General features: G+C 41.0%; 3 long non-coding RNA genes across 3 annotated transcripts; 2 read left to right on the plus strand and 1 right to left on the minus strand.

Annotated features, from left to right (window-relative positions):
• Window positions 1–23,487: 23,487 nt before the first annotated feature.
• On the minus strand, window positions 23,488–43,956 carry LOC117951231. The gene is made up of 4 exons (XR_004658092.1): window positions 43,942–43,956; window positions 37,777–37,782; window positions 27,637–27,645; window positions 23,488–23,585 (listed from the first exon to the last, which is right to left on the minus strand). It is a non-coding gene; the product is annotated as an uncharacterized LOC117951231 (long non-coding RNA).
• Window positions 24,016–42,615, plus strand: LOC117951233. The gene is made up of 3 exons (XR_004658094.1): window positions 24,016–24,028; window positions 27,539–27,543; window positions 42,505–42,615. It is a non-coding gene; the product is annotated as an uncharacterized LOC117951233 (long non-coding RNA).
• Window positions 43,957–57,385: 13,429 nt separating the features above from the next.
• On the plus strand, window positions 57,386–63,247 carry LOC117951250. The gene is made up of 3 exons (XR_004658111.1): window positions 57,386–57,554; window positions 59,289–59,291; window positions 63,237–63,247. It is a non-coding gene; the product is annotated as an uncharacterized LOC117951250 (long non-coding RNA).
• The last annotated feature ends 8,842 nt before the right edge of the window (window positions 63,248–72,089 follow it).

Raw genomic sequence — 72,089 nt, forward strand, 5'->3', positions numbered from 1 at the left:
GTTGCTATAAATTTGCCATGGTTGTTCTTTAAGCCCAGAGCAGCCACATAGATGGATACGAGACTCAACACTGCTGTGAATATCCATACTCGTATTCACATCAGTATCCGTATTATACAAATTTATTTATCAAATTTAATCAGTTTAGCAACAGGGCATGTGGATTCAGTGGTCAAAAAGTTCTTAATCCTGTTTTTAACCCTTGTGTTATCTTTCTTTCAACCATGAAGAGAAAAGATTTTTCAACATTGTTATCGCTTTTTCCCACATTTTTGTCACGTCAATGTTGTGGGGGAGTTTTTTTATATATTTAATGTTGATATTTTCAGCGCTTATTTCGACAGCCCATTTTTTGTGACAAAAAAAATTAACTGAAAATGGGTCAGTTTGACCGAAGGACAACATGAGGGTTAAAATGGTCCGTGCAAATACATGTTTTCTGTTTAAGGTGACTTTGTAGCTTACACCGAGGTGACAAAGCAAAGACTGAAGGAACTTTCACCAAACACAGTACAGGTTCTAGGAATGACGTACATAAGATGTCCACGTCACCGGGGCCTGAAATTAACACCCGACTACCTGCCAAATGTGCATGAATTTTGCAATTGGCGGGTAACACACAATGGCAGTGAGAATTGAGTAATTCAGACCCGTGACTATCGGTAAGCACGGTACGCAGTTGTTTATGGGTCCGGACCAATCAGGGGCCTGCATCACTGGAAGACATTGATTGACAACCGGGGCCCACTATCGCGACAATCCTAGCAGTCCCACGTGCAGCCACTGACCAAGCAGGAGTGAGAAGGGGTCTAGTAATTTCCTTGTTCCTGATATAAAGACGAGACGTGTGTGACTCGAACATCTCACATTTACCAACAAAACGTACAGCGAAAGACCGTGAAAAACATTTCAGACCGTCCAGCCAACCTGTACACATTTTAACATCAATGTTTTTTCATTATAAAGTTGCTAAAAGTTGCTGCTATTTCAAACCTGTCGGCTCGCTGCAGCAGACAGGGCTGCTGCTTTTTTCTCCCCGCAACTGAAACATGCACACACACATAAACACACACAATCACACATGGTGGAAGCAAGAAAAACTGCAGATGAGATGTACAGGATGACCTTGTAGGTGCAATGATAAGTTAAATTCCAATCAGTACTTTTTTTTAAATTGTATGAATGTGTGTCCCAGGTAAGGAAAGGAGATGATACCTTTATGCAGAATTATCAAGGCGCCCCCCCCCACACACACACACACATACACACACTATAGCATGTGATGACGGCGCAATGTCCGAGAGTAGGCTACCATGAATAGAACAGGATAGGATCATAGAGACACAGCAGTTCCTTTTTTCACCTATGAGGAGGTAAAAAAAAAAAATCTGTCTGGTAAAAAGTGACTGTGGCAGGTGGTCAAAAAAGATGCATGCGTAAACCTGAATCAAAGAAATATCGTAATGCAGCAAGGTATACTGAAGTGGTTCTAAGATGGTACTACTGAATGAATATAACATACAGAATACTTAAAATATACTACATTACAGCATATATTTGCTACAGTTTCCCCTTCTGTCTTAGGCTACATCTACACTATGTTTTTATTATTAAGCAGCATTTTGAGGACAATCTCTGTCCACACAAGAATTTTTGCTCCTGTAGCAGAACTAATCTCCATCTGTATAAACACGCATATCACATGACCATTCACACACACGGGAAAAGTGCATGCCAGTGTAAACAGGAAGAAAGGTGGAAGCTGGGGGTGTGGTTTTGAACAGCTGCCGCTTTGTTCGTTTTAATGTCATGATGTCTCTCTCTCATGGGTGGGCCAAATTCTCAGTGTGGGCAAAGCATAGAAAGGGGAGGTAACCTTGCCTCTTATGACATCATAAGGAGCAAGATTCCAGTTCAGCCCATCTAAGCTTTCATTTTCTCAAAGGCAGAGCAGGATACCCAGGGCTTGGTTCCCACCTAAAACAATTTCTAGCCACTTGGAGACCATAAGCAGGCTGGGGGAACTCATAATGTTTAAAAAAATGATCATGCCAAAAAAAATGTCATGCCATGGGACCTTTAAGAGGCTTGGAAAGGCCAAAGTAGTGTGTGTACGTGAGGCGTTAATGCAGTAAAAGGTATCTACCCCCTGCTACTTTGAAGTCGTGGTCAATCATTTAAATCCGTAATCCCTATCTTGTTTCTCTCTACAATTCTTGTAAATTAATTACACAGTTGAAAACATGCCACATGCCAAAGTTCATTAAATTACCTTCACAGCTAAAAGCATAACAAATACAATATCTTTTTCTCTTTTTTTTATAGAAATATATATATTTCTTTCCATTTCATTTCTATGCTTCTATAACATTAACTAACAATTTTATATCAATGGCTGGAAGTCTGTCTTAGTCAACTGCAGTAGCACTACTGCTGCTGTTTTACAGCCAACTACCGCAACTTCAAAATGTAAAGTAAATCTCTATAAATTAACAGTTAATACCCATAACGCAATGTTGATTGCAAAAACTCTAAAAATCAGAACACAACAAGAGGAAGGGTTATTTTCATGCCTCCTGCTAAAGAGAGGCAGTATTTTCTAAAGTTACTCTTTTTAATTTACAGCATAGGTAGGGTAATGTGGCGGAAACAGCAGTACCAATCGACAAAGTACAAAAACAAAGGCGATATTTCCCCAGTAACAGAACCTTTGATTGATTTCCTTTCAAAGAGTCTGAGTGGAAGTGTCACAAAGTTGATGTTTAAAACCTAAAAGATTCAGAACTCCTGATCTGCAAGAGTGTTGTGAAACGTTTCGGTGGTTGTCGATCTCCGTTGTAACTGTTAAATCCAAGTTGACTTTGGTTGCCATCCTCCCCAAGGAGCAAGCTACCAGCCGCTTTCAAACCAACAAGTGGTTATGTGATAGATTTTTTTCATGCAGACTAATCTAATTTATTTTTATACTATTGTCATATGCACCCTCAATGGGGCAGGGATCAGTTCATTGGTCAACCCTACACCTGATTCCATTGGTTAGGGGATTTTGACAGGGTTGTCAAGCCCAGTCAAGACCAAAGATTGGGGACGAGACAAGGGGAAACTCGCAACCAACGAGCCGGTCTGCAGCGTTCTGAAACCTGCCAGTTCACACCAATACGACGAGACAAGACGCTGTGTCATCGACTTGTTGTACTTCCTGCTATAGGTCCATTTCCAGTGACAAATCGGGGAAAATAAGTTTTATTTCTCTGATTCATGGCTTTGTTCTAACGTTCTTCATTCACTCTCTACCTCGCTAAAAGGTATATAAACGACACTACTAACTAAACTCTTCCTTAGTTACTGCTGTGGCAATGCAGCACCACACTGGTAATACATGGTAATCCCTGTTGTCTCTGATAAACACACATCGGGAAGACCGTCCTTGCTATAAAGACCTCATATCCCCTCAGATCTTATCTCTAATCATATTAGGACAATCTCATTGTTTTGCTGTTGTTTCTTTGCTATGCAACTACATCAATAGCAGTGATCTTGGCTTTGACATTGGCTTTTTTATTATTAGATACAGCACAGCTTATGATTTGCAGCAGATTATGAAAAAGGTAATCTAGTTCTATCATTTATAATTCAACAAAGAAATCATATTTGAATAAACAGACCAACAAGTTACAAAACCTGCTGTCACACTCAATTTTGTAGGGATTTTGCAAATATTGTCCACTACTGATATGACATATAAAACGGCTTGTTGATAACATATTTTTCATGTTTATTGTAGTGGTGTAGTGGTGTATAATAAGAGTATTTTTGTGTTTTTATTCTCTAAATGGTATTAACTAGATATTTGAACCTGCTGATGACGGGGTCTAATGATGGAGATGTTGATTGAAATCTCAAAAATGTAAGACCACATGATCATTAGCTTTTTTTATACTGTATATTGGCAAAGCCCCCGAGAAAGATTTCAAAGTTTTCACATTCAAATGTTAAGTCAAAACAACTCAATTAAATAATTGGCCCATGAATCTAAAGGACAAAATGCCCCGATATGTGCTGTGAATTACGCCAAGAGAATGAATCCTAATCTTTTGGCTGACCCAGTTAATGTTTAACTTGTATGACATCTGAATTCTTGCAATGTCACAAGATAATGCTAAAACAAAGTGACACATGTGGTTTGTTTGATTCTGTTCAGACTGTCCAAAACCCCAGCCACCCATGTGAAAAGTTACTGAGTATCAAAACAAGAATTGGCAACTTAAATCCAAGACTATCAAGAATCAAAACCCAATTCTAGGTCAAGTGTTCCAGCCGGAACTTGTTTCTGTGTGGTCTGATATCTTGTTAACTGTGCCAACAGGTTGCACGGGTGTTCTTAAAAGTTTCATGGCTGACCAAACTGCCTTAGCATTGATCTCTGCAACCCCCATTCATTCCATCCTAGTTTCAACAATCAATAAGACAGGCTGAGACACTGATGTGCATAGATGAACAAACACAAACACACACACACAAACACACACACACATACAGTAAAGCCACCCTTCCCCTGATACATGCTGCATTTTTCTGCACATTCTTTTAAAATAATCCGTCATTTGGTTTTTCTCTCCCTTTCGGTCTTGTTTTCTGCTGATTATTTAACAGGAAACAAAGAGAGCAGCCACTGGGGAGGTTATGAGAAACAACCACTCTGCAAACCGAATGTACTTTTCATTTCAACTCTCCCCCTCAAAAGACTCTCTTGCTGTGCTTTTAATGTCTGCCTGTTACTATACCCCCTCTTGGCACAGAGCAAATGCCAACCCAAATCCCCCAATTTGTATTTACTTTGCTCAGCAGCGGCAAAAAAATGACCCCTGCTCTCCTTTACAATTGGATTTGAGCCAAAGAGCTCGACACTCAGCTCTCAGGAAGACATTTCCAAATCCCAGCAGCTAGAAGGAAATCAGTTTGACCATGGTAAGCAGTGTGGCGGCTGATTGGACAGCCATTGGCTTCACCCCTAGGGAGAAAAGATGTTTATCAGTGGCAGGGAGCCACTGGCGGGAGCTGGGAAAGAGCTTTGGATTCTCTGTTAGGGGCAAGACAGATTAGCACTCTGGGACATCTGAAGTTTGCTGGACATCTGCTGTTTCCATTTGGGCTTAGGGAACTAAATGTTTTTTAGGGAAATAAAGATTGTGGTTACCAAGGACCAAGTATGGGGGCTGTAACCTGACCCAATCCTGTATACGTATCAAAAATACCTGCTGGATCCGTGACGCCATGTACAATTTTCCGCAATAGATGGTGTATTTCTATAAGAGAAAAACCTTTTTTTCACGTCTGAGCATTTTTGTTCCTTTTTAACAAAACATCAAAGTGTTCATCTGAAGTTTCACATCGTCCTGTTTGCAAATCAGGCGTTGAAGTTTCACTGCAGATGCAAACATGCTTGATGATAGCCTTGTCCTTTCCTTGCTTTTAATCATTCGGCAAAAAAAAAACTCTAAAACTGACGAAGGCCACATCCTTAAATACATTGGTGCACAAAACGCTCCAGAGCAATTTACTTGAAAGAAGTTCCAAATTTAGAACTCATAATGGATTTGGACCAAACTGACCTCTTCATTACTGTTAATGTCATGGCTTTTTCCCTTAGAAACTGGAATGACTTTGTAGTAAAAATACAAACTTTACTAACTTATATTTTCTAACATAGTTAGGATAAAGAAAAACAATATCTTAACACTTATTGGGTGGATTGAAATGTACATTTGTTTGCCACTCTAGCGTAGCGTACATTTTCTCTTCATTTCCACTGTGATTAGTACATAACTGGTCTTTTCAGGGAAACACCATTCCTAAGAGGAATTTCACATGGCGTTACACAATGTAGACAGGTTCATTAAAAAAAGAAGTTAGTCTGGAATTTATTGTGTGAGTGTGAAATGGTAAAGGTATTATGGAATAATGTTATGTAGGAATGTGAACAATGCATATGCTGGTTGAAGTAAATCTGACATTGTGCACAGTTTAGCTATGTGAGCATTTATGATTAATTATGATTGATGTTATGCTTCAATTGTGGATTTGAATTTTGACTTCCGCATTCCATTTAGAAAAAAATGAATTTATGTGCACGTCTTTTCACTTCCAGTTTCAGTTAGATATCTGCATTATCTTCTTTAAAATGGAACACCCCCAACAATAGGAATTGCAAAATGTTATTTGCATGGTCTATGAAAGTTCAATCAATATTTGGGAATTTGATCTTCTCTCTCTCTCTCCAAGATATTTTATTATATATAATATAATAAAACTAAAGGGAGACTTGGCATACAGTCCGATCCGGTTGGGGAGATTTCTAGCCCGACCAGGCTCCTCTCTTTACCCTGTCTCTCTTGGTTTTGCTGTAATAGTTTTAGACAGCTGGGGACATCCTTTGATACACTGAGCTCCTCTCTCCTCTATCTTTCTATCTTTTCATTTATGTGCATCCATGTCCCAGAAATGCTTGTTACTAACCTAGCTCTGGGGAGTCATTCCCCGGAGACCTTATGTTCTTTTTCCCCAGCATGTTCCCTCGGATCAGGGAGGCTCCAAAATCTTGGTAGCAGCTGTTGCAATGTTCCCGCTACACGTTCTGCGATGCCATGTTCATCTGCTACACTCTGTGGTGCCCAGCTACGTCCTTCTGTGCCTTGTAATGCCGCACAGTGCCCTGCTATGCCGTGAACTACTACAAAGAACTGCTACAAACTACTATTTTTTCTATTTTTGTTATTTTCACTAACCCCAACCGGCCCGTCCGACACCGCCTACCAAGAACCTGGGTCTGTCCGAGGTTTCTGCCTAAAAGGACGTTTTTCCTCGCCACTGTCGCACTGTTGCTTGCTCTGGAGGAAACTACTTGAACTGTTGGGTCCTTGTTAATTCTGGAGTTTGGTCTAGACCTACTCTATCTGTAAAGTGTCTTGAGATAACTCTTGTCATGAATTGATACTTTAAATAAAATTGAATTGAAATTGAATTGGGAAATTATTATTATTATTACACAAGGCCCAAGGGTTTGCTTGTTGTTACTGTAGCCACTGCAGGCATCACTACTGACATTCAGCATTTATTTGCACTATTCATAAATTGCAAACATGCCGTTAAGGCTTGTTGCTGTACAGTTTAACATTCTAATCAAGCAGTGTTCATTATTTATCATGCAGTAAACATGATATGTGACCACTTACTGCAAATTGTGCTAAACTGGAGTTTCAGAATGATTTCCTTGGCAACTAATTACCTTAAGGTCACCTCATCTAGCTTTACTTTATCCATTCATTCATCCATTCATCCAGCTTTCCACTCGAAGAGAGTTAAATTAACATTTCCAGCCATGTTCAGCGTCCTGTCATGTTAGATTTTTTATGTCCTCCTCTTCCAGACCTACAATCCATCACAGGAGCCTAATTTCCGTGGATAAAGCCATATTCCTCAACCGCTGGGAGTTGGTGGATTGACTGATCAAAGACCTTATATTTCTAAGAAACAGGCAACCTGTTCTTCCAACCATGCACGAACATTTTGATAAAAGGGAATCAACTCCCTATAGCTTAGTGATCAGTGGATTGCCAGATTTACTTCTTTCTTTGACTTAATTTTACGTTGATTAGACACAGTTGGAAGAAGTTTGAGGCTGAGCATTTTTTCTTACACCTTCTGAGGTTGAAAAATATAATTTCACCACGCAAATGTCATACCCTAGTTCCTGAGCCTTCACCGAACAGTTGTACAAAATACCTTATTATACTTTTGTCCTCTGCAGGAAGCACCGACAATTGTCTTTTTAATTGCTCTGAATGGCTGAATGATTATTGTGTGTGCTTGCCCTATGATTGGTGGGATTGTTAATAATCGTTATGGGCTTATGGGCTCTTGCAAATGTTGTAAATTGTTCAGTTTTTGAGATAGAACTCAAACTTTTCCAGACAAGATGCCAATTTTTTCCTTTTTTTCGAGACAATTCTTTTGTTTTTTTCGGGTATTTTTCCCTTCATTAGATAAAGACAATGGATAGACATGTGAAAGGGTGAGAGAGAGAGATGGGGGATGACATGCAGCAAGCTGGATTCGAACCTGCGGCCGCTGCAGGACTCAGCCAGCATGGGGCGAGCGCACTTACACAGTGAGCTATAGGCCGCAATAGTGTTTACAGTAAAACATTGTGATTCACTGCGGGCTCAATTTCTGTTCAAATCAGAAATATGTCAGAATTAATTGTGAAGGGCAGTCTAAAGATGCAGTGGAGCAGTGTTAGTGTCATTTGACTAAAAACTTTGTGAACAAACATAGTGATGGACCTAATAATTCCATGCAGCTCGAGGAACATTAACATTTCTGCTCAATTGGGCCTACATTGTGGTGAAAGTTGCTAAGTTCTAGCTTCTAGTGGATGGAAAGCTGATTTGTTATGAATTCTCTAAGTTTTAACCTTTAAAGACAGCACAGTGTATGGCAAATTCAGAAAGCGCCGACATATTGCGAAAGCTTGAGCAAATTGAGGCCATGAAGCCCACTTCACATTCTTTTTCTTCTTTTTTTTTTTTTTTTTTTTTTTTTTTTTACAATATATAGATGATAACAATTGTTTCAACAAAGAAAACCAAAAGCAAGTCATGTCCACAGCACAATAGTGACATTTAGAGAATGATTAAATACTTTACAATACTGTGCCACAGTCTGCAACAAACACTTCTTAGGAGCTGTGAGTTAGCACTACGCTAACATTTAGAGTCAGGGTGTTTGTGGAAGAATCACAGCAGACCATCATATTCAGCCGGAGTGTATATTAATGACATTCCATGAACTGAGTACACTGAAAGAGCTTTAAGTGTTAAGGCCCTGACACACAAAGCCGACGGCCCAGAACTAGTTGTTGACTGTCGAGTCGCCCCTCATCACCCCTCGTCGCCTTTGTCTTGGCCAAAAATGAACAGACTACAGCCGTTGGCCAAGTATGCATGCAAGGACACAACTCTCCATCCCGGCCGTATCCCAGCAACGACAGTAATCTATTTGTCATTCAAAAAGGGAAACCGTATCCAAATGTTGCTATAATACCCTCAACAAACAGCGTTTGCCTGAATCAACAGCGGCAGAACCAAAATGAGCCTACTGTCCTTCTGCTTCAATATCGCAGCCCACCTGGAACGCAATGGACACCAGGAGACAGCTAACCAGACTGTCCATGTCTCAGACTGTCATCCGTTTTCTCTGCAAACAGGACTCCCTGCAGTGGGAAGCAAAGCGGAGGGACCCAGCGGCTGCTGGCTAACGTTCCACCCACTTAAAATACCTTCCTCATATATATAGGAAATGAGCCGAACAAAGTGTTTACTTTGTAGAAAGCAATGTGTGTTCCAACTATGTGAACAGAGGGAGTAAATTAAACATTAAGTTGTTACATTTTACTAATTTCCAGGCCGACCAGTTAGCATGGCTTGTTAGAGAGAGGTCCAATATTATGGTCTTTATATTAAATGTCACAGTAGTGGAAAAAACATTAATTTATTGGTTATTGTAATGTGTCGGTATATGCTGATCCTTTAAAAGACATGTTTATGGTGAAATAAATACACCTACACATGTAGTTATGTATCTCACTGTACATGCGTTAGCCATCTAATGGACACAGTCTAATGCATAATAAGTGTAAAAATAGACTGACATCATTGTAACCTGTGTGTACATTCAAACATAATTTTTGGTCAGTTTTGACAGCTCTTACGTGTACTATTGATCAGATGAGGTGAAAAATGAGAAGAGCCCTATGTATGCTTCGCAGTTGTTTGTTTGCTTTCCAAAAGAAAGATCCAGAAAAATTCCTACAATACTTTCTTTTCTATCTTTTGCTTTGTATATTTCAGTCAAGTACTGTTGTTTCCTAAAACCATATTGGTGTGCATATAAAATATTATTTTTGTCCAGTTGAATTCATCTTTTGTAAACAAGTTTTTCAAGAACCTTGGACAGGGCTAGTAACACAGACATTGGTCTATAATTGTTAAAAATTGCCCAAGGACAACATGAGGGCTAATTTCATTTGGTAATTGCTTTTTACAATGTTTTTTATTAAGAATACAATTGATGGTTCTCCACAAAGAATATGCATTGTTTTTATGTTCAAGTAATTCATAATAGTGGATTTTTGCTCCTCTTGTGACATGCCTTAATCTGTTTCTGTATTTTTTTTAAATTGCAACAGATTAAATGGGGTAGGACAAATAAGGTATTTTTGGTTTTTCAATGTCTTTATGATAGCTTGAGTTATCCACGGTTTGGACATTTTGTGTTTTAAAGACACTGATCGGAGAGGAAAACATGAGTTGTAAACCTGCGTAACAGTTTTTATAAACAATAAAAAGGCCTTTTGAGGATCTACTGTTTGATAGATTTCACTCCATGAAAATTGCCCTACATGTCTGAAATCATCACAGTTCTTTCATTGAAAATTCATCTATATTTAATATTTTTTAAAGGGGGGGAATTTTCACTCTCGTTACCAATGATTAGAAATATGGGACAGTGATGAGCCACATCAATGCACAGGACACCGGATTTCACATTCTTGTTATATACATAAATAAAGATATTATCTGTATGATTTGCCGAGGTATTAGTCACTCTGGTGGGGACTGAAATCATAGGATTTAAGCAATAGCAATACATAGATTACAATATTAATGTTAAAGTCACCTATTATGTAACAGTTTTCCTTTACAAAAAGCAGCAATCGCACATAAACTGTTGTTCGCTGAATGCATTGTATTGAAGCACTTGTATTTAATGTTTTTTTATGAGTTTTTTTAACAGTAATATAAGTTCCCCAGTCTGCCAATGGTCCCCCAGGGGAAATGGTGATAGGTGTAGACCAAACTCTGAGTATCCTGCTCTGCCTTTGAGAAAATTAAAGCTCAGAGGGGCCAACCTGGAATCTTGCTTTTTATGAGGTCATAAGGGGCAAGGTTACCTCCCCTTTCTCTGCTCTGCCCGCCCAGAAAATTTGGCCCGCCCATGAGAGAGAGAGACATCATGACTTTCCAATGAGCCAAGTAGCAGTTGGTCAAGGCCACACCCCCAGCCTCCACCTTGCCCCCCCCCCCCCTCTCCCCTCTTCAACAGCTAAAGACTCAGAAATGGCACATACTAAGGGAAGCTCATTATGGGACTGGCTCGAGTGGTTGTAATTCTGCACCATGGCTGAATTTTTGGAAAGAGACTTCAGATACAGTATTAGGGGACCACTAAGGTCTATGTAAAAGGGACTTCAGATACAGTATTAGGGGACCACTAAGGTCTATGTAAAAGATACTTCAGATACAGTATTAGGGGACCACTAAGGTCTATGTAAAAGGGACTTCAGATAAAGTACTAGGGGACCACTAAGGTCTATATAAAAGAGACTTCAGATACAGTACTAGGGGACCACTGAGGTCTATGTAAAAGGGACTTCAGATACAGTATTAGAGGACTAATAAGGTCTACAGAAAAGAGACTTCAGATACAGTACTAGGGGACCACTAAAGTCTATATAAAAGAAACTTCAGATTCAGTACTAGGGGACCACTAAGGTCTATGTAAAAGAGACTTCAGATACAGTACTAGGGGACCACTAAGGTCTATAAAAAGCAACCAAAGAGCACCATGTCATGGGACCTTTAGACCTAAAAAGTATTTTATGTACTCTCCAGTTGGGTTTAATTGTTGGTCGAACAACACACCTGATCTTGCCTGTAGGAGACAGCGTCTTTATACAACTCTGTTCCACCACTTTTTTTTTTTTTACTTTTTGGCTCTCATTTCCTTTTTCTTTGGTTTCAAAGAATCAATAGCAGTTGTTTTAATCTCCATCAGTTTACAAGAGGAGCTGAACTTTGGGTTGTTTCCCTTGGAAGTTCTGTTGTCTGAGTTTTTGCTCTTCTTCACTAACCATTGGCTTGTGAAATAGCACACATGCACTCAACTTTTCAAAGCATGCTCAGTTTACAGAACAATGTTGCTATATCAGGACTATTTCAAGACTGTTAGCTGCTCCTGGTTTCGGTGCCTGAATTCTATTTCTCCATTTGTCTAACCTTGGGCTTGATAGAGACTTGGCAGCAGCGATGCTTTGCTTTTACTGAGTCAATTATATCCTGTTCAAATCAAATCAAAAGAATGTTATTAATCCCACTAGGGGCAATTAGTTGTTAGCAGCTTGTACACAGAGAAAAACATTAGCATTGAATAGTAACATACAAACAAAGAAATACACCAAGGAGCTAAATGCGGAATAAAATCTTCGGAAATGTTGCTAAATAACCTTGATAAAACAATGAAAGATTTGATTAAAAAATTATTTTGTACTTTTGTGCATTTTGATTTATGCCCTTACTTTTTTAGATGTAAATTTGCTGTTTTTACCTTTAGTTGTATGGTTTGGACGTGGCAGTGTGCAGAGCTATTCATTGCTTGCTGGGTTTGGCTTTGACTCGTACAGGGTGTGTAACATCAAAATGTATTGTTTTACAGCTTGAAGACTTAATTGTGATGTTTACAACTCTTCCAGCGTGGTGGCTGTGCCTCCGTACTAACTTTATCAAGGCATAAAGGGCGTCTCACAACATTTGTTTGATGTATGGAGGCGAGATAAAACACATGCTTCACAAAAGAGCCGGACTATCTTCACTTTGTTATTCCAATATCCTCTTCATTTCTTTTATGGCGTCAGTATGATAGGATCATTAGTCATTTGCGCACGTCTGTTGGAGCCAAAGAGTGATTGCTGTTGCCTGACATCATCTCAGGCTGGTGTTTGAAGCAGAAAGAGTCTGGCTTTATTGGAATGAGAGAGAGTGGGCTGAAAAATAACAAACGAGGGACCACTTTCTCTCTTCTCTCCCCTGCTGGAGATAATCTTGTTTTTGACTTGAGTGATAGGCAAGGATTTCACAGGCGCTCCATCTGTTTCTGACTGCTTTTGCCTTATTTGTCAAAATTGGATTTCTTAATCTAATCGCAACGGTTCTAAACTAGCGTTTCCGCTTGCTTTCCCTCCCAGGGCAGATCACTGCTTGGGATTCCAGTTCCTCTATGCAAAATACTTCCTCTGATCCGCCCTCAATTACGATAATGGCAGAGTAAAGGAGCACAATGCAAATTGCTAAAATTATATCATACAGGGCCTTTTGCAAATCCAACTTAAGCCTTAGTTGAGAGTATACACACCCTGAAATCTAGGCGGCTGCTGGATAAATTAAGCTGCCGGTGTAAAACGGGGACGGATTGGATTGAGCAACAGGATCAGGTGGGCTCAACAGGACCAGAAGGTTTTGTGTTGAACCGGGATTAGATGAATGATCTGTGTCCCGGATGTTTCTTGATGCACTGACACATTATGTAAATCCCCACTCTGTATGAATGCCACAGATACTGTATTTGTCTGCCTGCTACACGTTGTTTCCCCATGAGCTGCATGGATTGACCTCAATTTGTTTCACAACCTACTATTTATTTACATTTTTTTTAAACCACCGCCATTCCCCACCCATCTCACATTTCTGTCAGGGAGAGCGTGTTACGTCGCTGTTGCCATGTTTACAGGAAACAGCGAGAAAAAGATCACAGAGCATTCTTGCTGTGTGAACAAGACAGGAGGTTAGACGGAGGAAGAAAAAAACGCCTGAGAGGCTCTCGCAGAGACCAGTCAGCTTCCTGCACTCTTGTCTTCGTTCGCCCTTTCATCAGAGGCGAGTCCGCTCCTGCTCTCCATCCTCAGCCTCTCTCCCCTTCCGTCTCTTATCTTGCCTGCCCTCCTCCCCTCTCTGCCATCCGCCTTCCTGCCTTCCTCCACCTTTAACGCCCTTCCTCGCTGACGGCTACAACCAGGGCTAATTGACAGACTGAACCGGTGGAAAAGTAATGCCACTCATCCTTTTGTCTCTGGATCAAACAACCATCTTGTCTCTCAGCTCTAAAATTCCCCTTCCTTTCTCTTTACCGACTGAGCAGACTACCACGGCGTTGAAGTCTGGTGCTCGGTGTTCTTATACCAACTAGTCTTGTCTGTGAGTGTGGGCAGTCGGTCATGATAGATGAGGAGGCCAGGGCCTGGGCGAGGAAACAGTGGACAGACAGTTTGACTAGCTTTTGCAAGGTTAAGCTCTTAACAATGTGATGCCCAGCACTGAGACTGACCTCCAGCCCTCCTCTGTCAAGAGGCTTTTCATCTCATCAGACACTCGTCCAGTTCAGGTCTTTGCATTAATCCTCTTTAGATGGAGCGGAGAGGAGAAGGCAGTAGCTCCCGTCTTCAAGACAAATCTTTACACAATCCGTGTCATCTGTTCTTTTCTTCTCGCTCTCTGCTATATCTCCTTTCTGTCTCCTCTTCTTCCTCACTCTTACTCCTTACTTTTTGCCCACGGTGTACCTGCATGCTTCCTTGTATGATTTAGTCTCCAATTAGAAAAAATAAGTCATGCACAATAGCCAGAGAGCGAGTCTCCATGCTCACTATTGAGTTTAACAACACTGTCAGTCACCACGGTGGATTTTTTTCCCCACTATTGCTTTCCCTTTTTTTTCCTCCCTACCAAAGTGCCACTGAACGTTATCTTTATGACTGTGAAAACTGACAGCTGCTGGTAGGAGTGAAATAATTGCCACTGCCAGTGTGTCAGACATTATTGACTCCCGTTTACAATAGCAGAACAATGGCATTCTTCTCTAAAGCCCCTGGAAGCCAGAAGAAATGCATGCATTGTCATTCTGTGGAGGAGCCAGTTGTTTGCAGCTGTAGGGAAGGGGGTCTAAGCGATTACAATATAATGTTTTGTGACTTTGTACTCTCAAAATGCTGCTTTATTCGCATGTTGTCAATTGTAACAAAAGCTCTACTCGGATCCAAAAGCATCTTGGCAAGATAATTCTCAGCTTAAAAATCCACCCCGCAGCTTTACTGGCAAAGAGTAGACCAACATGTCATCACACACACACACAGATCATAGATAGCCTTACAGTCTGTGGGCCACACAGTGACATTCACTGCCAGCTGTACTCAGTAGGCAGCTGGTTATGTCTCATCCACTCAAATTCACTGAGAAAACCAAAGCGTTCCCAGGAAAACGTCATGTGCAGGCGTGTTTTACTAATAGAACTGCACATAGAATTCCGAGCGTCAGCTATCGGACATTTGGCACATGCAGGGCGAGTTCCATCTTTACCTCAAGCAATAGCATGATGCTGGCTGGGATTATTCTTTCTAATCAAGTCAGTGTTTGTGTCATTGCTTATGATGAGGCTGATGTTCAAACTGTTTTCATTCACTATCCATTTCATATGCCAAAAATAGCTCAGTGATGGAATCACAAAGGTCTCTGTTGCGGATTACAATCAGTTCATACTTTTTCATAAAGCCTTTTCGCTTTATGGTTTCTCAGAGGAAAGTAAACACAGAAAAGATTATTTCCTTCAAGTCACCACTTTATTGGCTTCAAACCACTGTTTGGATATGTTCCAGCCTGTATTTTGACCACTCAAAGTTTGTATTTAATAAAAGCAAAACACGGATTGTCTCTCTTTGAGTGTTGCTGGATCTCGCAACATAGTAGTAGTAGTAGAAGTAGTAGAAGTGTGTGTGTGTGTATGTACAGTGAGGAAAATAAGTATTTGAACACCCTGCTATTTTGCAAGTTCTCCTACTTAGAAATCATGGAGGGGTCTGAAATTGTCATCGTAGGTGCATGTCCACTGTCAGAGCCATAATCTAAAAAAAAAAAAAACAGAACTCACAATGTATGATTTTTTAACTATTTTTTTGTATGATACAGCTGCAAATAAGTATTTAAACACCTGAGAAAATAATGACATACTGAGAAAAAGAATGATGAGTACCATCCCAAGAACACCATCCATACTGTGAAGCATGGGGGTGGTAGCATCATGCTTTGGGGGTGTTTTTCAGCACATGGGACAGGGCGACTGCACTGTATTAAGGAGAGGATAACCGGGGCCATGTATTGCGAGATTTTGGGGAACAACCTCCTTCCCTCAGTTAGAGCATTGAAGATGGGTCGAGGCTGGGTCTTCCAACATGACAATGACCCAAAGCACACAGCCAGGATAACCAAGGAGTGGCTCTGTGAGAAGCATATCAAGGTTCTGGCGTGGCCTAGCCAGTCTCCAGACCTAAACCCAATAGAGAATCTTTGGAGGGAGCTCAAACTCAGTTTTTCTCAGCAGCAGCCCAGAAACCTGACTGATCTAGAGAAGATCTGTGTGGAGGAATGGGCCAAAATCCCTTCTGCAGTGTGTGCAAACCTGGTGAAAAACTACAGGAAACGTTTGACCTCTGAAATTGCAAACAAAGGCTATTGTACCAAATATTAACATTGATTTTCTCCGGTGTTCAAATACTTATTTGCAGCTGTATCATACAAATTAATAGTTTAAAAAATCACACATCGGGATGTCTGGATTTTTTTTTTTGATTATGTCTCTCACAGTGGACATGCACCTATGATGATAATTTCAGACCCCTCCATGATTTCTAAGTGTGAGAACTTGCATAATAGCAGAGTGTTCAAATACTTATTTTCCTCACTGTATATATATATATATATATATATATATATATATATATATATATATTTGCAAGAACTATATATATATATATATACATATGGTGCGAATTTCCAGGGTGAATGAGTAGGATTTCCCCCTTTCTGGTCTACATGGTGAGGACAAAAAAGTGAGGTGATGAAATTAAGTTTAGGAAAAAGATTCTGATATGGATTAAAACACTCCTGAGAAACAAAGCGAATGGGCGTTTCCTGGGTGAAAGAATTTTCTTTTTGCAATGAATTATTGTACTCTGCTGTCTGGCTTGAAAGCACTCTTGTATATTGACATCATGTTGTGCTATTTCATTCTGAGATTGTTTTCCATTGGATATTGAAGTTCATATACTGTAAGTGTTTTGGCATGTCTGGTCGAGTGGCTCTATATCTATTATATATATTGGATTGAAAGGGGGGTTTAATACTTGCATGTTTGGTTTTGTTTTTTGCTGAATTGCAGTAGTTCACCAAAAAACCCTGTGACTATTCATAATATTTGGACCCACAGGAAACCTTAGCTGTGCCACTTTATTGTGTAATTGGTTTTGGAACCAAAGAAGAAAGGTCAAAGGTCAGTGAATGTTTAAAATCCCTTATCTCTTGAATGAATAAATCAGTTTATTTAAAAAAAAAAAACACTCGCTTAATTTGCCTGACATAAAAAATTGTTTGCAACTTTCTGTGTCTCCCACAATTTCATTGCAACAAACACAAAAAAACATTGCAAATTTGAACGCAATTCTTTTACAAAAGCTCCCGCAACATCAGGCATTTTGGACCTCAACAATCTCAAAAAAAGTCTGTAAAATCCTGGAGAGACTGTTATATGCAATTTTTATTATGAGTCATGTTTCTGTATTTTCTTAGGCAGATGGCTGCCCACTTAGAGCCAGGTTGTGTTTTGAGGTTTCTTCTTGTTAAAAGGAAGTTTTTCTTGTGGCCGCTGCAAAAAGTGGAGTTGCTTTTGTTGGGTTTCTGTAAATTATAGATTGTGGTCTAGACCAGGGGTCGTCAACGTTTTATAAGCCAAGGACCTCTTAACTGAGAGAGAGATGGATCAGGGAGCCCCTACCCCATATTGTATAAAATGAAGTTCCATATTAAACGGGACCTACAATAACTTGTAGGGCTGCCTGAAGCTATTCAAATATAATTGCTGTCATGATTTTATAAATCATGTTTTAATGTTAAACATACATGTTGCATGGTGAATCCTTGGGATGACCTGAATCTGTGGATGGCTTTAGTGACTACCTTACCTATAGGCCAGTAAGCAGTGGGGGTTTATATTCGCTAATAATATGTTGGATTCATGAGAAGACATTTTCATTTTGGAAAAAATAAAATCTAAGATTACCATGCATTGACACCCTGTTGAAGATGTCGGGTCTGGACCTAGTCTATCAGTTAAGTTTCCTGAGATAACGTGTGTTTGGATTTGACACTCTAAATAGAATAGACTTGAAATATGGAATTTCATGAGACATTGTGAATGTTTTGATTCTTGCTGTCTACTTTTGGCAACATCCCCACATCGTTCATCTTCCTCCACAGTCATTCACAATGTTCTCAAAATGTCCATCTTTCCCAGTCAATTCTGTGAAACCTTCTCCGTAAGACATTCAGGATCACCCAGTCCTGAGAGGGAGCTGTCGTCTCAGATCAGACATTACACCAAATCTGACTGACATTACATTTCATTTGTTATCCAAAATGTACGTTTATTTCCATGGCAGTGTGCACCATGGCAATGCAAATACTGTTGGGCATTTTGCAAAGGTTCGTACTTGCCACTCAGGGGGTGGCTGTAGCTCTGATGTGACAACACAATCCCAAGGTCCATGTTATCAAATCAGAGATTATATTTAAATGTCAGCAAAAACTCTAAAAACAAAAACTAAAATTACCACTGATTCATGACCTTTTAATTGAAAGATATTACTACCATATGTCTCTCTTCTGCTTCTCTGCTACTCCAAATGTTCTTTAATTTTAATTAAATTGTTTACAAAAGTTTTGTTGAAACAGAAAAGTCATAAATTGCACAATTCTTGACTCGCAAAACACTGAAGAGATAGTTAAAGTTCCGATTTTTAAGGACAGCTACACGGCTGCTCACCGACAGAGAGGAGTGTGAGGATAGCTCTCTGTTCCTCCACTGCTGGAAATGCATAACCTGTGACTGTATTAGAGGATATTATTTTGTGCCGTGTAGACAATTTGTGCTGGCATAAATACAGACTCCCACAAATGCATGCTCATCATTGGCAAGTGGACTTAGCTAGTTTGGAATTATGCTGAAGACACTCATAGGACCCAGGAGAGGCATGCTGCTGATGAGCTGTGTAATGAACCCACATCATGGATGCTTCTGCCCGCCTGTTAGGGGAGTGTTTGGCTGGGATGTAGTGGTTGGCCAGACGGGGGTGACAGGTGCCATGTCTTCCAGGTAACAAGATAAATTAAACAAAAAACAAAAAAAAACATGGAATGTGTGTGTGTGTGTGTGTGTGTGTGTGTGTGTGTGTGTGTGTGTGTGTGTCTTGGCTGGACCAACCTGCACATGTCAACTCTCCTCATTTCCAAAAGGGTGGGAAGAGGCGGCTGCCTGTCAAGTCGTCACAAAAGCAGTGTCAGAAATCAGATTCAAGAGCAGGTTAATTGCCAAAATACTTATATTGGTATTTGTTGCACAACAGTCAAAGTAAACATTGTAATAGAAAAAAAATCAGGTACAGTGTGCAGTGTACAGTGTTCTAATGAAAACCTGGTATCAATTGAAAAAGCTTGAGACCTTGCTTTGCAAAAGGAGGTCATCCGTTGTCAATTAAAACAGAAATGTGCTATCATCCTAAGCAGCCGATAGCTGAAGAACTAAAGAGGCGAAAACCTAGAAATAAGGAATCAAACTAGTTTTCCACGGTTGAGCATTCTGTGCAGAATACAATTTAGCCAGGTATTATTTGCTAATGCTAATCATTTAGCTAACATTTCAATCAGTAGAGATGCCATTTGGAGTTAAAAATCTTTTATGGACGTTCACAATGAAATGGTCAATTTGGAAAGTCTTTGGCAATTAAACCCCATCAAACATCATCATATTACCATTGTGACATCATCGTGTCAACCCCCCCTCCTCGCTGGAGACTAGACACTCGTGAAGTATTCTGGCTAGTCCGCAGATCATTGTAGAATGGGGAAAACCGTGCTCTGTTTTATTGGCATTTCTCTAAACCAATCAGAATTGTCTTGGGCGGTGCTAAGCGACGGATGGAGCAACGGTGCCACTGCAATATAAGCCTCGGGAAGGAACTTGTTTTGGTGTACTTTTAAAAGATTTTAGGTTGTGTAACAGAAAACTCAGACTGGACAGATGAAATGGAACTGGTAATTGATGTATTTTTTTAAACAAGGACAATGCACAAAACATTTGTTATGCAAGATAATTTGTCTTGGGCCAGGTTATAGCAACACATGTTAATTTGCACCTGTAATCCTGGGCGGCAATTCAAAAAATAACAATAACAATTTTTTAACAGGACTTTGGATCACATGGTGTGCATTGTAATTCAAAAGAAGCAGTTTAGCAAAAACAGGGGGGGCCATCAGCCCACTCACTCTCCCCAGCACACACACTCAAACAGAAGCAGCAGCTTAGGCACACTGGAGTACAATCTAACTTTAGACACCTATTCATACACAGATACACACATACAAACAGACACACACTAGTAGATAGTCTAGCTAGATGTCTGGATTTACCCTGCGGAGATCTGAGGAGCAGTTGACCATAGTCCTCAGAAATCCACCGGAGGTTAGAACGCCAACACAGAAAAAGAAGAAGGTAAGTGGACATCTGGCCAAAAAGAGTCAAATCCAGCGTATTTTCCGGGAGCAACGGAACAATCCCGGAAGTGGAACTTTGCGGATAAACAGTCACTCTTTGATCAAACAGTGCAAGAGTTCATCATAGTGAAACAGTTTTATCTGTTTCGTCATCATGCGTTGCAGCCACAGATCAAACGAAAAAAAAAGACATGTTGTGTTGTTTCCTACCTCGGAATCAAGACATGGATCCAAATACATTCAGTTACTTTCCTCTGGTGGTTATCGAAAAGCATTCCAAGAAATGTCACAAACCAGAAAATCAACAGTATTGGTTTGGTTTGAACAGTTTTCCTGATGAGTGACGTCTCGTGGTTGTGCGAATAACCACCGACTTCCTTGACCTTAAGAGATGGCACTTCCAAAAATATTATTTTGTGCCAATTATAATGGAAGTTTTAGAAAGCAATCACAAAATGATCTGTGTTGAACACAAACACACTTCAGTTAACAAAGACTAGTTAGGTTAAGGACAGTTTTGGGTAAATTATTTATTGGATGGTACTTTTATTTAGGCCTTAACAGAATGGTTTTCAAAGAGGAACTTTAGCACGGGGCACATGCAGGATGATGCTCAGAGGCCATCTTCAATCTCTTGTCTACAATCTCTGGTTTGAGGGGGAGGGGGCAGAAGAATGAGTGGAGGAAGAGATCTCTGAACCAGACGGGTAGAGAACATTGCCCGTAGCGTTGTGGATGTAATAGGGGAAGGCAGTGATGCATTTCCGCCAGGCTAGTCTGGTCACCAGGGAGCTTCTGTCTCCAGCGTTCGCCATTCGCTCTCAACAGGCAGAAACTTCTTCTCCTTCTCGCCTTTGCTTCAGTTTTCCAGTTTTTCTCCTCTGCCTTAACTCTGCCCGAGGTAAATATAACCGCAGCCTCTTGAGAGTGGGTGGGTGTTCGTTTTCAGCTCGATGGGGAGGTAGCGGCGTGTGTGTTTGTGTGTGTGTGCTTTTTCTCCCACCCTACTGCAGAGGGCCATCTCTTTTCAAGCTAAATCAGCTCGCTCGCTGTGAGCCTGTCTCTGCTGGGCATCTGCTAATGCCTGCTCTGTTACATCCAAGCCTATACTTGGCTAGAAAAAAGCACACACAAGAATACAGCCTGGTTTATGTGTTTGTGGGTGGCAGGGAAGACACCTTTGAAGTCCTGCGAAGCTGCCCTGAGAGGCGTAGTTGAATGCCGCTCGGAGGTAAAAAGAAAAAGAAAAAAGAAAAGTGGATTAACACACAAAGCTGTCAGAGGCCAAAACAAGCTGGCCTGTTGGTTTGATGTCCTCCGGGGAGGCTGGGTATGCACTGGCGCATTACCACGTGTGTTCACAGGAGGCGGTGGAAGCGTTTATCAGGTTAAACGGTCAGGCGAGCCTTCAGTTTGTTTTGGCCTGTACTTCACTGTAGCTGTGGTTCATTAGGGAGATTGAACTGCGTGTCAGGGACCCAGGGGACTCTGTTAATTACACCGTTCGGACGCGCTGATGGGCCCAGGCAGTCTGCTTTAACACAGCGGGAGGTTCCACGGACCTTCGCGTGCGTCCGTCCTGATGGCTGTAAACACACGACACGCCACAGGAAAACAAGCTCATTTGAAGTTTGTGTCTGAAATCCTGTCATCGAGTTCAAATTACCGTACAGTGATACAGGACAAAATGCAGCAATAGATACATTAATCAGTGACTTATTCAGTTATTCAAAGGAAACAGTTTCTATCAATGCATCTCCAGTTGCATAATAAAGAAAGAAGTTTAGGATATGTTGTGCTATTAACACAATTAATGATACTTCGTCTTGAATTGTTGATTTGTAATCTTCTAAGCTGTTGTTTCAACAGAAAAGGTAATAGTATAAGAAGTTCTTTAATGCAAATTAGTATTAGCCTAAACTGAGACACTGTGTGAGTGGGTGGGTCCCACTTTTTTGGGGTTTATGCATGTTAAGTTCTTAACACTTGCTTTCCTGGATTTTCTTGTTGCTTCCTATTATATTTTGTTAGTTTCAACGTTTTCTTGTTCATGGTTAATTGATTTAATCTTTAGTATGCATGAGTTAAATGTGAGATTTATTGGTCATAAATTACACATATTATCTTGTTTCCTTCAGGAGCTGAACAGGCTGCATTTATGCTCTTGTGGATTTATGATGTTGTGACTTGAGCTGGGTATTGGTCAAAAATATTCAAATACCGGTACCGATACTAGTACCATGATTTTGATTCCAGTACAATACTTATTTTTTAATACCAATTTCATAAAACAAAAAGAAGCTACAACATCACATATTACAAAAAAAATATTTACATACATTTTCCAGCTACTTTTACGTATAAGTCTCTGTATAACGTAAGGGTTTTCCCGTCTACTCCTTAGGTATTGAAATTGGGTATTTGATGACGAGGCATTTTTCAATACTAGATCATTTAGAGGCAATTTGATCAATGCCTAAAATAAAAAACTGGTACCCAGTATTGCATAGAATTAAATAGGTTATTGTACTAAATACATGTGAGGTGTAAAAATCAGTTACATCAGTAGTGTTAATACAACAGAAAAAGGGCCTATGGTGTCAGTAGCTATAGGTTGTTGAAACGGGTGACGTCCCTTATGTTCTAAAACCAGCCTCTGGAGACTTGACCAGCTGACTTCTCTATTAGCTGTTGAAACAGGAAACGTCTCTTACGTTCTAGAACCAGCCTCTGGAGACTCCACCAGCTGACTTCTCTATTGGGTGTAGGAACAGGTGACGTCACTTACGTTCTAAATCCAGCCTCTGGAGCCTCCACCTGCTGCATTGGCTGTTGGAACAAATGACAGCCCTTACGTTCTAAAACCAGCCTCGGGAGACTTGACCAGCTGACTTTTCTATTAGCTGTTGAAACAGGAGACGTCTCTCACGATCTAAAACCAGCCTCTGGAGACTCCACCAGCTGACTTCTCGATTGGCTTTTGGAACAGGTGACGTCCCTCATGTTCTAAAACCAGCCTCCGGTGACTTGACCAGCTGATTTCTCTATTGGCTGTTGAAACAGGAGATGTCTCTTACGTTCTAAAACCAGTTCTGGAGGCTTCTTTCTTTCCTTGACATGTTCTAAAACAGTTTTGTCTGTTTGCAAATATTTGTTTTTAAAAGGGCTAAAGACACCCTGTGTCTTTTTGTTTCCTTAGTTAAGCCAAGTGAACCTTTAAGTTAGTTTCTTTTTTGCATTTGTTACTAATGTAATCTGTTTGTTTTTTTAACAAACTTTTACAAAGTTTCCACCACCTTCCATCTTCCCAGACCCTCTGGCCAGGCTTCCCCGTATGTTAGAACCTAGACAAATAAAGCCAATTCTATCTGCAGGGCTTAATACTACTAGGTAAATGAAAAGCAAAAATATATTTTCTTTTCTTTATGGAAATTGGTAAACTGATCCTTTAAATAGTGGTGACAGGTTTGCCGTGGGGTTTCAGTAGACTGTGCCCCACTGCCTAGTCACATTTTCATCCAACCATACTTTTCAGATAGTCTGTAGGTACACATGTTGCTTCTGGGACTTGTCACAGCAGGTCTTTCAAAATAACTTTGGAAAAGGGAACTGTTTTAATAGGCGTTAAAACAGTTAGTGGCACATTTCCAAAGCTGCAAACAGTAAAAATCACATCAAGATAATTCAAGATTGCTCATTTGTGTAGAATCACCCTCAATTCATTACATGTAAATACTTTTTTCTTTTTAAGTTAACACTTTTATGAAAAGCTCAAATAGCCAGATGCAGTAACAAATGATGACCACTAGCATGATTATATTAGTAATCAAACCTTGTCACACATAAAGACACACACACACACAGCCTTGCACTCATCATCCCGCTGTTTTTATTCCCCCCAGCATATGTATGGTCAATAATATTTAAATTCTAATCCATGTCATCTTGATTTACATTGTGTTGTTTTTCATTCATTCTTTTTACATCTGGCTTTGAGCCGGCACGTTTCTCTAAATACTGTGTTTTTCTCATCTCGCTCACGCTAATTAGTATTTGTACAGTAACCCTATAACCGTTAACTATGTTTTCAGTTCTTTCCATTTTTTTTCTAGTGAAATCCAAAAGAGTTCTAATTTCTCTGGATAATATCAGTGTTGTTTCTTTGTTTGGTCCAAGGTGCTCTCGATTTAGTTACAAGTATTACCTGAAAATCCACGGCTGGCTGGATGATGGCGTAGTCAAAGGGTTTGACATTTAATCAATATGGCAACTTATAAATTAAGCCTGACTTAACAACTCCAACGCTGTTGCTCCGACTTACAATTACAAGTCAGTGCTGGCAGGTAATTAAACGGTGCAAAGCTGTGATTCCTCCAAAAATACACCACTAGACCCCCTTCCAAAAGACGACATGCACATGATTTTGCGCCGTGATCAGCAGTCAATATTCAAATGATCGCTGTAAATAGACGGCTAAATTAGAAATCAAAACCTGAAGACACAATTTGTTGTAATGACAAGCTCCTTCAAAAGACCACAGCGTGCCTGCCTTCCCCTTGCTTTTTGACAGCCTTTCTTCACATCTCAGGCTCCTGACAGGGCTTTGAACGCTCCTTGTCACCTCAAATCTGTCTGCCATCGCTATTTTCTACCCCCCTCCCCGCATGCTTCGTTTTAGAAAAGACACTGTTAATATAACATTTCATCGTTTCCTGGTTGATCAGGTGGCGTCCCAAAACTGAGGACTCTTAGCCACGTGTGTTTTTTTGTTCCCTTCCGTCGTCATCGCATCTGATACAGATTCCGTTGACATTACTGATCGTCGGTGCAACGCTGAGACGCTAATTCCTGTTGATGGCCTTTTCCTCTCAGCTTCAATGTAACCTGATTATGCCAATCAGAGTGTCTAACGAGTGGAGGACGTAAACTGTTGGCAGCTTGCACGCCCCCGTTGCAAAAGCAAACTTTTCCCCACCCCCGCTGTACCAGAAAGCAGATAAAGATATGTTGACTTCTTGGAGCTGAAGGGAGATTCACTGTGGTGCACCATTAACCTTATGATGCTGAGCTATTTTTTTTATTTTTATTTTTACAAAATCTTACCTAAAATGTCATAGTGTAGAGTTATTAAGGATAGCTCCATAGCTGTAAGGCTAAAAATACACAATCTAAGACTTAAAGTTAAATAACAAAATCATGACTTTCACATCAGTGTTATTAAAACCCCTTGTAACGCAATTTAATTTGGAGAAAGTATGTCTTCTTTGTGGAATTGCTATAATACTATTCCAGCCATTCGGCAACAGGTGCTGTCAATTAATGGTACTGGGGGGGTTGGGAGCATTTGAACGTGCTGGCGACCAGTTGTTAAACACACACACACTCAATTTTAATAATACTATTACTACTAATAATAATACTTGTGTGCACTCTACCTCTCATTACCCTTTTATATGAAACGTAAAATGGATTGATAAAATATGATTTACAAATTTATTGACACATCGGCAAGGTTCTTCAACTGTACCAGAATGTGGGTAGGTCTAGGCTGGTTACAATTATTAAAATTGCATATTTGGTTTAAACGTAATTGTGGCATCTTTGTTTCACCGCAATTGATTGGAATCATAAGCTAAGGTACTACAGGGAATGACTGTTTATGAAAAGCTCAATTAGCCAGAGCTGTAACAAATGATGACCACTAGCATGATTATATTAGTAATCAAACCATGTCTCTCTCACACACACACACACACACACACACACACACACACACACACACACACACACACACACAGCCACTTGCAGTCATTATCCCGCTGTTTTTAATTCCCCCAGCATATGTGTGGTCAATTATATTTAAATTCTAATCCAGCTGATTTTCAGCATGTCATCTTGATTTACATTGTGTAGTTTACATTGTGATGATAATTGACAGTTTCATGTTCATTTAAGAAAGCTATACAAAAAAGAGGCATGGTTTGGACAATGTTGTTCAGCAAAAATTGGAATGGCTCTAGTTGGGCCTAGCCCATCCAAGAGCAATCATTCTTAATAGGTTCTGAAACAGATATGTTAACCTAAAAATGTCATGACAAGCCTATAAATGTAGCCTGTACTACTGGATGCACCACAGTGTCATCATACCAGCCTATAGGCTACATTTGCCAAAGGACAGGCAAGTAAACGTAAAGAAAGACAATGAAGCTACATGACAACACCACAACTAAAACAGAGGCATGAAAATACGGGGTTAATTCCATCTAAAGAGCCTGCTGTCAATCTCCCAGTCGAATCACATTGTGTTCCATTGACTTTCCCTTTACGTAGTAACAGCTAATTGTTGTGCATCTCTCTCTCTCTCTCCTTTTCTCTTTCTCTCTCTCTTTCTCTCTCACAATTTCAATTTCATGTTTCTTTACTGGCAGGACAAAAAGATACAGTACATCTGTGTTACTAAAGCATAAGAACAAATATATATAAACAACCACAAGGAGTAAATACATTTGATATAATAATAGGGTAAACAGGATTCTTATGATATGATTGTAGATACTAAACAAATTATTTGCATGTGCCTCAAGAAAAAAAAAATTTGAAAAATTAAAATGATAACATTTCAAATTCTCTATTAAGCTTTGTATTGTGGCATGCTCTCTCTCTCGCTCTCGCACTCAGAGACACAGCTGATCTAAATTCAAACAGATGTAAATCGTAAAAGCAATGGTAAAATAAAAATGAAAAAAATGAGCTGTGTGACATTGTACAATTTTAATCAAATATAGAATCTAAAACCTTAAACATATATGCTTATTTACAGATCACTGTCTCTCTTTCTCTGAGGGGCTGAAGGGCTGAATGAACAGCCACGCAGCACTAACTAATTCTTTATACAGTGTATGGTCGTTACTGCTTGGAACTTGTTAAAGAGAAACTGGCAGGGGCAGGGCTCTGAAATCTGATTGTCCCTTCCTGATGCCCCACACACCCCTCCTCCAATCCCCTGGATCAAAGTACTGTCTCTTGGCTGCCTGTTCTGCCAATGGTCCCAGCCCTTGTCCCATCCATCCGTCTTCATCCGCTTATCCGGTATTGGGTCGCGGGGGCAGCAGCTCCAGTAGGGGGCCCCAAACTCCCTTTCGCGAGCCACATCAACCAGCTCCAACTGGGGGATCCTGAGGCGTTCCCAGGCCAGGTTGGAGATATAATCTCTCCACCTAGTCCTGGGTCTTCCCCGAGGCCTCCTCCCAGATGGACGTGCCTGGAACACCTCCCTAGGGAGGCGCCCAGGAGGCATCCTCACCAGATGCCCGAACCACCTCAACTGGCTCCTTTCAACCTGAAGGAGCAGCGGCTCTAATCCGAGCTCCTCTCGGATGACTGAGCTTCTCACCCTATCTCTAAGGGAGACACCAGCCACCCTCCTGGGGAAACCCATTTTGGCCGCTTGTACCCTGGATCTCGTTCTTTCGGTCATGACCCAGCCTTCATGACCATAGGTGAGGGTAGGAACAAAAATTGCCCGGTAGATCAAAAGCTTTGCCTTCTGGCTCAGCTCTCTTTTTGTCACAACGGTGCGATAAACGGGATGTAATACCGCACCGGCTGCTCCGATCCTCCGACCAATCTCACGCTCCATGGTCCCCTTACTCGGGAACAAGACCCCAAGGTACTTAAACTCCTTCACTTGGGGTAAGGACTCACTCCCTACCCGAAGAAAGCACTCCATCGGTTTCCTGCTGAGAACCATGGCCTCAGAGAGGCATTTAGAGGTGCTGATCCTCATCCCAGCCGCTTCACACTCGGCTGCGAACCGATTCAGTGAGTGCTGAAGGTCACAGACCGATGACGCCATCAGGACCACATCATCTGCGAAAAGCAGCGATGAGATATCGAGCCCACCGAACTGCAACCCCTCCCCGCCCCCGACTACGCCTCGATATCCTGTCCATAAATATTACAAACAGGATTGGTGACAAAGCGCAGCCCTGGCGGAGGCCAACCCTCAACTGGAACGAGTCCGACTTGTTCCATGACCACTTAATTGCCTCCATGATGATTATCCAAAACTGTGATACAATGGTGGAACCTGCACTGGAACTGTTTTTTTTGTTTTTTTCAGTGGCAGACGGAGCCTATAGGAAATGTGTAGTGGTTTTCACAGTGAAAATGAATGAGTGTAGCAGAATTACATTGTGTTGTTCTATAAAATCAATTATTTAGGCCTACTATATTTCAAAGCAGATTTTCTATGCTGTTTTCTGATAAAATGTCACCATGCCCCCCCCCCCCCTGAATTTTTATTGATCCCCCCCCCCTGTGCCACCCTACTTAAAAAAAAAAACTGGAAATGCCCCTGGAAACTGGTACAGGAGTGGGTTGAAAATGATGGCTTAAGTTGAGCTGAATTCTCTTCCTCGTGCTCCTCACATTGTCTTTTTGTGACAAACTGTTTTCTTTCGCCATAAACGTGTGATAGGATCCTGTCCCTGTGTGCATTGCATGGGGGGTACACCAAGTGAAAGCGGAGGGGCTGCTCGTAATCTGGCATTAGTGAAATGCACTGCCATTCAATAAATAAATCGGACCTACCATCATCATACTGGGTGGCTGAATGGCCCACCCAAGCCCACCCACAGCTACACTGCTGGCACCAGCTGCCGTTGCACACGGCTGTGGCTATTTAGCGCTCAGTACCACTAATTCACTTTTAACTATAAAGCATCACCATAGTATCAAATAATATCTTAATCGTTGTTTTTAAACATCAGAAAGATAACCAATGATTAACTTGTTGAGCTCATATTAAAACAGACTTTACAAAGTGCTTCATGATTCAGGACCAAACGTAGAGAGTACTGAACCAGGGAACTGATGGCTCACATGTGAATACATACAATCATCGCTCATATAGAGTCAAAAATGAATTATATAAATGCAGCTTTGAAAATTCCACAGAACGCTGTGTAGTGTGCAAAAGTTAATCGACACAACCAAGGAAATTGGCAAAAAACCTTGACAAATGTAAGTCTGTCTTACTATAAGGCTACATCTCTCATGTTACAATCCATTATCAACTTTTCATGAACTCGCCATCTGTAGAAAACTGAGTTTGTGCTTGAGCTACAGCATGAGTGAGCTACTCACATTCTCATCACATACATTTATATTTTATTCTTAAATATGTAATATCTATGTTTTATAATTTATAACACTTGTATATTTATAATTCATGTTTAGATTCTTTTGTAAATAGCTGTTTACATTTGAATTGGTCTATGCATGATTTTTGATCTTGCATATCATTTATACATCTGTCCCCGTTTTCCTCACTGGGTTTAAAACTGTGAGATCTCTTGTGTGTTGAAGTTCAATTCAATTTATTTATAGTATCAAATCATAACAGGAGTTATCTCGAGACACTTTACAGACAGAGTAGTCTAGACCACACTCTATAATTTACAAAGCCCCAACAATTCTAGTAATTCCCCCAAGAGCAAGCGTGTCCGTGGTGAGGAAAAACTTCCTTTTAGGAAGAAACCTGGGACAGACCCAGGTTCTTGGTAGGCGGAGTCAGACGGTGCCTGTTGTGGGGTGTGATGAGATGAGATAAGATTATTTGTTTATTAGTCCCCAATGGGGAAATACTGCACTACATTCTGTGTACACACTTTTTGTTAGTACTCACACACAGGCCTGAAATACACACACATGCTCAGGACCTATACATGCACTATATATGGAGAGATGTCAGAGTGAGTGGGCCTGGGCCAGCTGAACCAGCACCCTGAGCGGTCGGGGGGGGGGGTGCCTTGCTCAAGGGCACCTGGCAGTGCCTAGGAGGTAAATTGGCATCTCTCCAGCCACCAATCCACGCTTCCAACTTTTTGGGTCCATACGGGGATTTGAACCAGTGACCCTCCGGTTCCCAACCCAACTCCCTATGGACTGAGCTACTGCCACCCCCAAATGATGGTTGCAAATGTGATGCACAGTAGCAATAATCGTCACAGTAAAGATAATGGAACTGTGACTACAAATGGTAGTTGTAATAGTAGTTGTTTATGTCATAGCAGGGCCCCACAGGGGCAAAGGTGGACGCAGCAGGACATCGCAGGGAGTGAAGCAGGACCACGGCGACAGCTGCAACCAAGATCTTGTTGCCATCCTAATCCAAAGAAATATGGTGGGCATAGCTAGATGTGGTGACATGCTTTTGTTCTTCTAAAAAACTTTGAGCTTTCAATTGAAAGTTTATTTACACTCGGCGTCACTCTTTGACCCTTGCGGTCTGGACGTGTACGTTTAACTGACATGCAGATCGAGAATGAGACAGTTAGGTTTAGGAAAAGATAGTGGGTGGGGTTACAAAATGTAGGTTTCAATAACACGTGAGATATGAACCAACCAAACAACCACCTTCCTATTTTGGTCTTTTGATACTAATCTAGCATTGTCTCTCTTAATATTAGGTCATCTTACAGCTGCTGCTCGGCCCGGTGCGTTCAATACAGATGCTAAAGAGGGATTTTTTGCGTTGCTATCTGACGCTGAGAGCCGCTGACCAAGTGTCAGTATTTTACGAGTTAGTGAGAACGAATTGCTTTGGAAACAATGCAAGTACAGGGATGATTCATCTTGCACTATTGGGTTCAAATAAGAAGTCCATACAAGGAAGTCAATGGAATACAATGTTTCCATAAAATGGCCTGTCCTATCATATCAAACTGCTTTCCTCTCAATAATTGACTGTAACCATATATTTTGTTTGATGTATTAGGTTAGCCCCATAAATGAGCAGTTTCAACAGGAAATACAAGACATAAAGAAGCAATGGTTCCATTTCATTGGACCTGTAAAGGTGGTAGAGCCCATTGAAGTTCAACAAAAAAAGGATTTTCCAATTCTTGAAAAGAGAACCAGGCACTGCAGAAGTAAAAGCCCACCTCCCAAAAAGTCCATCTGACAAAATTGTTTGTCACTATTATCATATTTTCTATATGATCCATATTACCATTACAATGTCAATTACTATGCCCGTTTCCTAAACGGCCAATTGTGGTGGAGATTTGATAAGTTAGTATCTACATTGGGGCCGGGTTGGATCAGTGGTAGAGCAGGCGCACATGCACAGAGTTTTATGCCTTGACGCAGACATCCAGGGTTTGAAAATGACCTGTGATGATTTCCTGTATCTCTTCCCCTTCTCTTACCTAACTGTCCTGGCAAAAACAGAAAAAAGACCAAAAAAGCCCAAAAAATAATCTTTCAAATTCCTTCCTGAGGCTCTTTGCAGATGCACCGTTGCTCTGTGTGGAGCTTAGCATCACCCAAAACAATTGTGATTGGTTAAAAAGAAATGCCAATAAACCCGAGCCGGTTTTTCTCCTATCCCGTAATGCTCTGTGGACTAGCTCAACATTCCTCCGCAACGGTACAGAGGAAGATCTGGCAAAAGCGAGACTAACATCATTCAGACCAACCCTGACCTCCTGAGAGGTGTTGTGTTAATAAAAGGTTCATGGTTAATTGTATTGTTATTCTACAACACAGGGTTGAATAACAAAAATGCAACTTGGACTTGGTGTACGGACGATGAGTGGAGGAGTCTAACAGCCAGAGGCAAGGAGCTGCTCTTTAGTGGTCCAACAGTAGATACTTCTGTATCGTCTGCCAGACGGCAGCAGGGTGAACAGGCTGTAGCTGGGTGGGTGTTGTCTTTTAATATCCTTTGGGCTCTGCGCAGGAACCTCACAGATATCACTGATGCTTGGAAAATGTGTTAAATTTACTTAGAAGTATCATGTTCATGACTTCCAAACACAACCACACAAGTTCCATTTACAGACATTAATGCTTTCCACTTTTAATTAATGTCAACCAAACTCTTTGCTAACATCAATTAACACATAGGAGGGAGATATTGCATGCATATATATGCATGTAAATGAAGCTCATACAGACATACTGTATGTGACAATACAAGCCTGAACAAATCTTAAAGGAAATGTTTCTACTTAACTGTGATGTGGCTTCATTAATTAGGCTACACGTTTATGCCACGGTGCCTCATACTATTTGTCTGTTTAGTTCTGCGCAGTTTCAAAGGATTTTTTCAGTGTATATATTAGTGCATCAACTTGGGTTCCATCTTGATAAGAATCATGATGTCTGAATGAACAAAGACATCTTGTACTTTTTATACCGTTTGCATACATTCAAAAATATACTCTAGTTCATGCTTGAATATCTGCTACTTTCAACTCAAGTCTAAAATGTGTCCTCACAATATCATGGATTTGGATGAAGCATGTACGGCTACAAGTTGTTCCTACAGTGTATGTGCTTTCTGTCATGCGCGTTTTCTGTCTAGACCTCCAGCTAACAGTCGTATTGACGCACAGTTGCTCCACTTATAAACTTCTCATCTTTCCATGTGCGCGTTACTCCGCTGCTTTACAGCTCACTCCTAATTTTCATCTCAATTCACACTCGGCAGTGTGTAAGCCTGACTTCCAAGTGCAGCTCTTGCTGTGTGCAATTAGACAGGAAAACATATGGATCGGCAGAGAAAAGACAATTAATGGAGGACAGGATGAAAAACTAAGAGAGCGGTTTAACGCAAGAGAGTGTGACTTTTTTTCCTTGAAATATCAGCTCCTTATCGTTTTGATGCTACACTGACTTGTGAAAGAGATAATGGTGCAGCTATCATTCCCACTACTTGCTCAGAACGCCTCTTCTCACACAATGTAACTTTGGTGAGCAAGTACAATCTCGCGGGAGAAGCGCATAGCGCTTTACAGAACTACCACTTGTTTTAATGAAACTAGATCATATGGAGGAAATGTTTTCTGCTTTTCCCCTCTGATGTCATTGCCTCAACTCTGTGATTTACAAAGTTTCCTGATGGACAGGAAGCTTTTGTTGTTGCTTAAGTGGTAAATGCTCAGGCTGACTGCTAACTGTTGCTAACCCTGTTAGCCATGCCGCCGGGACCGGATGCTTGGAGCACTGGGGGAGTGTTGCTACTAAGGGCGTAACTTTGGGTTCAACATGGGGGGGGGGAATTGAGAGACAAAAATTGTCATCAAAATCTTCTTTTACTTTGTTCAGGTGAATGTTTCTTCAATGATGTGTGCCTCTGTGTCAATATATGGTGTAAATGTCAGTTTTTTATGTAAAAGAAATTATAATAGGTTTTTGGAGTAAGTTTCCCGGGCCAGTTTTGGTTATTAGTTGGGTTGTAACCGTCCCCCTTGTAAATTACACCTTGTTGTGTTGTTCCAGATCTGGAGCGGCCTTTTTGGACTTCTTGGCCGATGGGTTAATTTCTGTAAAAGAAAAGGCTGAAAGACATAGTCTAAGATGGCCATGTTGCTGTTTGACTAGTAAGTAGGCCTAACTTCATGTATTTTGTTGTTGCACTTGGCTGTGTTAGCAACGTTGTAGGCTTGCTAGTTTTTGATCATAATGTTCAGCTGTCCACATTTCTGACAGCAGTGTAGACACTGTTGTGGCACTAAATTGCAAAAAAATACCAATGTTCGACAATGTTGCTTTATAAGGAAAGAAAAGTATGTGCTGTTAAATAATAAGAAGCTGTTTGTTAGGCAGGACAGAGGGGAGTGATCAGCAAGTGGACCTTGGTTAATCAAACATTAAACCTCTGTGAGGGTATTCTAATGTTCACCATCAACATGCCAAGACGCTAAACATAGCCTACACAGCTTACAAAACGTCGTTTTTGGTCATAAAGCATAGTATTGGGCAAAGGGAAAGTTGGACCCGATGATGCCGCTAAAATGTCACAGGGTCTCCAAGAAATAGAGTTTCTTGACCAAAATGTGTGGTAATAGATCCAATAATTGTCATGACAGTTCACTGTAGATGAAATAGTCAACCTCATGTGGATGTGTGTGTGTACAGTGTACTGTAAGGGAAGAGAGCGAGCCACCCTGGAAGCCCGGGACTATTATACCTGTATCATTTTTATATCCGACTAAGGCCCCGCACACACACACACACACACACACACACACACAGGAAAAATCACAAATACTCGTCTACACTGCACGTCTGTGAGTGGGCTAACCTTATTAATTGCTAACATCAGGTCTTAAGGCATATGCATTTTTTTGTAATTACATACGTGATTATTGGTTTGGACTATGTATGTCTTTTGATTATTGGATTTGGATTGATTTATATTTTAAAAAGTAATACATTGAAAAAAGATACAATTATATTTTTGATCGCAATTATTTCTGAGATTATTTCTGAATTGTGCAGCAACACTTGGAATTTTTAAAGCTCTAGCTAGTTGTGTTGAGGAATTAGAACACCTTGAGTTCTGCTACCCAACATAAAATCTGACACCCCCTTCCAGAAAAAAACATATGCTCACACTCTAAAACCTAACATGACAGAAGCTCTCACCTTCTTCTGTCTACTCTGCTTCATATGTTACCAAAATACCTGCCAGCCATGCACACTGAAGCATTACAAATTACAACCCTGAACAGTTGCTCAGTACTGTGTGCCCAAGTTAAGCTTTAAGAAATGGAGATGGTGACAGACTAATACATGTTTTGTTTTTTTACATGTGGCTAAGTGCGCTTGCTGCTGTGACCTCTCAGTATTAAGAACCCGTAGACTTGACTCAGACTAACTTGCCTTGGCTGCTGCTGATGCCAGCTCTTGTACAACTCCCTGCCGTCCACACTTCCTTAATATGCCAAACTGCAGCCCGCACGCCAACAACTACCAAACAGAAAGCTTGTGGGGTTCCTGCTCGCCAGATTTGTTCATGTACTAGAGTCAGCCTCGGTGCTTGTTAACCCGTTTAACTCGAGGCTGCCAACTCTCAAACAATTGACTGGTTTCATCTGCTCACGCGTTACACCGTCATCTTCTCACATAGAGAAAATCTCATTCACAACTGAGAAGTTTTCCTTATCTATAACTGGATACTAGATCCGCACAATTTGAGAAAAATATGCCATATGCAACTATGTTGAATATAGCAATAAGGATATAAGGTACGATAAATAAACAACTGACAGATATGGAACTTGTGTGGAAATAACATAATTCATATGATGGATTTTATTTTAAAATGCAAGAAGCGCCGCTGCTATAATAATCAATAATAAATAATCAAATAAATCTAATTCCTAAAAAAACAGACAAGTACAGTAGTAAGGGTCACATGAAGCTTTGCTAACCATCGTCTTCATTTTCTGAGATCACTAGATGGCGCTCTTTGCCTTTCTGAGAATATAGTTCCCAGTTATTATGCGGTTAAATTATGGCTGTGTCTCATGTGACCTTGTTGTTTGTACACCCTGAATATACAAATCACAACATGTAAAGACAAACATGTTGATGGTATTTTGTCACTAATTGGGAGCATTAAGCTAGTTGGAGGCGGTTACCTGCAGCATCTGTGCTAGGCTAAGCTATGCTGGGGGCGTCAGACAGAGTTACAGCACGCACGTGGATGAGAAGGGTATGTATTAAACTTTTTATGTGATTAATCTGTATAAGTTGAGCTATGATGTCTGGAGGTTGGCAATTATGCGTTCCCCGCGTCCCGTTGTTTCTATGGGGCTGTACAGAAGCTTGCGTCTGACGTCAGTGGGTAGCTGCGACATGTGGAGCCAGATGTTCTGCCACGCCATGAATCTGGACAACGCCCCCATCAAAGCCGTGGTCAGGGTGAAGATGGCGGTCATAGCTTTCCTAATCTCCGTGGCTAGCTCCGGAGGAAGAGCTCCCGGAGCGGTAGCCATGGCGGAGGCTAGCAAAGCTATGTTCTTTGTGCCGCCAGGCCCTGGGCCGCACACTTATACACACACCTTATCCGAGGGAAAAAAACGTCCAAATAAACCCTCCTCCTAGCGGGTCCAGGGTGTCAACGGAGTCCCGTCTGTCTGCCCAGCTGCCATCCCCTTCCCTGCTAACCTGGCAAACCAGATAAGCGCCCCCCCCCCCCCCCCCCCCCCGCCTGTTAAGCTCTTTAGATGGCAGGCGTGTGCAGAACTGGCAAGAGGGGTTGGGGGTAAGAGCCAGGCTGGGGTTAGTGCCGCCGAGGCGGGTCTCACAGCGGGAAGGGAGGTCCATCCGCAGGATGTAGCCGGTCCGGCAGGAGGGGCAGAACTCAAGATTGTCTTCATAATGCTAGCTTGAAGAAAAAATGGGAGCTGAGCAACGGGTCTACTCTGTCTATAAACAGTATCGGCAGACGTAGTTGAGGCCCGTGCTGGATGCAAGGGCGGGAAAGAAAATCTTCACGACTGTGCACGCGCAAAAGGATAAACCCAAAAGCATAGCCCTAAGAGGGCGAAGCCTATAAGAAGTAGAACATACTGTACATATTGTACAATAACATGTAGGGCTGCCTAAAGACTGGGGGCAGGGATAGCACAATTGTTAAAGCAGGTGTCCATTTATAGAGGTTTACTTCTCGACGCAGCAGCCGCGGGCTCAACTCGACCTACACCACTTTGCTCCACGTCATTCCCTCCTCTCTTTCCCCTTTCATGTCTTCATCTGTCTTGTCAAAAAAAGGCCGAAAATGCCTTAAAAAAAAGTCATTGTTGGCATAACTTCATAAATCATATTAATTTTAAAACATACAAATGGCACAGTGACTCCTTAGGATGAACTGTATCTGTGGTTTGCTATCCTAGTGGCTACCTTGCCGATAGGCCAGTAAGCCTGTCCTCAGTGAGGATTTATGTTTGCTTATAGCAACTTAGATTCATTTTGAGACTTTTTAATAATTGAAAACAATTTCTAAAATTAACAATAATTTGGAGGCCCCTCTGCATTGACTCTGGAGACCCTCTAGGCATCCTGGATGCCCTGTTGAAGACCCCTGACCTAGACACAAAAAACATAGAAAAACAGGGTCCAGGTTAAAAAAAAAAACATACCCTTTATGTTACACTTTAAGTTTCTCCTTTCAGGCAGAGAGAGCAGCAAACTCAAAATGCCTTTTTACCAGTTCTGTTCTAACCTTTGAACAGAAAGAAGACAAGGATAAATAATAAATACAAGGCTGGAGTAAATATAAGTTAAGATGAACGGTATATCAAAATAAAGGTAGCTAAGATTGACCTGAAATGGTTTGTGTGTCCTGTTGTGAACTGCAATTAAGCGTTCCAGTCATGTGACTGTGAGGACGTCGCTTTAGGCCTGCCCTCTCGACGTGCCGCTAGTTCACTTTCACATCGTGTCACAGCGTGCGTGAGCGAGCGGCGGTACACGGAGGATGAAAGAGGACCTGACTCTAATTGAATGTGGTTAACACTAACTGGAAACAAAACAGCATGTAATAAATGTCCATTTCAAAGCCGAGCTCACATGACAGAATGGGGCCAATGAATTAGACATACAGTAGAGATGGGCTGTCTGCTGAGCGCCAACAAGCAGCCATTAAATGCTGCTCTTCACAGGAAGTTTATGGAAATGTGTTTCATGTATAAGGTCAAAATTAAGTGACTTTTTAATATGTGGCTCAAAATGGGGAGATCACTTGCAATACATTGCTACTGTGGAAAGAGTTTTGGTTTAATAAGGGATATATTTACAGATGTCAATTGGACTGTTGACTAGAATTTAACTGTGTTGTACAAATACTCAAACGTACAAATGTACAAATAAACGTATTTACTCTTCAGCCTATGGTTACAGTTTGTGACGGAGGATAGAAACTAGGTCATACGTCACTGTATGAGCAATAACACCAGTATCATTTGGCTTTGGGTTATTTGTAAAATAGTATCTGGAGCTTCAACAATTGGGCAATCAGTTGAAATTTAGTCAACATCAATGTGATTAATTATTTATAGTCACGATTGCCGTCTATCAAGCAAAAATTATACACTCTAGTTGCAACTTTAATATAAGGATGTTTTCTAATTTCTGTATCATTGCACACTGAGAATCTTGGGATTTTTAAAGCGTGGGTTGGACAAATTAAGACATCTGAAAATGTCAACTTGTGATGATTTGACACTTAAATTACTAAAGTATTAATGGAGTTATCAAAAAACGTAGTCAAAAGATAATTGAATATTGAGTGTTAATAGACATGTAGCTCAGTGTAAATTCTTTCAGGAAGACCTAACTTTTAATCAATGCTCCTAAATTAAGTCAGCTGTTATCCAAATAATGGTACATTTTATCATGCTGTGTATAAATACTCTCATCTCTGCAACTAGTCACTCCTGATTGAAAAGTTCCTCAGCGTAAATCCTTTCAGGAAGAACTCACTCTTGATCAACTCTCTACCTAAATGGAATCAGCTGTTGGAGGCGTTCACCTTCCTGCTTTACCAATCAGAATCAAACACAAATTGCAAGGGCCAATCACAGAGTCGCAACCCTGCTTTAAATCAGTCTGTCCCTCTATATGAACTGTTAGTATAACGATGGAGTCTAATCACCAAAGACTTATTTTATCATGCTGTACAATAAAGTTTTTTCGTATCTGCAACCATGTCTTTCCTGATTGAAATAGTATTAATGTAAAATATGTTGATGCCTTTGTGATACATTACTTTAGGTTCTTTGTTGTATTTAGACACGCATATTAATATCTCACTTTTATTATGCAGAGTATGGCACAACTGAGAGCTCAGCGTACTGCAACAGACGATTGCTGCATATGACTTAAATGAGTTTCTGTTTACAGAGTTGCATTGTGACATCACATATAGAGTGGGGCTGCACGATTATGGCCAAAATGATAATCACGATTATTTTGATCAAAATATTGATCCCGATTATTCTCACAATTATTTGTTGATTTTAACCAAAACAAATCTTATCGTCACATAGGCTATTTATAACTGCGAGAGGGAGTGTGCTGGACGCTACTCACCGGGAGACGGCTGACTCGTTATGAACCGGTCCAGCACGGGTCGAATGGCGGATACACACGTCGTGTGTATGATACGTCTGCATCGTCACTGCGCTGCATTTTCATGAACTATGATATTCTGGCCATGGGTCACATCTCTGGCCCAGGTCCAGCAGCTCCGTCTCACACGCTGTTACTCTACCAACTGAAGTTAGTTGCATTCAATAACTTCTTCTGTGTTCTTCGCCGTGGCCGCCGCGATAGCAGAGTTACCATGGAAACACTGGTACAAATACAGGTTTGCCCCTCATATTTAACAAGATACAGCTGTGTTAATAAAAAAATGTAAACTGTAGAAGAGTGGACTGGCGGCCGGTGTGTGGCCGGGCGCGAAGAGTTATAGGAGAGAGAGTAGAGGAGATATCCCACACAGGCACGGCTTTGCAGACGAAATGGCTCATGTAACGCAAGATTAAACCATATCCATATAATCAGCATTGCAGTGGAGCAGAAAGTAACAACGGTGCTTTTCAGGTGTTGCACTAATCCGCCCAAGTAGCACTGCTTTGGCTTCTGAGAATATAGTTTGTAAACCGTTAGAAGATGGCTGTGTCTCATGTGACCTTGTTATGTTTTACACACTGTGACTATACAAATCATGTAGATAAGAACATGTTGGCGTTATTTTGTCACTCTTTGGAGCAAAAGGCTAGTTGGAGCCATTTACCTCCAGCATCTGTGGTAAGCTAGGCTAGCAGTGGGTGCACCAGACAGAGGTACGACACACACGGAGATGAGAAGGATATGTATGAACTTTTCTAACTCTGAGGGATACGGTGAATAAGCTAAAATTCAGATAATTCGGCATGTTCCTTTCAGTTCTGACTGAACGGTAGAGAATCCAAGCCATTTAGCTTCCATCTAACCCGATTTTACCCATTCATTTATCAAATAAAATGAACTAGTGCAGCATCTAATTTAGTGAGCCAGCCATCATGGTCTTCTGAATCACACATGAGTAGATTAACAGAAGGGAGTTATAGAGTTTTGGGGCATTTTTAGGCACTAACAAAACCCTCTATATGACATGTACTGGCATGCAGCTCTTTTAATATTACCATATTGTCTAATAACTGAACAACAAGAGCGACCATCTTTTTGGTGGCGTTCTGGTAAAACTCCATTGCAGATTCTTTTTTATTCTGACATATTTTATTTCTTAATTCACCCCAGATTATGCAACTCACAGAAGCACATTGTAATTTCGGAGGAATATACTTGTACAGTAGTATCGTCTGCAGGCTGCGGCGCTCCAGTTTATTATGATTTTAACCACAAAAACCCGGCGAGCTAAGAGATCAAGCGAGAGCTCAACAGAGAGCGAGTGAAGACATAGCTAGAGGGAGGCAGAGAAAGCGATGGCAGGCAGTGTGAGGGAACAGCTGCCAAGGGGAGAAGCGGAGTGGAGGAGGAAGAGAGCGAGAGAATGGAGGAGAAGCTGGGGACCTGACACATCTGGTTAAGGTAAAAATGAAAAAGCAGAACGGGGAGGGAGCAGATCTAAAGTAAAACCCCCTGACTCCTTCTTAAATAGAGCATGAAGACCGCACGCCGCTTAGTGGGACCAGCCTGTTGCCGGCAAACCGGGCCGAGATTGCATAGTTTATGGCTGAGGCATGATGGGTAAGGATTAAAGATGGCTGCCCTGAGGGCATACAGCAATACCATTACTCTTGATGGATTCTGTCTTCGCTCACATATTCTTTGCAGACGTCAGAGGGGCCCACAAGGCTTGACTAATGCATGGCATGATGATGGGATCAGGAGAGGCAGGGGAGGGATGCCTCACCAAACCTCCCGTTCCCTTCTCGATTTTCTCATCTCATCCCGTCACTGCTCTACTCTGCACAGCGCACAGCCTCACTTACATTCACCGGAGTTAAAGAGTGTTGGCATGGATTAGAACTCCGACACTTAAAAGTCTGACGGTGTGCTTTATGGCAAGAAAGCAAGTCGGAATCACAATCAGAAATAACAAGCACACTTATATGGAATTAGCCTTGGTGGAATGCTCGTACATGAACAAAAAAACAAACATTTTCAACATATAAAATACACTATAAATACAGAAAACAAATATACATTCAAAATATGAATATGTAACTGTGTCTGTATGAGAGAAAGGGCTGAATGGGATAAGGGCAGATGTGCAAAGAATATGTAGTACATGCACGGGGAAGCTGTTAAGTCCAGGCTGAAGGGTAGGGCAAAGTGAAGTTGAAGGTTTTTACTGCTTTGCTTTTCACAATCATTTTACAAGTATAGCGCAAAGCAAAGAAGAAAGGAAAGAATAGGAACAGGCTAATTCATCATTGCATTTTAGTCACATAATAGAGATAAAACACAAACTACAGGTCAGCACATAATCAAACTATAGTGGTGGGCGGATCGATCCAAATCTTCATTATATTGATACCCACGTTGGTATAGATGTTGATCAATGAGATGAGATCGATACGTTAGTGTAGTTTCAGTGTCTCTCCAGGATGCTCTGCTGTGAAGCTGCTTCTGTCACATCGCCGACCAGGCCCACTTTGCTTGTCCTCCCAGGAGCAAGCAGCCAGGCCCGGTGGCGGCCAGCAACACACACACGGAAACAGCCAACCTGATCTCACTGAATTCCATGAAATGAACACGGCCCCTTAACACAAAATCGTGGGCAGTTTCATGGAATCACCGAAAATTCCGTGATGGGCCCACGGAAGAATTCCGTGAAACAAACACGGCCCCACGGCAAAACAAAACTATTGCACAGACACGCCCGGTGGAAAATCAGGGATCATGCGCTTGTGTCCAAACAGCAGCAGACCGAACCAATCAGCGTCCTGTGATGAGCTACTAAAAAAACTATGGGCGTGGTCTAGTGGTGTATGACTGTCACGACTGCTCATTCAAAACAACAATGACAGACGTGATAGAAAGATGGTACATCCAGTCACGTGCCAGTAAATTTCTTTAAAGTTGCTTGGGGAGTTTGCCCTTTTCCAAACAGTTTCCAATGATTTCTTCTCAGGTGGTTCTGTGTCAATAACCATCTGGCTGTGTGGTGTTGTATTTTGCAGATAAAAAGAAGAAAGGTGCTACTGAGAACCAGACCATCCATACGCTGCGGAGCGGAATATGGTCTGGCTAGTCCACACAGCATTCCTGGATGTGAGAAAAACCTGCTCCTGTTTATTGGCTCTTTTTTTTTTTAAACCAATCAGAATTTTCTTGGGCGTTGCTAAGTACTCCGGACGGAGCCATGGAGATTCTGCAAAATAGCCTCGGGAGGGAACTTGTTTTGGTTGAACATGTGTACATTCAAAAGTTGTTTTAGTCGTGCAACAGAAAACTCAGATTGGAAAGATAGTCTAGCTAGCCGTCTGGATTTAGCCTGCAGAGATCTGAGGACCAGGTAACCATAGTCCTCAGAAATCCACCGGAGTTTGGAACACCAACACAAAGAAAGCGGATGCTAAAGGACATCGGCAAAAACAAATTCCAGCGGAATTTCCTGCAATTCTTTTGCAATTTCTAGCAATCCCAGAAATGGAACAATCAGGAATTGGAGTACAGGAAACTTAACGTTACTGCTCAAACTGAAGGTCCTTTTGGACTGTCTTACAGTCCGAAAGTATTATATAGCGCTTTTCTAGTCTCAACGACTACTCAAAGAACGTTTACACAGTACAGGAACCATTCACCATCCACACACATTTATATACTATGGCCGAGGCTGCCGTACAAAGTGCCACCTGCTCATCAGATAAACATTCACACACATTTACACTCCAAAGGCGCAGCCTCAGGGGCAACTCAGGGTTCAGTGTCTTGCCCAAGGACACTTCAACATGGGACTGCAGGGCCAGGTATCGAACCAACAACCTTCTCATTGGCATGCAACCGCACCACTGAGCCACAACCGGTGAATCATAGAATTGCAATGTCAATAGAAAAAACAAACGACTGTAAATAAGAGCAGAGGCCCATCACCAGCTCTCACGTCCTGAAAAAACAGCTCTGCAAGGTTTTCTTCTTTGGCCTTCAATGCTATGGTTTGTGTGTGTAGTTTTCATGAATATAGTATCTCACAGTTTGTTGCTCTATAACTCCTGGGTATCTACTATATACTGTAGTCCTTGAATTAAAGTTATTTAGGCACTACTCATTATTGATTCTTTCATTCCCAAGTCGATCCTAAGTAACCGCTCTCAATGTATTGTAAATTGTATGTATGTATTGTATGTATATTTTGTGAGCTTCCTCCAGTAAACTTGAAGTCATAGGGATAAGATTTTGATCTAACATTAGATCACGTGTTTATATGCTCTTCTCATAAGTGTCTGAAACCAGGCTGTTCTCTTGAACCATCCGTACAAAAAGCTAATTAAAGTAATGCACTACAATTCCTGAGCAATCCACATATTTGTTTTGGCTGTATTCACCACAGAGACTGCTGCAGTAATCACCGCTGTATAAGAAGAAAATTAGATGCACCCTATTGGCAGCAAACGTAATTTGCAGCTAGGATCAGTCTAGCAACTCTCCATTGGCTGGTCGCAGGCAAATTAAGCTCCGTTTTTGTCACCCATAAAGTCCGCCAAAACAACAAGCAGCTTGTGGGCCCTGTACCTGGCTCACAGACAGGTTTTCTCGGGTAAACTGAACTACAAACTGCCGCTGATTCTGTGTCACCTCACAAAGCTCTGTAGACGGCATCTCGTAACCAGTCAGTGGTCGCCTATTTTTGTAAGCTATCGTACGTATCAGTGTGCATAAATATTCATACAACATTGTTGGAACCTGTTCAATGAGAATGCGTTGCAGAAACAAAGTGCACGAGTCAAGAATAACGGCGCCCTGAGGATTCCCTAGGTCTGCCCAATGATCAATGCTCTTATTTATTAAGTTATTTTATTATTTAGTTATTTATTAAATTTGCTTTCATATATTGTATGAATTGTGAGAGAGTGTATTATTCACACAGGTGAATAATCAACCATGCAGAGTAGCTTCAAAAGGTCTAGGGAGGAGGAATGGCATCATTCTGCGTATCACTGTGACCTTCATTTTCCTCACACACACATTCTGCTCACACACCTCCAAATGAACCAGCTGAGTCACGGTGCCTTTGTTTTTGAATTCAGGTGTGTGGAGCGCTGTTGCAGCCACGGAAGGAGCACTGCAGGCCCTTTAAGGCCCTGAGAGCACGCCTGATATTAAAGTTCTTGCATCTTAAAAAGCTGGGAGAATTTAGTGGAGGACTGTGTAGTTTCATACATAGCCCTGGCATACAAAGCGTCCTGCGGTTAATTGATGCTGCTGAGCCGGAGCCCTGTCCGTCTCCACATTCCCCTTCCAATGGCCGCCGTAATGAAAGACTGTTCTTCGAGACAGGCCTAGGCCCCGCTGTCTATCTGTCTGGCTCGGCTGCGAATGTTGTTTTGCCCAAATTGCTGTCACAATCGTTTAATCTGCTCACCCCAGAGAAAAGAGATACCCGCCTTGACATCTTTTACTGGTCTTCTCTTTGCCTGGCTCCTCTCTCTCTCTCTCTCACTCTCTCTCTTTGCCCTTGCAATGTGCTCTTCAGCAAAGCAGTCTTATCCTCTCTCATCCCCCACTCCTCCACCTCCTCCATCCTTGTTTTCACTCCCTTTCCTGAGTGCACTGTGTAGAATTCCTATTTGTCTCTCTAGTGACACTAATTGGAAAATAGCTCTAGGCTTCCCCTGGGCTGCAACCCCGACAGGCTCTTTGTTGATTAGTGGCAACTTAAGAAAGTTGGACAGGAGACTGGTGACAGAGAGCATTTTCTTATGTCCATCTGTCCCTCCGAGCCCTATTTTGTCCTGACCACTGGACGGACATGGACGGGGGGAAGGGTGTAAGCTGTATTTGAACTCCCAGGGTAGCAACAGTGTTTAATGTGGTCTGAGACTGGCATTGGAGCTTTGATAATGCAACTGGCGTGCTGCAGCATGCAAATTCACTTGCGTGGGCTATTTGGAGTGTATTATGTAAATGGGCAGAAACGACCATGCTTCATTTGTGAAGAAGGGCAAGGGAGTGCGTCTTGCAATGAATGTAGGATCATGTTTTGCCAGACTGTTAGTGATTTAGTATGCTGCTGCAACCACAGGGACATAGTTTGAGGGTATGTAGCGAGATCTGTAAAGCCCAAATTGGACCTCATTGGCAAATATGTTGACAGTTGTTCTCTTTGTAAAAACAGAATAAGAGAAAAACAGAACTCTGCATATGATCAATGAAAAATAACTTGTGTGCAAACCCTGTGGTTTGATCTCGTATATGTTAGTTTGTTAATCCAAATTGTTGTTATATTGGATGCCTGTTCCAGGAAAGTTCATGAGCATAAGGTAAAGCCAACATCAACCAATATGGATGACAGTCTTAGTGCCATGAAAAATCAACATCAGGACGAACAAGACAGAAATAAATGATTATGTGTAACTGAAAAACTGTTTTCATCTGTAGCAGAAGACAGAGGAGAGTAAATCTATTACAACAAGTAAAAGATTAGAGACTCCTCTTCTGAAACGCCTCCAGTGGTCCCCAGAAGATAACACTGCTCGACTTTGCTAATCATTTTACTCTAGCATGGCTTTTATTGAAATATCTCAACAAATCTTGGATGGATTAGCATGGTATTTGGTTCAGATGTGGATGGTGCCCGGAGGACGTATCATTCTAACGTTAGTCTTGGTGTCCCAGACCTTCTTCCACAGCGCTGTGGAGGAGGGTCTGGCTAGTCCACACAGCATTCTGTGATGGGAGAAAAACATGCTCTGGTTTATTGGCATTTCTTTAAACCAATCCCAATTGTCTTGGGCTGCGCTAAGCGCTGGACGGAGACACGGTGCCTCTGCAAAATGGCCTCTAGAAGCAAGTTGTTTTGATTCTTAGTCAAAATAATTAAATTAAATACACCAGCTGAGAAAGAATGGATTATTGAACCAATATAAATGATGCAGTTGGAAAGGGTAGCTTTAGGATTGTAAAGTAAAGTGAGAGAATATGACGAAACATGGGTGCCAGTGGAATAGTACTTAATGTCAATGGAAAGGAAAAAGTTGTTTTTGAATTCAAATATAGTAATTGTTGGCTTCTTCTTCTTTCAGTGTGTGTAAGTATTAACGTTGCATGCTACCTGTGATTTAAGATAAAAGTACAGGGAAAATTGAATGAAAGTAACAATGAACCTCATTCACCAAACGTTCTTAAGAACAAACTGGTTCTTAAACCCCCACTTACGCAGTTTTCACTAAGATTCTAGCATTCATCAATGTGAAGAACAGAATCTACACACACTCAAGAGCACTCTTATGCAAAATTGCAAGCTGACATGTTTGCGCAAAATAAAAAGTATTTATACCGTTATTTTGTCCTTATCCGCTGCTGGTACTACCAAATATGATGTCCCATTTTATATATATCATATATGATATTGGTGAAGTAGGCTTATGTTCATAACTGATGTTGCTGATTTTGTTTGAGGGGTGCATTGGTAAGGGTTGGTTTATACATTGGTTCATGTTTTTGACATGTATATGTTAAAAACAAACACAAATTACAGCACTTTCTTAAAACCAACTCCCTTTTGCCATTTGGACTGTTTATAAATCTGGTTTTAAACCTGCAAACTTCTATTTGTAACTCCATTACAAAATGTGTACTTTGTTTTGCATCCTATTATCCTAACTTTTTTATCAAATACATTTTTACTTTGCTGATCACCGTGTCACTTCTTTTCTGTGTTGTTATCCTGTTTCTGTCTTTGTAATTTGTCTCAATGTCATCATGAATGAGGGCCGCCCCTCAATGATCTCTCCAGCATAAAGGTTGAATAAATAAATGAATGGATTTTAAGTAATTCAAAACACTTTAGATTTCAAATTAGTTTTAAAAATAATGTGTCCATTCCGTTGCCTTATATACCAATGACAATCCCTGGGGCCTGAGTCCTTTGCAGCATCCTGTGTTAGAATCCGACCCGCGGCCCTTTGTTGCTTGTCATCCCCCATCACCCTATCATGTCTATCCACGGTCACTAATGAAGGGTGAAGCCCCAAAAAATAATCTTAAAAAAAAATGTACACAAAGCAAGCCGATCCACTTTTCGATGTTGATAAGAGCGTTAAAATTAGATTAAACATATGATAAAGAGGCGTTGTTTACTTTATACTGTATATTCTCTGGGTCATATACTGTAACTGTTACTGTATATAACCATAAGATATATATCCTGGGATTCATTTAAGCTTAAAAAAAAAAATGTTTTTTTATTTGACTGAAAAAAAGACAATTCTATTGCAATCGCAATTATTTCTTCTATTGTACAACAACATTTGGAATTTTTGCAGCTCTATCTCCCATTAGCCTCAGCTGTATGTTGTGTTTATGGCTCTCGCTGTAATCTGTTTTTTTAGTGCTTTCAACTCAGCGTGCCTCTCTCTCCTCCTTTTCTCTCTCTCTCTTTGCTTAAGGCCCTCTCTGCTCAGTCAGAGAGGTGATGTAAATTAAAACACCTCTAATCAATATGCACGCTACTTATTCAACTAATGAGACGGCTTATTCTGCCAGTGGGGAAGGCATTTGTAGGACTTTGATGCCTAAGAAAGGGTCCTCTCCCCCCGCATGTCTCCATCTTCACATCCCGATTAGAGGCACCCGGGGGGGAGCACTTGGCCCATAAATTGATAAAAAAGCTTGATACTCGCTTATCATGTTGGAGCTTCAGAGATATTTATTGGAAGACAGCAATAACGCTTTAATATCCACAATGAGGTCATTAACACTTCATTTACACTTAACCACTTAGTGATTAAGAAAGATCAGATATCTTCAGTGTTTGATGGAAAAATAAATAAATAAATAAATAACTAAGCCAAGTAGAAATGCAACCAGCACGCACTACAGACTGACTACAATCTGATTGTTTAAAGTGCCCGTATTTTGAAAAAAAACACTTTTTCTGGGATTTGGGGTGTTATTTTTTGTCTCTGGTGCTTCCACACGCAAACAAACTCGCATCCATGCTGTTTTGAGGGAGATACGGTTTCTGAATGTCCTCTGCCTTCAGGCTCTAGGAAAGTTGTTCCAAATCCGCACGGCTTTCTACGTCACTAGCCGAGGCAAGGTGGCTAACCGTAGCATGCTAACTCCCAGCTAATCCTGCCTTGTAGGGACCAAAGCTGGAGAAAGAGTTATCTCTCTGATGTGATCTTACCTCGCTACTGAGCATGCACGACTCCCAACATTGATAATATAGAAGTAAGATGTCTCACTCTGTAGCTAAAACATAGACCCAAACACACAGGGTGAAAAGAGGATATGCAGGTGCAAATACAGGAAACTGCTTATTTAGGTTTAGGGAAAGATCGTGGATGGGGTTAAAAGTAGTATGTTTGTAACGCGAAGCACAGGACTTTGGCACTTTTACTTCCGAAGTCCTTGCTCTGAGCATCCAGCAGTGTCACAGAGGGTTGAAAAACCACTGGATCTCATACAGACGTTCAACCATGCCGTGTGTGTCAGTATCAAACTCCGAGGTTATTAACAAGGCATTGGTATTTGACGCCCTGGGTCAAACCCTCCCCCCACTGCTTGTTAACTGGATATGAGCCAATTGAAACGTGTTAATATGCCCTAAGCTTTGTTCTGTCATCTTCCTCCTGTGTATAGGAACACATTTTTTTATTTACATGCACACTTGTGTCTTTTTCTAATTTTATGTTTTCCTGCCTTCTCTCCAGAAGGATTTCTGCCCTTTGCATTAAATATGAATATGTTCCCCATCAGAAAGCCACTGACCCATAAGCACGGGAGATAGTGACAGAAGCAAAGTTTACAGAGGGCCTTTATGGACAAGGATTGTCTTGGGTTTTATTCAGGAGTGGAGTATAGGAGTGTGTGTGTGTGTGTGTGTGTGTCTGTGTGTGTGTGTGTGTGTGTGTGTGTGCAGACTTGACCTTGAGCAGTGCCGTTCATCACAGTGGGGAAAGGGAACCAAGCAGAGACACAAACCCTTATCGGAGAAAATACTCTTGTTGTCGGAAATAGCAGTGATGAAACTGCTGATGCCGCAGCTCTACTGTAGTTTTTCACAACATTGGCAATTTCAGCCACTCCGTGGCTCAACGCGCTCAAACTCTTCCGTCCTGACGCTGTACTTTAATGCAGGCAACCAGCGGCTCTGTCAACTCTTTGGCGGGTTCATGTTGGGTAATGCTGGTACAGGAAGCAGGCCTCGTTAAATATAATAACACCATCACGTGTTTATGCATCTGCTGAGGGATGGATGGGGAGATGGGCTCCGGATAAAGTCCACTGATTGATGACTCTGAGGGTGCAGTATCATTTTATAGTCCTACATTTTATAATATCAGAAAGAAGAAAAGGTTGAGAGTCACAAAACAACAACTGTTGTCAGTTTAAAAGAAAGAAAAGAATCCCCAAAGCAAAACATAAAAAAGAAACAAAAGGAAGAATAACCTAAAAATTACAAATCAAAAGGAAAAAGCCTAGAGAAAATAAAGTCAACATTGAGAAGCAACATACTGTATAGACTCAAAAACTAACATTTGAAATAATAATCAAATATATATCATGGCCCAATACTTGCTTATATAATTAAAATTTTGCATAACCAAGCAATCATACGCCTCAAAACCTTAGATAATGTTATCAATTAATTGTGGTTAAACAAAGAAACCATGATTATGTAGGGGGAAATCTTTTCTTTCCTATTGTTAACACACCTTCCGCAGGATTTGGCTGATTATGTGAAAACTCACAAGCCAATCAGACATGGCACTTAGAGATTAACAACTCACATCTACTGTATGCCAACATAAAACACTGCAATCAAAACTTAACACTCTTTTCTAACATTGGAATTCTTGCAACAAACCATACATACAAGCACCATTTGGATTACTTTTTCTTATCAGCACAACACTCTGATATAAAACAATTTGTGTTTTCTACTTGTATTCAGTCATTTTCTCAGACTCAGTCTTCTGTAAAACTCAAAAGTAGAATTTATGCAGTAATCAGAGAAAAAGAAAATTCCTTCAGAAATAAATAAAAAATACAATCTCAAATCATCAAATTTAGCAATAAAATCACAAACATTACGATGTGCATGTGCATGTGTGTGTGTTTGTGTGTGTGGTGTGTGTGTGTGTGTGTGTGTGTTTGGCAGGATGCTCTTTCAATCACAGTCACATGATGTGACTTGAACTAACCAAATGCATTATTTAACTTGGGTCAGTCAGACTGGAACTGGGTTTCGAGGTAAGGTCAACACACCATAACAGAGGAAGTTAAACATGGATCCTCTGAAGGCCATCACAGCCTGATCATTCCAATATAAAAGGCAGTAAAAACCACCCAACTGTGAGCTGCTTTGCTTATTAACGGTAGTGAACAGATGAACACTTGAGTTAGCTCCAACTGACATTTAGGGCTGTTATGGGCTTGTTAGGTTCTTCTTCAAAACTGTAAAAGGTACAATTTCAGACATAATTTCCTTGAAACATGAGGAATTGTGTCTAAAGTAAGACTTTGAATTTCATGTATTTTCAGGTAATATGTTCTATATAAAAAATATTCCATTTACCGTGGTGCTTTTTACTCATGTCATGGTGACGTTTGTAACAGCCTTGAGGTAAAAACAAAAGACATGTAATTTACTTTTAAACCCTACACCAAATGAGCTTGGATTGCAACTATAATCGACAAGGTCCAACCCGTTCTCACTCCCATCTCATAAAATAAGCACGTTTGGGCAGTGGCTGTCTGCGTGTGATGTAAAGAAAAATGTACCCTTCGTCGTGTGTGTAGAGCGTACTGGGGAGAGCAGCATCTAGACCGGGTTTAGCAAGTAGTATGTAAGGGGGAAATTCCACGTAGGGAGGTTGGTCCGGGGGTGGATGGGTCAAACACAGGTCGTTCACCCAAGGGTAACATCTTGAGCCAGATATTGGGAGGCAACAAGCAGGATGGGGACACCTACCAACAAAGAAAGAAAGTATAGCCTATAGACAATTTCTTGTCATTATTCTAATAATAAAGTAATAAAAGATCTTTTGTGTACATGTACTTTTTTGATATTTTTTGTGTGGAATCAATCATGTTATTTTGGGTAGTTAAAAAGAACAGTGTAGGAAAACAGGTCAATTTGACAACATGAGGGTTAATGACATTTCTTTAAACCAATCAGAATTGTCATGGGCAGTAGATAACTCTACACAGAGCCACTGCAAAATAGTTTTGCAAGAGAAAACTCAGGTAGTCTAGCTAGTTGTCTGGATTTACCCTGCAGAGATCTGAGAAGCAGTCCTCAGAAATCCACCAATTGTCATATTCCAACACAAAGAAGTTGACTTTGACACCCCTGGTCTAGATACTTGAGTCCTAAAATGATATGCCTTTGTTAATAAAAAAGATGTGTTTAAAAGAACAAAAGAGAACAGAGAATAACCCAGAGAGGTTTTGTGTTCTATCACATGAAACTCCTGCCTGGCTAATTCCGATATGAATTGTGCAGGTTTCAGCTGTCGGCCCTATTGGAACATATGACCCCATGGGGTCACATAGTTCTTATATAGTCAGTCTAATGAGTAGCTCTCTCCCACATAGAGCTGCTGGACCGCAAGAGATGAAAGAGTTGTCAGATAGAAGTGTAAAACCTTGTAGCAGCGAGTGTGCAGTAATTAGGCAGAGAAAGAGTCCGAAACCTCGTGGAAATGAATGACCTTTGAAACCAAGCTACACCTAAGGACTCTAGACAAAAAAGCAGTCTGAAATGACACGGCTATTGGTAAAAAAGAAGTGTAAGTGGGCATTCACACCAACAAAAGTGAGCGGATGATTCACAATTGGTTGGTGCAGGTGTGTGGGGGGGCAATCAAACAGCCCATTTATGTCTTGTTGTGTTCTTAAAATCCACAACAAGGCCCAAGTAGACTTAATACTTTTATTTGAAGGTCCAATGGCATAAAAATGATGAGTTTTATTTAACATTATGTGTTCCTCCAGCCTGCCTATGGTCCCCCAGTGGCTAGAAATGGCGTAGTGTGCCCTGCCTTTGAGAACATGAACGATCAGATGGGCCAAGCTGGAATCTTGCCCCTTATGACCTCATAAGGGGCAATGCTACCTCCCCTTTCTCTGCTTTGCCTGCCCAGAGAATTTGGCCTACCCATGAGAGAGAGACATCATAGATTTCAAACGTGCAAAGTGGCAGTAGGTCAAGGCCACACCCCCACCCTCCACTTGGGATTGTGCTTTGCATTTGAGCCGTTAAATACCCTGTGGAGGTAAACTAACACATTTCACTGTGCGTATCCTTGAGGCCTTACAAAGATGTTGATTGCACTTTATTCCCCATTTGAAGGTAGATTTTCCTGAATATTTAGCCACCCGCATTCTTCAAACTGTTTACACCACCTAGCATTATTCTTGCCCGCCCTTTCCTACATGCCTCTGCATGATATAATAACTGCTTAATAGTTTAGTGTGAACCCTCCAGCACAAATGTGTATAGCATCACATTCACACCTTGTGTGTGTGTGTGTGTGTGTGTGTGTGTGTGCGTGTGTGTGTGTGTGTATGTGTGTGTGCGAAAAATGCCTTTTATGTCCAAGACCTTGCTTTTCAGGCTAATTTGAAAAAGGTTATATTGAGCTACTTACCTTAGACAAAGTCAGATGAAATCACCTCATCACTAATTAAATATTTGTTAAAAACCACAGACGGACATAAAGGGTGACCAGTAGCTTTGATTCATGAAAAAAACAAGATGAAATTTGGAGATACAAAGTTTCAGCAACGATTTGTATCTTTGACACTGAAGCACAGCTTTGGTTGTCAGATATACTGTAAAATGGATTGTACTTGAAACTCCCAAATCAATATTTTTTTATTTATCGCCCTCAATGATTAATCCGAAATAATGATAATCCCTTTGTCTGTTTATTTGTTTCATGTCTGGAATATGTAGCAGCAAATTAACACAGTCAGGACAGTGGTAGCGTCTACTCCATTGTGGTTGCCAAAGAAAAAGAAGCGTAAGATGGCCTCTGATTGGTCAACACACTCAGCCCATTGACTATAGAAAATCAATATGGACGGCGGCAACAGCAGAAAGATACCTTTTCCTACAATAGATAAATAAATAACCATTCAGTTTTGGATTTATCATTCTGGAATAACTATGCACAGTTTCTGGTACGGTCCAAAATCTCCTCCTCTGCACTACATCCTCAACACGTAAATTATTGTTAAACGTACTTTTGTGTAAACAAAAAGAAGTGTGTATTTGTCAGACTGAGCTGTTATTTTCAACAACACTTCATCCTTGTTGTTGAAGACGTGTAACCATGGTAACCCCCTGCCGACCTCCGCTCTGGCATGACCGCTAGATAACGAATTAATGAAAGAGGTAAATAACTAGACCGACAGTTCTTTAAATGAGTAGAAATGTAAATTAGAGCGGTATTGGTTTTACAGAGTTTTTGGTTTCTGTCCATTTCTCTTTCAAGAACATTGCAGTTACTATGTATTGTGGGATATTTATGCTGGTGTCCAGTAATATTTTACTGGAAATAGTATGTAATTAGTCTACTATTGGTTTCGTGCTAAGGTTTTGGACATCCTACACAATCTCAAGTACTGTTTTAACCTGTTCTTTTATTATTTATATTTGTTGTTACAGTGTACACGGCATAACAAGGATCCCTTAAATATTGTCAAGAATTGGAACTTTGAAATGTATTAAGTGGGAAATTTTACAGTGTACAAGTTAATTTGCCAGATCTTGCTAGTAGACTTACTACAGTATGTCGCAAAGACACTGTTTCTAACCACAAACATATTCGCATTTCTACTTACATTCATACCGATACCGATATGTATATGTATATATTCTTTACAGTGTTTACAGTCATAACCCTTTAGCCAATAATGTCCTTTGTAGACACAGGTTGCAGAAATCTAGACTGTGTACAAACTCAAGCTCAGCTAAATCTGAAAATGCATCTTTTTTGGCTTTCCTTCCACACTAAGCTTCTTTTTGGAACTGATGTGACTCGTGATTTAGTGTGGCAGAGGAAAACTGAGCCTTTTGAAAATGATAATTACTCGGGTCCAGACATCATCAGGGGGCACAGTGGCAATAAAGAAACCAACTCTCTTCAGACAGCAAACAAGATTTTTAATGAACAGTAAGAGAGACTGTCTGGCATTTCATTCTGGATGTAGACCTTTTTGAAAGCAACCTAAAGTGCTACCATTCACAGATGAACTGTGTTTTTTTTAAATAGACAGCTTATTGCGAAGTTATACTCAGGTGCATGAATAGCCACAAGGGTCATGTGTCTGGTCTGGTTAGTCAATACAGCTCTCCTAGATTGCAGAAAAAACATGCTCTGGGTTACTGGCCTTTCTTTAAACCAATCACAATTGTCATGGGCAGCACCAAGTGCCGAAAGAAGAAATGGTGCTGTTGCAAAAGTCTTGGGAAGGAACGTGTTTTGGTGGAACGTGTGTACGTTTAAAAGTTGTTTTAGTCATGCAACAGAATACTCTGATTGGACAGATAGTCTAGCTAGCTGTCTGGATTTACCCTGCAGAGATCTGAGGAGCAGTTAACTATAGTCCTTATAAATCTGGCTGAAAAGAGGAACATCCGGCTGTATTTTCCGGCACTGTTGGTTTAAACCATTATCTCAACTCACCTTCAAAGGCACACGGTGTGTTGTAAACTGAAGGGTTGCAGCACTACACTGGAGGGGCATATTCTGTATATTTCTGTGTTGCGACTTTTAGTTTATGAATACTTCCTCTGCCAGTAATTTACAAAGTAGTCTGTCACAATGTATCCCTCTATCATCACTGTCAGATATTATTGTTTGAATGGTGACAAAGGTTTAATAATGTGACTTGGTGTGTTTGGGTCACGTGTGAGGCTGTGTGTGCCAGATTAGCTCGGACACACGCTGGTTATTAAATGACAGCAAGGGCAGGAAAATCAATGTACACTGGTGTGCACATATCGTTTCTAGTTGTGTGCATGTTTTATGTCCACTTCTCAGTAAGGTAGGTTGCACAGCCATTGTTTGTCCCCCAAAGTTCAAAGAGGAAAGATGATCCAGTGTAATTGGCCCTTAAAGACAACCTTGTTAAAATGCATATTAGGGACTCAAAAAGACTAAATAAAGCCGGTAAAAGAAGGGAAAGGAGTGTTTGGAGAAAAAAAATCAACACTCTGACATACGCTTTGTCTAACAATGTACCGCCTGCCGGGGTTTTAAAAGATTAAAATATCTGAGGTTCATTTTTTTTTTTTTTTTTTGTTCCTCCTCATTAGGACATGTCTTGTGTGACTTCTCATTGTCAAGAACGTTTGATATGGTTACATTTTGTTCCCGTTGTTAGCAATTTGCATTTTTCTTTGGTGAAACATCTTGTTCCATGTGTCACTACAAAGGATCCGTTTCCTTTTTTCTGAGATCTATTTTTTCTGTTGCACTCTTCCTTTCCCCTCGTATCGCCAAACCCGAGTTCCTTTCCTGCTGGAATCCAGACTGTACCACTCTCTGTCCCCACTGTTTGAGCTGAGGGAACGAAAAGGAGACATGCACCATGTGGCTGCACTTACATCTCTCAGGGTAGAACACATGAGGGGCAGTCAGTCTGGATCCCCCACTGAAGAACAAAAGAATTCATGGCTGCTGCGTTGGTGTATGCAGGTGGAGGTAAAATGAAAGCCTGTGAGGGGATACGATCTCACCCTTAATGGTGGCACTGGTCCCCGGTTGGATCCACTACATCAGAAGCTCATTAGAGGAACACGGTGCTGGAGATGGAAGGAGGCCTGCTGTCCACACACAGGTTAATCAAAGTGGAAGACATAGCCTGCCTCTGCCTGACTAACGGAGCGGCTGGGGCTCAGTGGTAGAGCGGTTGCCTGCCAATCGGAAGGTTGGTGGTTTGATCCCCGCCCCTGCAGTCGTTGTCGAAGTGTCCTTGGGCAAGACACTGAACCCCGAGTTGCCCCCGGTGCTGCGCATCGGAGTGTGAATGTGTGTGAATGTTTATCTGATGAGCAGGTGGCACCTTGTACGGCAGCCCCGGCCACAGTGTATGAATGTGTGTGAATGGTGAATGTCTCCTGTAGATGTAAAAGCGCTTTGAGCAGTTGTTAAGACTGGAAAAGCGCTATATAAATACAGCACATTTACATTTACGGAAGAAAACCTGCTGTAACTGTGATGGGTCACAACAATGCTTAGTTACTTACTCCATATCAACAATGTTGAGGACTATGGTTACCTGCTCCTTAGATCTCTGCAGGGTAAATCCAGACAGCTAGCTAGACTATCTGTCCAATTGAAGTTTTCTGTTGCACGACTAAAACAACTTTTAGTTGTTTAGAACGTACACACATTCCACCAAAACAAGTTCCTTCCTGAGGCTACTTTGCAGAGGCGTACTTAGTGCCAAGCAAGACGATTGGGATTGGTTTATAGCACAGGTGTCAAAACCAAAGGCGAGATTTGGATCCGGCCGCATGTTAGTGTCAGTTTATGATGGATTTTGGCTCGCTTAGTTGTGCACCAAACCTTTTTTTTTCAAATGGTAATTACACTCATAAAAGAATTTGGCAGATTTAACAACTTTGAGACTCAGAAATTCCCACAGAAGCAGAGAGCTTTCATATGCACACTGTGAAACAGCTTGCTCTAAAACAAAAAGTAATCATTGTTTTGCTTTATTTGCTAAATCCTATAAGGAACTTTTTTGTTGACTTTTGTAGGGCTTCATGTCAACAAATGCAACAAAATGCGAAAAAGTGGCCAAAAAAGGGAACACAAACGTCTCAAAAGGAGACAAAAATGTTGGAATATGCGACAAAGGTAAAAAAAAACAATACAGTTTTATACACATTGACAAAAATGTCAGAGAAAGCTCCCAAAAAAATCAGAAATAGCATCACAATGATGAAAAAGGCAACATGCAGTAATACAGTCAAGATAGTTGGCTTTTTCAATGAAATAACAGCATGTCAGTGAACTAAACATGTCTGGCCCTTGATGTGATTCTCTTTTTCCAGTGTGGCCCTTCTTGGTTTAAAAAAATGCCAATAAAGCAGAACATGTTTTTCTCCCTTCCAAGAATGGCGTGTGGACTAGCCAGACCTTCCCCCGCTGCGTTGTGGAGGAAGGTCTGGCTACGCGAGGCAACTTAAGCCCCTTTAATAGAATAACCTGAACGTCTTGCTTTAAATAATGGAGGAACTCAGAATTTCCAAAGCAGCAGCATGTAGTAGAACTACTGTGCCTTTGAACATTTGGCTGGATATGCAACAAGCAGAGAAAAAGGCAAATCATCCTTTAAGATGAGGGACCGGAGCTTGTTGGCACACTGTGTACTCTTGTCGAGTTCTCCAAATGTATTTATCTATTAAGATTCAAGATCAAGAGAAGGCTTAAAGTATTGGGCGTAGAGTGGTTCCTCTTTTATCCCTGTAACACCTTTGATTAAAAACTTATTAGGCAGCAAAGGCACCCTGACACACTTACAATTTGCACCAGCTGTTGTCACTACATGCTGGCCCCAACTTGTATTTTTATTTATTATAATTTTTCAGTGGATTTTTTTGGGCTGAGATTTGATATTCGTAAGAGTAATTGCTACATCTTGGTGAAGAAATTCCAAGCATTTTTTTTCCTCTCTGTCTCTATATTTACTAAGATTTCATTTTTGTTTTGTGAGAACATAACTTATTTACGTGTGCATGTGTTCATAAATGAATTTCTTGTAATTTCACAGTTCCAAAATGGAAAGATGCATTGCAGCTCATTTAATTTATTCTTAAATATTCATGAGGAAACATGTTTAATTCGTCATGTCATGAGGGATCAATACCATAATAACTAATTTAACAAATAATTACCAGGTGTTGCTGGAATGACAAAGGCTGAATTTCATTTCTTTGTCTTACCCCTAGCCCTTGGTCTTACCCCTAGCCCTTTGTCTTAGCCCTACCCCTTTGTCTTAACCCTAGCCCTTTGTCTTACCCCTAGCCCTTGGTCTTAACCCTAGCCCTTGGTCTTACCCCTAGCCCTTGTTCTTACCCCTAGCCCTTGGTCTTACCCCTAGCTCTTGGTCTTAACCCTAGCCCTTGGTCTTAACCCTAGCCCTTGGTCTTAACCCTAGCCCTTGGTCTTACCCCTAGCCCTTGGCCCTCAAAACCAAGTGGTAAGGACTAGGGGTGAAAACATAGCCCTATGAAATGGGACACCATTTGGTTACGGTTACGTCACCATACAGCATTGATCACAACTTCCAAGATGCCGTCTGCAAGTGTGTGTGTTGATTGAGTGGGTTTTGACAACAGTGTCATATGCATTTATGTATTTTATTGATATTTTATGTTCACTTTGGCGGTGGTGCAGATGTTTTTATCTGTGTAGTACTTAGGTCTGTTTGCAATGCATATTTGTGTACACACTGCATGGTGTGTCGTATAACTGTCTCAGTTATTGCCGTTTCGAATGACACTGATGTTCAGAAACACTTTCTTTGTTAACAATCTGTCGTTGTTGCCCAATAAATTAAACATAACAGGCAAAAACATTACATAAAAATATATTTTATTACACAACCATTATTAGAACCATAACTTACATGTCACAAACATATTAAAAAGGAAGTTGAATTTATAAAACTAAAAAAGACCCAAGAATGACTTGCAACACAAGAAAAATAACAATTTAAAAGTTGGAAAATGTAATCTTTATGGAAACATGGGCAACATTCACTCTTAAGTTCGGTATTAATTTGGCTAAAGAAAATCAGAAAGTTTGGTCATTACCAGGCGTGGAAATGTTTAAAATAAATGTATTAATACCTTCACATTACAGATGCAGAAATGAAACGTCCATCACATCATGCTACTTGCTACCTGCTAAGTCTAAAAGTCTAAAATACATGCATGAAGTAAAATATATGACAATATAAAACCCAGCACAAAGGCTCACCTCTACATATGGGGTTTAAAAAGCCAGATAAATATCAGTCCAAAGATCAGCAAATCTGATATATTGATAGAGATGATTCTAGAGGGTTGAGACTACAACAGCAAGGACAAGTACAAACTGTAGAGGAGGCCCAATGGATTTATGGAATGGTGATATATTTACAATACATTCTGCCCGCTTCCATGGATCTCAAGCCTGAACCGATTCTAGCGAGAGAATGCCAAGAAATCAAAGGTTAATCCTCCATGTGAACCTTTTTGTACGTGATGTGTGTGAAGATGCATACACTGTGCGCCCACACACAGAGATTTCAAATGCGTTTGAGCGGTGATTGAGAATCATGTCTTTGAGTTTGCATGAAGCTGAGCTGAGCCAGTAGATCAGACCACCACTTCCCATCAGGAATCCCGGCTAATTCCAGGTGTGTACGGTGTAGGATTAAGAGGCACAAATTAGAGATCAGAAGAAATCTGACAAGGGAGGAGGAACAAAGCGGCAAATCAAATATGTCACCAATCCTGTTAACACTTCTGGGAGCTCCGGAGGAAAATCTAAAATGGTTTTGCTCCACTTGTCTCATGGACAGTCTCGCTAATAGCCACTCTTACATGAGCTGAAGTTGCCTTTCCTCCACCCTACTGTGACAGAAGAATCAAATGCCTCTGAACACCCTGGTGTGCCATGTGCCTGACACATACAAGCGCAATTATTCAGAGGCTCCAGCTCAGAATAAAGATCTCTATCTCTCTATGGTTCTTTCAGGTGTTTAAGTGTTTGCGTTTACGTTAATCACTGTGCACAGTGGTCAAGTGTGTAATTAGAAGGAGAAATTGACATGGTAACACCTAATTGTGCACATTTAGTGGACAGTATAAGTCGAGTTGTATCACCTTGAAAGCTCTGCAGCGCTTTTAACAACACACGGAGGTGAAACTGCCACTAATCTCAGCATGCTGATGAAAGAGCCTTTGTGAGAGGGCGACTAGGAGGGAGTATTGGAGAGTTTATTGAGCCGGTGATGCATTGAACTAATTAGCAGAAGTATTTTAGAGGAAATACATTGCTGGGGAATTCTCATCATCACTCGTGTCTCTGTCTCTGTAGTCAAATGAAGTGTTATCTGTCATGTAGCCAGTGTTCAGGACACTCATTATCACTCCAAAGTGATGGTCATGTTTGAAAATGACTGCAATTTTAATGCCTCCGTCCCACACGTAGGTTGAAAGGACTGCCGCATTGGCAATAGATCTCCAATTTACTGCCACTGGAGACGCTGGTTTCTCTTTCAATCATTCTCTCTGTCCTCTGTTTTTCCACCCTCCCAAAAACAACCCTACTCGTCCTTCTGTCTCCTGACCACAGCAATTTATGCACCGACGGTGGGGCGTCCGTGCCAATGCCAAGACAATTACGCCAACACCTCCTTTTCTAAAGGGTTGTACGAGTTCCAGATCTGGGTGTGCCTGGCGGGAGGGGGCCAGAGACGGGGCCAGCGCCGGGTGAAGGAGACACAGTTTGAGCATGCTAAAGATTTTCTGATGATCCACCAAAAGTTCGATAGCCGAGGACGCAGCCATGTGGCCTTAAACATACAAAGCGCTATTACAGAATCTTAGCCAAGCTCACTCAGGAAAAATGGGGCTGTGGAGGTGAAGCAGGGATCATTAAATGTGTCTGCTTCTGCTAATTCTCCCAAAACACAGCCAGAAAGGAGACAGTTCAAGGGAAAGAGAAATTAACAACTCACAAACATACATGACATAAAGCCTCAGAAGACCTCTCCTATTTGACCTCGAGTGAGTTTTTTTTTGTACACAAACTGAGTTTTTCAGATTACTAGAAGACCTCTTTATTGAGCGCTGCGGCTGAAGAGAAATAAAAGAATTCTCTTCATTATTTCTTTACCTGCAGAATGTCATAACATGTGTCATTTTCTTGCTCCTAAGAATTCATCAAGTTTCAAATTCAATCAGCTTTTACCTTCCACACATCTGTGTCACTTTCCATCAACTTAAACTGAATGCCACCATCTAATTGATAGTGATAGCCTCGTTTTTCAATTGAAGCATCGGCTTTTATTAAAAGTACTTGCCAGGAGACAAGTTAGAGTGCTGAATGAAATCAATCAGAGCTAGCGATGCTATAGTGAAACCTTCACTTTTAATGCAGGGAAAAACACCCATCTGTCTGGCAGCATGTAATGCATTCTTTGCAACAAATTACAAGAGTAAAACTATGAAAGATATTGTTTTATGGATCTACCACAAATTTGTAACAAGGGCTTACTTAAACTCTATACTGCAGATAAATGTGATGCATAGATGAATTATGCCTTGGGTGCTACTAAGCTACCCTACCATAAAAATATGCTTTCACTAGCAAGGAGTGCATCACAATCTAACACAGTCCCATTCCCATCCTGTCAAAGAATGATGCTTGGTCAGGTGTCTTGGGTGTTTGTTGACGCAAATAGTCTCCTTTAGCGTCACTTTTAAACGCGCTTTGTGGAGACTCTTGTTGTCAATATTTTACGCTCTGGGTCAGGACATACGTTCACCTGACATGCGGCACAAGAACGGCACACAAACCCCGGTCTGTTGGGGGAATTTCCTTTGTTCCTTGACCCATCCACCCCCCAACCAACCTTCCTAAGATGATTTTAAGTCTTTAATGCTAGTCTGTACCGTTGTCTTTCTAAATGCAACATCATTTCACAGCGCCGCGGTCGGGCTGCTGCTCTGCCTGGTACGTTCCCTACAGACGAGTTTTCCTCAATATCTGACGCTAAGAGACACGGACCAAGCGTCAGTATTTTACAAGTTGGGAGTGAGAACAGGTTACACAATCATATAATTTATAAAGCTTTAATGAGTAAATGAGTATTTATATATGTATATAATAAGTATGGGATGTTGATGATGGATGTGATAAAGGGGATGAATGTGAGGGTCCCCTAATACTGTATCTGAAGTCTCTTTTATATAGGCCTTAGTGGTCCCCTAATACTGTATCTGAAGTACCTTTTATATAGGCCTTAGTGGTCCCCTAATACTGTATCTGAAGTATCTTTTATATAGACCTTAGTGGTCTCCTAATACTGTATCTGACGTCTCTTTTCCAAAATTCAGCCTTTGTGCAGAATTACAGCCACTAGAGCCAGTCCCACAATGAGCTCTGCTTAGTCTGAGCCATTCCTGAGTCTGTAGCTATTGAGGGAGGAGGAGAGAGTGGGGTGCAAGGTAAATGGTGGGGGGGTGTCCTTGACCAACTGCTACTTTGCTCTTTGAAAGCCATGATGTCTTGTATGGGTGGACCAAATTATCTATATCTATATATCTATATATTTATGACCTCATAAGGGGCAAGGTTTTAGCTTGGTTGGTAGAGCTGATGCCCATATATAGAGGTTTACTCCTCAACATAGTGTTGCCCGGGTTTGGCTCCAACCTGTGGCCCTTTGCTGCATGTCATTCCCCCTCTCTCTTCCCTTCTATGTTAGGGTTTTGCTTTTCCTATTCATCCCTTCCTTGTGTTTCCTAGTTTTTCCCCTCCAAGCTGTTTCTGTCATCCTCTCTGTGTGTTGTGTGGGTGTGTCTTATCCTGGCTCGTCACCACCTGCAGTGCATTGCACCTGTGGCTCATCAACGCCTGCATCACACCTGTGACTCATCACTCATCACCCTGGCTGTTAAATACCCTGGTTCAACTTTCACTCGTCGCCAATTCGTCAGTTTACGTCAATTGGTATTTTGCTCCGGCCACTCAGTTGAGTTTGACTAGTGTTGTTGTTTTCTAACGACCTGTTCTCCATCTGCCACAGTTCACTTTGCGCTTGTATTTGCTGCTTGCCTGCCTGCTTGCTTGCTTGCTTGCTTGCCTGTCTAACATCACATAGACTCTCCTTCCTGGTTGCTCCTGACCACCAGCCTGTTTGTCCGCCCTGACTACTCCCCGGCTCACTCTGGTCCGGCTCACCTCTAACCTGGACTTCACCGCAACTCCCATCCGTTGGCTCTCCTTGTGCTTTCAAATAAACTCTGCCTATTCACTCTACCTTTGGTGTCCGCATCTGAATCCTTTCCCGTGTATCACAACATTTTTTGTAATCAGCTGTCCTGTCAATAAAGGCCTAAAATGCCCCTAAAAACATAAGGAAATAAATAAAAAGAAACTGAGAAGATGACCGGAATAGCTGGAATCAAACCATAAGAGCAGAATTTAAAGACCTCATATGCTAATTTTCAGGTTCATTATTGTATTTATAGGTTTAGAGGTTATAGCGGACTAGGTTTACGTGGTTTACTTTTCAAAAAACACCATATTTTTGTTGTAGTACACATTGCTGCAACCCCTCTTTTCCCCCTGTGTTTTAGCTATGGAGTGAGGCTTCTATTCCATCTTTTTTGGGAGTTAACAGCTAGGCGAGCATTATAACGTTCCTCATGGAAGTAAAGTCTGGACTTCAACAGAGCTGTTAGGAGTAGTTTGTGAGCAGTGTTTTCTGCTGGAGGTGGTAAGTCCCTCTGGTGGGGGGGGACTATGGGCTTTTTCACTTTTTAAACCTTCAACATGCACAAAAAGATATTTACTAGCCATGTTGGCAGGATGTTGCAAAAACAATCCGATCAGGACTGTTTTGTATTTTGAGTCCTATCATCTGCTGGCTTGACCCCTGTAAGGTGATTCTGAAACCAGTGGCGAACAAAGCGACCTGAAGCAGGGTTCAGTTTACGATGTTCTAAAGGTTTAATGAGAAACTCAAGGATATACAGGACATATTTTCCAGCAATCGCTACAGTCATTTATATGACGTGTAGTAAGATAAAAGTGTCAAGACAGGAAGGTGGATTATCCCAAGGTCTCCTCACACAGATAGGAAAACAGTGTTGAAATTTAGGATAAAAAAATAATACTGATGAGAACAACTTTCTTCAAACTTCTCACACAATATAATACATTATTTCCAACACAGTTGATCAAAACCTGGTTGATGGTTTGCAATTAAGTTCTTCTGTTGTGGCCGTAACACTGTCGGCCCTGTGGGCTGGCTCCTGATCTGCTTTATGACATCTCAATTAACCTCTGTAGTTTCTGCTGAATTCACTTTGGGTAATTCATTTCACTTTTCTGTTTTTACCTTATAGATAAGAAATATCTAAATGTTCAGAGTTTTTGGTTGATTTGTTTTGCATCATTTCCTCCGAGCTCCGACTGGACTTGTGCTGATCATTCCGAAGCTGTGGTAGCTCAGACAGAAATAAATATAATACAGTTTCTTATTTTCTATATTATTTCCATGCAGACCCATCTCCTTCTTTCCTACCGGGCATGATCAAGTGCTGATGCCATTTATTAGTTTTTTCAAAAACCCAGAATCAACTGGGGAAAACTAGATACAATTCATAAAACACTAACTAATTTTCATCGCTTGAGAACATATATCATAATTTTGATCACAAAAGCTACAATTTCGGGGCCTTTTTCATTTTAATAGTCTTGTCCTGAGCTCCATCTTTTATATCTCATTCTCTCTCTGTCCTGCGCTGTCCACACTTATTTTCTCCCCACTGCTCACGTGGTGTGTTCACACTGACTGAACTTTGCATGTGCGTGCGACCGATCACGTCTCACAACAGATCAAACCACCAAGTTAAAGCAGGCACTTTGCTTTTTGCTTGGATTTAACCTTTTCAATTGTCATTTTTAACCCTAGTCTGACACTCCCAGGCCAATCACCTAATGACAAAATAGAGGTAATATAAAAATGTTTGCGATACTACAACTCAACATGGAACTAGAAGCCATGCAAAGCAGTGCTAACCGCTTAACCCCTCCATTTGAAGCCAATCAGATACTGTTGATTTTCTGACCAAAAAAACAATGCAAACAACCATTATTGCTGCAAAGCTGAACCTTGATTTAAAATAAAGGCCACAACCAAGAGTAAACTTAATTTGTCAAAACTAACAACCGTGCTCCGACCGGCGCTTAGCGCCACCCCAGACCGTTGCGATTGGTTTAAAGAAATGCCACTAAACCAGAGCAGGTTTCTCTCCTGTCCCAGAATGCTGTGTGGACTAGCCAGACCTTCCTTTGCAGCGCTGCGGAGGAGGGTCTGGCAATTTGAGACTACACACAGTCTCCTTGTGGTCGATTGAATAGCCAGCACAGAAAGTTGCAGATAAGATACATAATTTAAATGCTGATACTCCCAAACACCTAGTCTCTTTTTTGCCCACCACATTGACCCCTGTGTGCCGTGAGCTCATTAAACATACAATCATTCATCCGACGGCTCAGTTGTGGCTTTTCCATTTCAAGAGGAGAATCGCAGGTATTTGAGGTGGAGGTGTTTGATTTGTTAGAGGTATCAGACACTTGGTCATATAGGCCCTGAGGAAGCCACATCTGGGGAGGCAGCCACCCACTACCTGCTGTAACCCTTGATCACACAGCCAGCAGGCCTTCAGGCTGCCCGATATTGTATAGATAAGTGCGTTTGCGTGCATAGAGCTAGCTTATTATTTCGCATAAAAAGCGGTTTTGATCATAGAGGGTGTGCGGGATGCCTGCTGCCACAGACGCTCCTGCTGCATCCAATCAGATAACAAAGAAAGAGGAAGAGGAGGGCCACCCTTCACCACTAAGACACATCTCCAGCCCCGGGAAAATAGCAAAGTAACACACATTTTCACACTCTTTGGTGTGTCTCGAAAAGTTTGCTGTATGTCAGGTAGGATGAATAGTACGTGGGATTATTACAATTTATACAGCTGATTGTGTTATATGGTCAACTCCAAAGTCCACGAAAAAACTTTCAAGCTTAACTTCGAGGTGTTGTCCAGTTAAACCCTCTTCTCTTCTCATTTTTCAAATCTCTATTCTATCTAGTGTGGTATAGAAAGCATGCAGGAAGACTTGGCTTGGTATGTGTCAGTTCTCATTAATATTCAACGAGCTAAGCTACTTGACTCTGATTGGCTAGCAGCTTGCCAATGAGAGCCCCGGCTGTCAGTATCCTTTACCCAGTGCAACTGGGCGAGCTCGGGAATAGTAATGAGCTCAGGCAACATGACATCAGACTGACCAGCTTTTGTAATTGAACTGATTTCTCCGCTTATTTCTTCCAGTGGCTAGAGCTGAATGGAAGTTGCAGTTCATTCTCACATCCACAACATAACATAAACACATATGGACCTAACATATTTCAAACAATGGAAGTAAAAACAGTTTTGTGTGGCAGGGCACCTTTAAGACTTGGATTGGTCACATTTCACCTCAGTATGTTTTGTATTGATGAGTTTGTACACGTATCTTCGTATAATGTGGCCCAATTTGCATGGGCTCTGATTCAAAGTTTAGTCAATATAAACAAGGATGCTGATAATAAGGTCTAGTGGCAGTAAAGCAGAAGCCTTACACAATTAACTCCTTCAGGAAAGGGATTCATTTTGTTTCCACTGTGTGTGATATATACTGCAGAGCTGTGGCATAATGTTTATTATTAATTTAAATAGAGCCTGACAGAGTGTCAGTGCTGATTAAGTTCTCTTAGCATATTAGTGGTTTACTGTATGTGAGGATGCAGATATGCCCCTACTCTTTATTCCCATGACCTGTGATCTTGATACATTATGGGTGATTATTGTACGCCCATCAGGCCTAATAAATTACTATGATTAGTTTGAAAATATCAGCTCAGCTCACATGCCACAGTGCCTTTATAGCCCATTGCTGGTGTGGACTAAAGGAATATTGTTTATATTGATATTCTATTTTTATATTTTTTTAAATTCAAGGAATACTCATTTAATATTTGCACTCATCTGTATTCTATTCTTGTTTACCTATGTTGCTTGATTGATGCCTTTGAGTTCTATGAAGCTTTGTTTGTACTGTACATAAAGCAATATTGTCCTCGATATTTTAATTAATTTGCTGTAAAAGACGATGAGATGACATATTTAAATCTGATTTATTTTTGGGGCAACCTGTGACAACATCAAGGAACTTTTTAATTCAAATTCAAATTGTGTTAATAATTCACAAAGTAAGCCGTGTCCTCTGAGATACAATATTAATATCTATAAAATCAGGATTGGCACTAATCCAGTTCCACGCGGCTCATGAGGAAATGAAGCTGTCCTGGATGCATCAATGCTTTAATGACATTTCAAGCTTGTCTGGATGGAGGAACACTGCTTCCTGACGTGAAAATAATGAAATGCAGAATATGTTGATGTTCAGAGCAGCTTGTTTAAAAGAGGAGCCTTGGCTAAGCAATCTGAATGCCATTCACTTCACGTCATGCTATTATTAGATGTGCTGTAACCTACTGCAGTGTCCTTTCCTTTATCTCCACCTGAATACACTTCAATCTCAATAATTTGTGTTTCCTGTTAACCTGTTTTCATCAGATCTGTGAACCTTTTGATGGTATGATATTGTAAAATAAAATATTTTAAGAGGTTAGGTTATTAAATGTTTTAAGATAAGAGACTCCTGTTCTCCACAGTTCAGCGGGTCAGGGGGAATGTTGAGGAGCTAACCGACCCATTTAGATCCAGTGTAACCCATGGTTCACATCAGTGCCTTTGTTTTGGATATCAAACAGCGCTCAGCTTTTCTGCTGATTGGTTCAGTGCCACTCGCAGTATTGAAATGAGAAATCCCTTTGCTACCCACAAAGGATTGTCCCTATTGGCCACCATAGTAAAGAAGACATCTGTAAAACTGGTGCCATGACACCTCCCAATGCCATTAAGGTGTGTTATGACTCTTTCTTAATGTCTGACTAAATGTTTAGTCCGTAGACTTTTTATATCTGAAAACGTCAATTTTTTTACCAAGAAAAATGATTTTAAAACCTGTGAATTCACCACAATGTAAAGTCTCTGTGTCGAGCGGGAACTCATGGTCCAGGATCTGCAAGGAAAAAAAGTGGGACGCACATCACAGAACTAAACCCAAAATCTTAGAAACCATCCCAGTCTGATAATATACTGCCCCAAAATACTGCCCACTTGTGGGTGTACTGCACACGTGTGGCAGTGCTTTAAAAAAAAAACTAGTATGCAGAAGCTCAATGTGGCATACAATGATTGCATGAGGCTGCTGCTTAAAATGCCACAAAAGCCAAATGTTTTTAAGTGTTGATGTATACACCTGTCCTGCTGTACTTAGGAATCTCATGTGCAGATGTATGTGTAGATTAACTAAGTCATTTAACAGCATAACTGCAACACCAGTGAACCCTGCAATGAGTGCGGTTAGGTTCACTTCAAGATTGTGGAACCATTGGCGTTTTACACAAAAAAACACTTCTGTGTATTGTGGAACTCTGACTGATAAGTCTTTTCTAGTTGGATACGTTTTATCTTATATTTGTCTGTTTTTGCTAGTTTTATATTGTGCTATGGACCTATGTGCTATTAATAAAGACTATGCAAACCATGTATCAAACACTTTCTCCCTGATTGTAACATACAGTAGAAGGTATAGTCAGTCAGCTGAGAAGTGGATTGAGCCGCAAGAGTGGTTTGAGAAGTTTCTAATGGCCGTTAGATACTGTTCACAGTAAACTGGGTCATTGGAGACAACCAATGTAACTTCCATTAACGTAAGTCATGGGTTTTCAACGTCTGATATTCTGTGGTATTTATTGGCCAATAAAACCCAATCACAGTTACGATGGAACCAATGTGCTATGAAGATAGTGGTCAGAGGGAAGTGCTGACACAGGTCAGTGTGCACCAGACTTGGCCGGCCCCTGCGTTGTTACACTGTGGATGGTATCCACTTATCAGCATTCACATGCATTTGTGACAAAAATGCTCATGAGTAAAGCCAATTCTTTAACATGTACTGTAAGCGCCGTCCCTCCCTCTGGGTCATCATCTCTCTCTCTCTCTAAATCAGGGGGACTTCCTGGAGTGCAGGAACCGTCTTACACAGTTTGACCTTGTTCTCCAACGCCACCATGCTCTGCAGCATTCCACCTACTCTCATTCCTCACAAAATAAAATAATTGCGTGCTGTTCAGAGGAAGTCCTGGGAAAAAAAACCTTAAGGAAGGTGTCAAAAATGTGTTCTTTGATAACTTTCTAGTTTTAATTCCAAAGTAGGAGTACTCATATTGACATTTTGCAGTACTTGTAAGTGCATAGCACTTTTACTGCTTTATATATAAGACAATTTGATTAGTGTGTGGGCATGCATCCACTCTCTCCCATCTACATTCAGTCACGTCCTCTGTACATACATATATCCTTTTAAATGTGACCTCGCTGTGACTCAACCTGCAGCTAATACAATGCTGGAGCTCCACGCCGCCTGTACAGACACCTGTGATAATGACATATTTTCATACAGCCCAGGGAGTCAAATCATCAACAGATGAGACACAGCGTGCTCTGCTCCATGTTAAACAGTCACTTAACAGACTGACACTGGCAGTAGCTTCCACCTTGTCTCCATAGCAACCCCACCAAGGTCCCCAGCATTGGTTGGCGGAGCCGGCGAAAGGCCGGTCAGGTGTGAAATTACCTCAATGCCCAGCGCGACATGGAGCATGAAGAGAGTTTAACAAAAGCAACGCAGTTAAAGGAGAGCCGTCCTCTACCTACACACACACACACACACACACACACACACACACACACACACACACACACACACACGCGCACCTTTTTCTTTGCTGTCAAACTAATGCAATTCACTTCAAGCTGCAATTTTTTTCTCAGTGCAATAACAGCACAGACAAGTTAAATTGTGAGATAGATGCAGAGATGGCAAAAGTACTCACTTTCCGTACTTAAGTAGAAGTACAGATACTTGTGTTAAAAAACACTCTGGTAAAAGTGGAAGTACTGATTAAACTTATTTACTCAAGTAAAAGTAACATAGTACAGGCTTGGAAATTTACTTAAAGTATAAAAGTAAAAGTAGCCTTGCGAAAGCTACCTGAAGCACACAAATGTTACTAGAGAGAAGCTGAGGAACTTCAGTGGACATGGACGACACGGTCTTTATGTGGCAATGGCTACATTTTAAATGGATGTCTGCCAATAGGCCTAAATATATGATTATTATGACAGAGACTGGGACTCCAGGTTAATAAGATTCTGACTTATTAGCAAGATATGAATTCAGTTGTGATTCTGTGAGAAGTCACAGATCCAGTTTTTATTTTTAATCTTTCCCCCTAACATAAAAATGAATCTACATTTATGTGTGTGCTCAAATACGGCTTCTGGAAATAAAATAAAGGATTAAAAAATGAATGACTAAACAGACATTAATGAAGAAGTTCCCCAGCGCATTGGCCAGGATTCCTTCTTGATGTCTACTGTCCCAAACATCTCTCTCAGATAAGGCTGAGGATGATGGGAATGTCTTGCTGTTTTCTTCATTTTCAATTATGTTTCCATCCATACTACTATGTGCTAACGTTGACACCATCCATACTACTATGTTCTAACATTAGCGCCCTCCATACTACTATGTTCTAACGTTAGCGCCCTCCATACTACTATGTTCTAACGTTAGCACCCTCCATACTACTATGTTCTAACGTTAGCGTCCTCCATACTACTATGTGCTAACGTTAGCGCCCTCCATACTACTATGTTCTAACGTTAGCGCCCTCCATACTACGTTAGCGCCCTTAATTAATGCACAATGCTGAATCTGTTGAGTTGTCTTAGTCGTGCGTCAAATGCAACGTACAGCAGATGTAATTCCATCCATTTAGATTGAATATGGTATTGATGACGTAAACCATTATAAGGATAACCCCAGTGAAATGATGTGAAAGTTGAGAACTAGATTAGGACTGGATTAAAGCTGATTCTGGTGTCCAACTTGGCCCCAGGCGACTTATCTCTAGCTAAGTTTCTATCCACTTGTCAACTAAACTACAGTATCGGAAGTTCGGTAAAAAAAAAACTCATTAACACTCATGCGAATAAAGCTGGTGAAACTGTTGATGCTTCATTAAGACCAACGTGCAACCTAGCTTACAGGTGGAGACCACACCAAAACCACTAGCTAACTTACTTTAAATGTGAAGAACTATGGACCAAAAACAGGCTTAAGTGAACTGACAACATGAGTTATACGACTTACAGTTCTCAAAGAGGCAGACACACAATCTCAGCTGATTACCCTCCGGACAGCTAGTCCCCTATTCATTTCTCTCACTTTTTTCTCTGTGTGTCGCGCGTGTACGCGCTATTTTCCGACATGACAACCTCTTGTAAAAACTAAAGTAATGAGCCAATTTTGTAAAATGTAAGGAGTAGAAAGTACCGATATTTGTGTAAAAATGTAAGGAGTAGAAGTAAAAAGTCGCCACAAAAATAAATAGTAAAGTAAAGTAGAAATATCAGAAAAATCTACTTGAGTACAGTAACAAAGTATTTGTACTTCGTTACTTCCCATCTCTGGATAGATGCATGCAAATGCCAAATGTTGGGATGACCATCAAATAAAGGGAGATTTTCGTGACATCTACATACCACGGTTCCACTGCTCTTATTTGCTCTGTTTTATCTTGTGTCATCTTGTTGTTGATTTGACATTATGCAATCAAAATAACCTGGAATATGAGAGTGTGTCA

Source organism: Etheostoma cragini, chromosome 10 (genome assembly GCF_013103735.1).
Source record: "Etheostoma cragini isolate CJK2018 chromosome 10, CSU_Ecrag_1.0, whole genome shotgun sequence".
In the NCBI taxonomy this organism is placed as follows: domain Eukaryota; kingdom Metazoa; phylum Chordata; class Actinopteri; order Perciformes; family Percidae; genus Etheostoma; species Etheostoma cragini.